This window comes from Ambystoma mexicanum, chromosome 2p (assembly GCF_040938575.1).
Source record: "Ambystoma mexicanum isolate Mex_15411 chromosome 2p, UKY_AmexF1_1, whole genome shotgun sequence".
Taxonomy (NCBI): Eukaryota; Metazoa; Chordata; class Amphibia; order Caudata; family Ambystomatidae; genus Ambystoma; species Ambystoma mexicanum.
The window spans coordinates 67,505,919-67,578,007 of record NC_090923.1 but is presented as its reverse complement, the minus strand read 5'-3'; the positions used below and the strand labels follow the sequence as shown (position 1 = coordinate 67,578,007).

Here is a 72,089-nt window from a genome sequence, read left to right as displayed (position 1 = left end):
ACTGGGGAAAGAAACTGCAATCTGTGCATTGGGAGTAATTTCCCTCTGCTCAGTGGCAGAGACACGGTTACTGGGGAAAGAATCTGCAATCTGTGCATTGGGAGTAATTTCCCTCTGCTCAGTGGCAGAGACACGGTTACTGGGGAAAGAAACTGCAATCTGTGCATTGGGAGTAATTTCCCTCTGCTCAGTGGCAGAGACACGGTTACTGGGGAAAGAATCTGCAATCTGTGCATTAGGAGTAATTTCCCTCTGCTCATTGGTGGAGACAAAGCTACTGGTGAAAGAAACTGCAATATGTCTGTCAGGAGTAATCTCCTTCTGCCCAGTGGCAGAGACAACACTAATTATGAAAGAAACTGTAATTGGCACATTGAAAATGATCTCCTTTGGCCCAGTGGTGGAGATAAAGCCACTGAGGGATGGTCTCCCTTGGCACAGTAGCAGTGAAGAAACTACTGAAGAAAAGAACTGTATAGTGTGGGTCAAAAGTAATCTCCCTCGTTCCAATCTCATCAAGACAGATACTGTTCAAAGTTGGGAATCATTGATAAATCATCAGAGAGCCAAAGAGAGGATCATTGGACCATAACGCAGGGTGCAATGGGGGAATGTGCAACACCCATTGGGGGAATTGCAGCAGGAGTTACAACGTCTGATAGAAAGTGTTTGTTGATCATACCAAGGAACTATTCATACCAGAAGAAGGGAGACATTCTCCTGCTTGGCAAATTGGACTCTAGAGTAATAGACAAACTAAAACCTTGGAAATCCTTGTGAACTGAGTCACGAGAAGGGAGCCATTCTCCTGGAGTCCTGATTTGAATTCAAAGTGTTTAGTGTTGGAAGGTTAAAGCCTTTTGTTAATCAGGAGGAGGGCGTCATCCGCCTGATTAGTATTTAGTGATTTTCTGTTAGTAGTGATAGGGGCAGATCAGGGGCAGATCAGGAATTTGGACGGAGGACAGATTTATTAGTTGAACGGACATTCTGGCTAAACTGACACGAGATTATTGTTTATTAGATAGGGGAATCCCCCTAGAGTTAGGGATAAATAAATCTCACTTTGAATCATGCCACCTCTGTGCCGACTCCTGCTTCTGATGCCTTGCCACAGTATCCTGTGCTAGTTAATCCCCATTGAGAGCGAGCTTAAGATCGGTTTACCGAATATTGTGTTATCATCTACCAGTAGGTTGCCAATAGCCAACTTTACCTTCAGGTATTGTTATTGGAGCTTGGCTACCACCTGGGAGCTGCCACTCTATTAGTGGTGCTTGGAAGGCTCCATATAAGAGAAAAAGCCTGCTTTTTGAGACTGGCAGGTCCATCGCATTAGGTTTGCCCTTTTTACTTGTGTTAGCACAGGAGAGGATTACCACCACAGTGGCTTCATGGACTTGTTCTGGGCACTTTATTTTGCATAGAAAACTATACATGTGGGTCCCTTGCTCATTCTCACCAAGGAACCATGACACTTCTGCATGCAGCTGCACTTTAAAAATATGTTTTGCCCTGCAGTGAATTGATTAGTTTGGAGAAGGTAAACTCAAACATGAACCTCATCTTGGTCTCCTTTCATTGGTTTCCTTTTGAAATAAGATACTTTTGGAACAGGACTTACTGGTTTGAAAAGCATTGGCTATACACGAACCTTCTACCTGTACTCTAAACGGATCTGGGTTGAAAGCCTCTGACAGAGAAAAGACCAAAGATTATTTTTATTGAAAAAACCTTTGGTCTTTTCTCCCCTGAACATTTCCGACTTGGCCCCCACCCTTGCCCACACCCCCATCACACCCCCACCACACGCACACCCCCACCACCCTACATACCTTGCTGCCGACTCGCTGTGATCCTGCGATGCCTGTTTCCTTTCACTTCCGTTATTGGGAACCGGCACTGCAGGGTCCTTTTCCTTTTTTATATTTTTTTACGGGACCAGCTGCGGGGACCACCCCGGCAACCCTCACTCACAATATAGTGAGCAAGGGTGCGGGTGACACCCCTTCAGCCCCCACCCCCGAATGGGGGATATGGCTGAACATTTCGTCCCTTCCTAATTTTCGAACGGCAGAAATTCACCCAAATCTCCCATTCAGGCTTTTGAACTTGGTCTTTTTCGCCGATTCCCTGTAAACTACAATATTTGAGTGATGTTTGTACTTCCTGTAGTCAAGACCAGATGGGGAGAGGGCCATGTCCAATGGAGTGAGCACAATGGATGGATTGGAGACACGTGTTGGCATGTTTGGAAGCCATGACTATCTAAATTGGCCACTGGACATTGCCATTTGTCACTCTAGGTGCCTCGGTTACCTTGGGGCTGCCAAGCATATGGCCAAAGTTCATGCTACAAGCAAAGTGGCACCTTTTGGTGACTTGGGTGTGTCAGGGGCATGGCCACCGAACATTGGCCAACGCTGCAGGCCAATGGTCATAGTGGGTGGTTTGGGGTGCTCAGAGCATGCCTCAGGCCATGGCTTCAGCAAAGTGTGCACTGGCTTCAGGTTATACAAAGTGGTCCTATCGAGTGGTGAGGCGGTACCCAGGGCATTGCTGAAGATCATGACCAAGACAAAACGGCCACTGGGTATGGCCACATACCATGCACTGTGGGAACAGTAGGTATATTGGCATATATCATTAAAATAGAATCATTCCGAAAACCTTGGGGAAAGGGACATCATGATTAGGTCTATCTAAAAAGCATTGGCATTCAGTGAAAACCCTTAGTTAAAGGGAATTCATGTTTTTTTAGCAGAAATAAAAAAACACTGCAGATTTGCTTAGTGGCTCCTAAAGCAACGGATATCCTAAAGAAACCATGGTTGGGCCAGGTCCATGCAGTACTCATTTCACGACAGAGGCTAACACAAACACACATGACACGCACATACCCCAGGTTTACAGTTTACAGGATATGAGGAATGAAACACGCTAGGGAAGAACAGGTGTAGTTAGGGTAATTTGTTATTTTATTTGAGGGACAACACAAAGATAAGCCCAAATGAACTGTAAAGATTAGTTGTGCCTCCGTGAGGGTTCGGGGGGTCAACGGGTGGTCCAACCATATCTTTTTTTGTTGTTGAAACGTTTGGACTAGATAAGTGGGATCCGGGGGATTAGGCCTCTTCCATATGAACCTCCCGGCCCATGATTTGCTTTGTTCCTCCCGATTTGCATTTGTTGTGTTATTGTATTTACTGTATGATCGTTTTCGTTAATAAAAAGATTTAAATAAAACAAAAAAAATCGGATTTTCCACCAAATAGACTGTGCATGTGAGGTAATGTTGGTTTGATGGGCACATTTGCAAAGGATTGGACAGTCAAATGTTAGGGAGCAACTCCACATTAAGTCTTCCTTAGTGTGTTACTGTTTTGCAAAACATTTTGGTAATTTTTCAATAAAGCACTTCTGTGTCTATAGAGAAAGCAATGTGTGTCTATAGAGAAAATGTACAAACTGTGGGATATGGTTCCGGTCTTTGGGGCTATACTAATATAACCCCATTGGGAGTATGTGAGAAAGCATTTTAAGAAAATAATTGGGAATACCACCACGGGTTCCGACATCTTCTGTTTGTTTGTAGTTGTGTACAATGTACCTCCCTGATTACCCGTGGCTAACGCCTCTTTTAAGGGTATTAGCATAAATGACCTAAAAACATTTGACCTAAAACATTTAATCGATGGTTTTTGAACTTTTTTTTGGTTAAATTTAATTAAATATATATATGGGGGTGAGTAAGGGTATAGATTAGGTTGAGGGGAAATGGGGTGGAGGTTGCGGGGTCTCGCCCCCATTTTAGACAAAATGAAAGGTCAAATAACTTTGATCAAATGTGATTAGGTCAAATGTTTTAGGTCAAATAGACCCAAACCCTTTTTTTTTAAACATGTTTATTTTAAACAGGCAGGTTATGACAATACAAAGCTTAATCACTTGCGACATGAAGCATAAAGCAATACCACTTGACGCTCTTCCCACCCCACCCTCAGGTCTTAAGTTCCATCTTCACGCCCCTGCTGGGGATCTCCATCTTGAACAGTTCTCCTGGCCTGTTGGGGCTTGAATGTCAGGGCCGGGAACCTTTGGTCAAAGTCCAAAACCGGACCCCAGATGTTGTGAAAGCGATGTAAAATGCCTGCCCCGGCAGCCGTCACCTTCTCAGCGATCAAGATGTCCCAGACTTTCATCCACAAGAAAGGCATGAGTGGGCCTTCCGTCGTTTTCCAGGTGCGGGCTATCACGTTCCTGCCTGCCAGTAAGCATTGGGATAATAGTTTGGCCTTAGGACCAGACCTTGGGTAAATCCCGGGGATCGGTGCTCCAAGGAGAATAGGTTCAGGGTCCAAGGGGCAGTCTCACCTGAGTAATGTCTGCTATCGTCGCTAAGCATTTTTTCCAAAAGGCTTGAGCCTTGGGGCAGGACCACCACATGTGGAAGAAGGAGCCTATTTGGCCGCATTGTCTCCAGCATTGTGGGTCGAGTGTGGCGTTCATGTGATGAAGTCTTAGGGGAGGCTAGTACCAACGGAGGAGGATCTTGTAGGCGCCTTCTCTGTTTGTGATGCAGGATGAGGAGGTGTGAGCCCGGGACCAGATGTCAACCCACTGTTGGTCTTTAATCGGATGGCCCAGGTCCGCCTCCCATAGGGCCATATACCGAGTCTTGGAGGTTAAGAAATCCGTTTGGAGGCGTTTATATAGAGTGGAGATTCTCCCTCGGGGTGGGAGCTCATTAAGGGTCAATTTGATGGCTGTGGGGGGTGAATAGCTGCCTGGCGTGTCTGTGGATGGGTGCACCAGTGGCGCAGCTGGGTATATGTGAATCTATCCTGTTCCTGGATCTTAAAGAGTTCTTTGCATCGCTCAAAGGTGCAGGGTTGGCCCCCTTCAAAAAGTTGTCCCAGGGTCTCCAGGCCTCCTGCAATCCAGGACTTAAAATTCCGGGCAGACAGACCAGGTGAAAAGGTCGGGTTCATAAACACCAGGGAGAGGGGGCTGAGCCCCGTCGGGATCCTCTTCTGTTTCAACGCCTTGTCCCATACCGAAATGGTGTGTTTGGTGGTCGCCAGAAGATTCCGCCACCGTCACCGTTCCGGAGGGGGGATATGTGGGAGAAAGCGCAGCGGGAGGGGTAGTTGCGCCTGTTCAAGGTCCACCCATCTAGGGCGGTTGGTAAGGATTTGCCACGATGGGATACAGGACAGCTGAGCCGTCATTTGGTATTTCTGTTGGTCTGGGACCCCGAGGCCACCGAGTTTCGCGCTGCCCAGCATCGTGGATTTAGGGATTCTGGGTTTTTCCCCCTCCACATAAACTGCAGCATTTTCTTCTGTAGGTGTTGAAGGGTTGGTTCAGCACTTTAAATCTGCCTCCAAGTTTGTGAATAGTGGGGGGAAATTAGCCCGATAGACCTCGCTTGGGTTGGCCGGGATCTGGACTACTAAGTAGCTGATTCCCTTGGTCATCCATTGTATTGGGCACAGAGGGATTAGGGCTTCTCGGTCTTCCCGGGTCAGACCTGCTCCCATGGCAGCTGATTTCCAGAAGTTGATGGCAAAGCCTGTGACCCTTCCATAGCTCACTATCTCAGCCATGGCTTGAGGGAGGGAGGAACGAGGCTTTGTGATAGTCAGGAAGACATCGTCTGCATAGAGGGCCAACTTGTGGTGTGCTGGGCCTGATTGAAAGCTTTCGATTGCAGGGTTCAACCTGATCCGTTGGGCAAATGGTTCCATGATTAGTGCGAAGAGGAGCGGTGACAGTGGGCATCCCTGTCTGGTTCCGCAAGTTAGGTTCATAGGGGAGGAAAGGGTGCCATTAACTCTTGTAGTTTGCCAGCGTCATAGTGCAGAATTCCGGGCCAAATCCAAAGGCCTCAAGGGTGAGCCTCATAAAAGTCTAATCCACTTTGTCGAACGCCTTTGTTGCGTCCAGGGCCAGAAGCACCAACTCCCGGTAGTCTCGGGAGGCAAGTTCCACCAGGTCTAAGGCCCTTCGAATGTTGTCGGCCGTGGAGCGGTGTCTGGGAAAGCCACTCTGATCCGCACTGATTATCTCCGGCAAGAACTGAGATAGTCGTGTTGCTAAGATTTTAGAGTATATATTAGCATCTATGTTGAGCAGGGGAATGGGTCTATATGACGCAGGGTTCTTTGGATCGCTTCCAGGTCTAGGTAGTAAGACTGTAATTGACTCCTGCATGGATGGGGTTATAGTGCCCGTGGTCCTGAACGAGTTAAAAAACTGTACCAGAGGCGCTAATAATTGGGGTTTGAAAATCTTGTAAAACCTGGTTGTATATCCATCAGGACCGGGGGCTCGGGATTTAAGGGCTTTTATTGCCTCATCCACTTCCTCGTCGGTAATCGGTGCCTCCAGAGAGTCATGGGCTGTTCTTTTTAGCCGGGGAAGCGCTGCACTCCGTAGGTATTCCCTCTGTTCCTTCATGTCCCTTACCGGAGCAGTCATCACCTGGGTCAGGTGGGCCGTTGCGAGCTGTAGTTTGTCCTGGTCAGCGTAATGGACCTTGCCTTGTTGGTCCCGCAGGCCCACAATCGTGTTGTTCCTCTTCGCCTTGGCAAGTTTGGCCACCAGTAACTTATTTGCTTTGTTGTTCTTAGCATAATAAAACTGTTTAGCTTTTGCCATTTGGTGGGCAGTGTGTTCGGCGTAGTGGGCCTTGATCTTTTTTTGCGCTATCCGGTTGGCCCGCTGAGTTTTAGGGGTCCAACCCTTCTCCTTATGGGTCCTTTCTGCTTTTTTAAGTTCTTCCTCAAGACCCTGGCGAGTGTGTTGTTTATGCCTGTGATAGGCTGCTCCTTGTGCAATCATTTCTCCCTGCACTACTGCCTTCATTTCATCCCAATTGTTGGCGGTGGAGGTGTCTTCGCTGGGGTTCGCCTTAAAAAAGTTGATGATCGTGGTTGTGATCGCGTCTCTGAGTTGCATCTCGTTAAGAATCGGATCATGTAGTGTCCATCTGCGCTGTTGGGGGTTAGACGGTTCCTGCACTCGGATTTCTAGGGTCACCGGGGCGTGACATTGTTGGTGAATGTGAAGATTTGCGGGGATACTAGGAGAAGATTTATCCTGGCGAAGGTTCTGTGGACATAAGAATAAAAGGAAAAATCTCTTTCGGATGGGTGGAGTACCCTCCATGAGTCCACCACCCCCAAAGTTCTGAATAGTTGCAGGAGAGCCAGGGCTATAGTGAGGTCTCCGGCACTGGGTGGGTGCGACTTGTCTTTCGTGGGGTCCGGGACCCCATTGAAGTCCCCAACAATCACTATCTGGCCCTCCAGAAAAGGAGAGAGAGTCATATTCAGGGACTCATGGAACAGCTCCTGGCCTGAGTTGGGTGCGTATACAGAGATTATAGAGTAGAGTTGTCCCAGCAGAAGGCATTTCACCACCATGTACCGCCCCTCTGGCCAGCTTATGGAGTCTAGAATCTGAGGGTTCAGTCCCCTCCCAAATAGGATAGCCGTGCCACCCCACTTGGAGTTCCCAGATGCGAAGAGTTGCTTCGGAAAGTTTCGGGAGCGTAGGCAGCTGTGGTCTGCCGGCAGCAGATGGGTTTCCTGTATCATAGCTACTGCTGCATCGTCATTCTGAAGCTTCTGTAGGATGGACTTGCGTTTGGCGGGTGAATTCAGTCCCTTGACATTCAGGGAGACGAACCTCAAAGTCTGATGTTCCGGGGCTAGTTCCGGGCCGCTGACAAGTCCTGGGGGAGAGGGGGAGACGTAGAGGGATCAGCCATCATGTCACGGAGTGTATGGCCATTCATTAACCTGGCTATGGGGTTTTTGCTCGGGCCGCCAATGGGAGGGCCGAGTTTTAACTGGGGGTGACAGACCTTTTGTAGGTCTAGAGCCTCCCCTGGCCAACGGGGCCACAGAACAGTATGTAGCCAACATGGCTAATCTTACAGGTAGTGTCAGTGGATCGTTCCAAGGACTCATAGGTGGACTGTGCCTTGGAACCGGGCATGGGCCGTGGAATAATGCCCGCTGCTTTGGGGATGGAGCTCATCTGTGTTCCTGTGGGTGCTGATAGGCTTCATGGTGCCGGACTGACGAGCCGGGACAGAAAGTGGCGGCTCCATCATGGGACCGCATCCGGCTACTTCCTCCTCCGGAATCTGGGAATCCTCGACCAGGAATTTTGTGTGGGGTTAGGGGAGGCCACAAGGTCTGAGTCAGCCGTTCCCTCGGAGGGCAGGGGAGGCGAAGGCCTGGAAGCATCTGGGCGCAGGATGTTTTCAGCATCTTCCAGGTGGCTAATTTTCCTTAGTGAGCCCTTATAGGAAAATTGCAAGGCTGTGGGAAAGAGCCATCTGTAGCGGATTTTTGGGCTTGAATAAGAGTGGTTAGTGGGCAGAGGGCTCACCTCTTTTGGAGAGTAAGAGGGGAAAGATCCTGAAAGATCTGGAGGGAGGTCCCTTGGAATGTAATTTCGTCTTTGGAGCGGCTTATCACCGAGTTGGCTTCCTTCGTGGTAAAGAAGTGCACCCTAGTGATGCCGTCAGGGTGGCCATCTGACTCCACTCCGTGACGGGGGTTCAGCCTGTGGGTGCGATCTAGGAGAAGCTGTGAATCTTCAAGATCATGGAGGAGAGACTGGAAGAAGAGGCCCACGTATTCAGCCAACCCCTTGTCTGGGATCGAAGTAGGAACCCCCCGAATACGGAGGTTGTTGCGCCGGGCCCTATTTTCCAGGTCTTTCTGCTTGTATTCTAGGATATCGTACTTGTCTTGCAGAAGTGTAATTGAGCGTAGGACCTCAGTTAGGGCGGTGGCGTGATCTTGGATATGGTCCTCAGCAACTCCCACTCTTTGTTCAACCTCCGAGACCCTTTTATCCGTACTTTCCAGCTTAGTAGTAAGTTCTGTCATACAAGAGCGGAATTCTGATTTGATATCCGCCATGAATTCACATATGTCTTCTTTGGTCGCAAGAGGTCCCTTGTTCTCTAGGGATTCCCGCGAAATAGAGGAGCAGGGGTCCTGTTTCTTAGCTTTGTCGGATGCGATCAGCAGTGTTGCTATGTCCGAGGACTTGGTGGTCTTTTGTTGCTTAGTCACTGCACTGGTTGTCGGCAGCGGGTCAGTGGCCGCTGGGAGCACTGTAGCGGTGAAGGAGAGTTGCAACGATAGCCACTCAGGGGCCCACAGAGCCCCGCGAGAGGCTAGGGAGCGCTACCCGTGCGGGTTATAGACCTTATCCGCAGGAAGCAGGGTTGTGGGCCGAGGCGCCCCAGGAAGGCTCAGGGAAAAGAGCATGCGGGCTAAGCCTACTTTTAATTCGGATTCGGGTCTCGCGCTGGTTGTAGACTCAGGGAGGCGGTGAGGTGCGATAGAGTGCTCTCAAGGGGCTCCTGCTGAAGGCTCCCGCTGCCAACCGTTGCATGGGGGGAGGGTCTCCTGTACCCGCTCCAAGGAATTGAGTCACTTTAAGGGCCGTTGCAAATGTCTATAGACCAGAAGGTAGGCCCCACCGGGCACTCAGAGGAGCCACCAATGCAGCCCACGTAGGTCTCCATCCGCCGGGCATGTAGCTGTAAAGCGGCGTGGGCCGGGGCGCCCCAGGAGGAAGAGGTAGGAGAGGGAGCACAAAACGGGGGCCAGGCAAGGAGATAACTCCGCAGTGGAATCCCCGCCAATCCTTGATGCATGCGGCGCTCCCCGTCGGTCCCAGGAGAGCCCAGGCAGCTCCCCGCAGGCAGACGGAAACAGTCCGTGCTTCTTGCCTGGATGTCTGGATGCTCGTCCGTCCCCTCCGGCCTGTGTGTTACGGGGAGGCTCGCCTCCAACTCCCAGCTGCGTATGCGTTCATACTTGCGCTCGCCATCTTGAATTCCTTGAGCGGCAGGGGGGTACCGGGATTCAGGCGGCGAGTACGGACACAGTGCTCTTTCTCCCGGCTTTCATCTTTGAGCTGCTAGTGCCCCATCGGTTCCGATCCACATAGCTGGCATCGGTGGATCGTGTAAGCCACAGGAACTGCACAAATTTAGCTATAGCAGCGGGCAGTCCACGGGCGGCTTTAGAGGAGCGACTGCATCGCGTCGGCTCCAAGCCACGCCCCCCCCAAATCCTTTTAATATGTGTTGCAATATGGACTAATCCCGCTGCAGGTCTTAACCAAACCTGTGAAATCATTTATCCAAAAGTGAGGTGGAAAACCAAATTCAATGGTTAAAATATGTTAAAGAGAATACAAGGCTGTTGGGCTCGCTGGTTTGGTATATAAATCCCCAATCGATGGATGTTTTTCTCCCATGGACAAACTTAACAGCCATTATTTTGCATGTTTTAAAAGACAAAGGGAAGATCAAGAATTGGTAAAGCCCAGGTAGCGGCAGCATTGCCTTCTGAAATTAACTTTCCATGTGAGCCATATTTAACAGGGGTGACACAAAGACATCAGTGCTCTCTGATAACCACATTTAGAACTCATCTTTTAGCCTTGAAGAGTTAAACACCCAAATGGACTAAAGAAGAGAGGAATATTTGTGGATGCAAATGTGTCCACAGAACTGTGCAAGATATGGCACGCGTGATCTTATTATGCCTGCTATACAATGGGCGCAGAATCATTATCGCGATTTTAAGGGAAATGAATTTTCGGAATTTATTGTCCAGCCTGGTTGTTTTAATGATTGTTACAATTAGTGGAACATTTAAAGATTTCAGGATTTATAATGAATATTTGACTTCTGATATAACAGATGATTTGACCAATGGCCTTGCAGATAACTTTACTGAACACATCACGTGACAACAAATTCAGAGGACTGTTTTTCCCGGGCACATATTGAGAACAAACTACATCATGGATCCAAAGGAAATGATACACGACAGAGAGACAAAATGATATGTGCCTTTACAATACAGAGTCCAGAAGTAGTAGAAAAAGCAACATTCATGTAACCGTACGTGAAGAGTATAATAACATCTATTCATTATAGTAAATGATCAACTGTGCAGCCAGGGGATATCTGCATGTGCATTATATGTGTCCCAAGGTGTGGAGATGTGAAGCAACATGTGTGCATGTAGACAGACGACCAATAGAGATTTAGGAAACAGTTAGTACAAAATCAAGGAGAATCAGGAATGTCATAGAACAATAGCAACAGAAATGAAAAAAAAGTGGGAATGGAATAAAGGTACATACAGGGTAATTCCTCCAGTAAAGAAAAGGAAGTCAAGTATAGGCCTTGCAAAGATGAAGCACAACAATACGAGAGAAATGGGTAACAGGTCAATAATGGCACTGAGATCTAATGCCCCCATGATCAAGAGAACGGATGCTTAATTCTTCACAGCAGCTTTCCACCTTTCCATTGAATTATGTCTAGCCCGTGGGTTCCCACAGTCTGATATTCCTTCTCCCCATCAATTAGCCCCCTTTCTTTGCTTAGAATTCTTGCATTCCGAATAAACATTGCCTAGCTGTGTTCCATTCCACTAGCTGTTTGTATTAAAAAGGGTGGCAACATCTCTCACTGTTTCAAGACTTGAATCAATTTAAATTTGAAAATGAAAAGAAAAGAACAGAAAAACCTCTATTCACTACGTGTCACAATACCCAACTTTATAATTTAATTTCTTTTAGCTGCATTCCACAAACAAATCTAGTATTCTACTTACTGTTTAATTAACATGATCTCATTTGCAACAAAACTTTACCTTTTTAAGCAACACTAAACAAAGAAATTTGTATATTAAAAAAAAAACGATAACACCATCTCTTTGTCACCAGAAGCCCACCTGCTAGGCGCTATAGGTTTTTCGTGCACAGATAGATATTTGTTATCTTGTGTGAAGATACACACACTTGTGTGTAGATTTAAAGGGTAAGCTGGATAACAGTGAAATAGAAAATCTGTCTCTTGTATGTAAAAACCATTGTCAGCACTCTTTATTTTGTGTATTGGTCTACTTGTCTGAATCTTTCTCGCTAAAAACAGATCACTTTTACAGGTCTTCCAAATGTTTTTTTTACTCAGCAGAATATATATCTACCTCAGTCCCTGTCGGTTCAGCATCGCCCTCCCCTCAGGCAAGCGCATCAGTTTTTCACAAGCTCTGGAAATTGGCAAGAAAAGTGGAAGAGAGGAAGATGAAAACAAGGAAAGTTGACAGAGTATGTGTGTCCACAAAGAATAACATCAGGTTGTAAATAGCTTACTTTGTAAAGAAGAAATAATCAGGTTAAATGCTCTTATTAAGACAGAAGATTATGTTTACACAGGTGTCTGTCTTTCCTGTCGATAGAGTGAAGGCAAAAATGTAGTTCTTCAAACTTCTACTTTAAGGTTACAGTGAAAAATTTCAAAAAATTGTTTCTCGTCACTCGGATATCAAAAGTTTGAAGAGGAAACAATACTTTCTGTGGAAAGAATTTCTTCAGTTTACAGTTTGTTTTCTGTACTCTAGAACAATGATTGCATGGCTTTACAAAGGATTGTTTTGTAGGTGGAGCCGGCACTATTTAAATTACAAAACAGATCCTCAAATACTTCACTCCACCCAGAAATGAAATTTGAAATGATTCATCCAGATCTCATATGTGAATTTGAAGGATTCCGCTAGTTCAGCCTTTTTGGCACTTGCATTGTGGCTAGGTAAATATGATGTATAAAGCAGAATTCAAGCTGGCAATCAACAGAACACGTGATCTACCATTCGACTTGGTCAAGTTACTTTCCAAGTCTTTCTTTCTTGGCTACTCTTTAAATTTGGATTCTTACTTGTCTGAGTCATGTAGTGACTGAAGATGTTTCAAGAACAAACATGTGATCATACTAGCCTGCTGTGCTCTACAGCCTGTTCCTGTTTACCACACATTAGCAAAGTACTCTACAGGCATAGAAGGACATGTAGGAATGTGACATGTCCCAGTAGTATATTCTCTCGCCTTTGCTAAGTCCCAATCTCTACTCTACTCTTTCTAGTTGTGACTTTTATCTCAACTCAACTAAGTGAAATTGTTTAGTGTTCTACCTGCGGTTAATTCCTCTGATTCACAGAGAGAATGAGGATGTTACATGTTACATCCCCTGAAACCTGCTGACTACTCCAATCCTGATTATATCAGCAAGATATTCTATAAACATTGAAGGACATATACGATATGTATTTGCATATATGTTTACCTTTATTGGAAACTGTAATGGTCCAGCTCAATCTTGCATTCACATCTTTCTGATCACCTAGCAATCAATTGCCCCTTTATGTAGCACTTTTCAGAAACCCATAACGTAAGTGGGTCCTGTTTGATTTAAGAGTTGAAGGAGGAAGGAGAGAAAGGAACCTTGGCATAATATAAATATGTGATGGGAAGCCATCCTAAATTGGATGTTTTTTTCCATATGGGGTTTATCAGTCTGATGTATGTGAACCCCCCTTTCTGGATCACGCCACTGATGGCCTTCCATCAACATGTCTATATAGATGTCAAAGTACAGTCAGAAATAAAGACAAATAGAATTACAAGGGAAATAGCTTTTTGGCTTCTATAATGTATGGATGTGTTGGCGGACATCGCAGTATGGCTTTGCAGAAAGCAGAGGCATCAAAGAGCAAGTTTCTCTGTGTACCTCTCATCCTCTGCCTTGAAGCTATAAAACAAGGTCTCCTTGTGGTAGAGCTGGAAAAGTGTCCCTGGGTCCGTCCTTCCTTCCCCCTTCTCAGATAAAACTATGAAGCCCAGCAGAGGCAAGCTCTCGAGGGCTACCTTATCCTACAAGCACAGGAAAGAAAACGAGTTTAGAGTGTGTACACATAGCAACGCTCAAATGATCAACTTTACGTTTAGAAAATAAAAGAAGACAAACCTAACTTTCACATTTCATACAGCATTCCGTCTCACCCTCGGAGCTCCAGATCTGGTACCTTAAGTGCCAAGGACGAGTATGCTTGTCCTTTTTGCATAGACTTGCATGATAGCCTGGCAGTTAAAGGGTCCCGGAATGGCTGATCTCAGCCTCACAGGTCCGCCATTGAGCCATACTCCTGAATTGATACAACGTTCGGCCATTATAAGCGTGGAGAATGATGTGGTGTCCTACTCAAAGGGCCAACAGTTCAGACATGCACATCTTGTGGAAGTCATTCTTCTTGATGGCTGTTGATAGCATGAGTTTGGAACTTGCTCTATTAACACCTGGATGTCTATGGAAACTAATCTTTGGGTTCTCACTACCATAACCGTTGTGGACAGCTTCTCTGTTGAACTTCCTCCCATACCAGAGACGGAAAAAATTGAGACAGTTCTGGTTCATAGGTAAATATATGTGAATGCTTTTCAGGTGACATTCCAGCTCATTAAGAAGTCAAAAGTTAGAATATGTACACCATGTAAATATGTCCACCTTATAGATTCTTCCTGAAGTAGCCCCTAGTAGCTGCGAGAGCTTGTGCTTCATCATTCAACCGCTCATCCAGTTTGCACAAATGAGTGACACTTCCTCAATGGCAAAGCCGAGTCTGTGGCAACTCTTTTGTTACTAGGCACCTCTACTTGGGATAGCAGTTCTTTCTAATGTGCACTCTTACCATCTGTTAGAACCACTGCCCGTGTCTGTGTTACCTGGGCTGATCTCTTATAATCCCTTCTAAACACTGGAAGCCGCCTTCTGTTCCTTGTTCTTCCAGTTGGGTAAGAGTTGGCTCTGTAGGATGCACTTCCTTCTCACCTAAAGGATAATTTACTTCAATGCCTGTTTGCCTGGCTAGTTGAGATCTAATCCACACAATTGTCCCCACTACTGATTATCAAGGACATTCTACCATTGTGCAACATAGACAACTGTTCTTGCATTTAAAACAGACCCTTCCTTAAAAGTAGGCTTTATTCCGCTGCCTTAAGCACGCTAGCCACCATGATTCAACATGTATGGGAACCAGAATAAGTGCACACATAGTTAATTGTACACCAACTTAAGTATTTGACGACCCAAGGTCTAGTTTTCATCACCTCTATGAGTTGTGACTGCAGTGTACATAGATGTTTGCATATCTTTCATTGATTTTTAAGTCCATATTTCCATAATTTCAATTTTTTTAAATATTGATATTTATCAAAAAAGCATATGAAAAAAGTAGATATACTTTTAAAATTTTAAGGTAAAAAACAGAAACACACGCTATTTTAAGGAGATTCGTCCATATCCAGTTGCCCTCACTGCAACCCTTCCTGGGTTTTGTAATAAATAAAGAACTATTGTTGATATCCCACAGCCGAATCAGGAATTACAGGATATGGAGTATTGGTAAAAGCCTTGCAGTAGAGGTTTTCCTCCACAAATGTTCTGGGATTTTAAGATGGTATGGGTAAAGAGTTGTCTACTGTTTTATTGCGTTGACTTGAAAACGGAAGATTCAGAATATGTTTCAATGGGTGAGTGGGGCCAACCGTGAGATGTTACAGGTCAACAGTACTTGAGGCTGAAGTAAAGGTATTGGCAGTGTGTACATCCGCCCACCTATATCATGTGATCCAAATCAATTCTTATTAGTAAAACTAAATCCGCTATGTCATCACCAGAAATGGGATAAGATGAAAGCGAAAAAGGCTGTTACAAAAGAGATAACAGATTGGTTGGAAGCGGCCATGCAAGTGGTGCCATTATTAATGGTATGATCTCGACTGCAATAAGGTCACAGTTGATCCATTTGCAGATATTTTTCAATCCCAGGACGGTCTATAAAGGGAGCAGGACAGCGCATGGAGAGCTTGGTGGATACACTTTAGACCAAAACCTTTTAACGATATATTTCTGTTGGGGTTGTTGAGGCTAGAGGGAATGGATTGTAGAACACCTTTGCAGGATTACTGTCAACCACATAGGTTGTACAACCACACGTATAGTTTGAAACAGTTTTTCTTGAGGCAGTTTAAACTATATTTAAACCAGAAATCCGACCCACCATCAAGAAATAGCAGAGGTATATTATAAATGTATATTTTCCTGTTTGTGCATTTACTAATATCTTGCCAGGTTATTATTTTTTTTAAATTTATTTGCATTTTTAAAGCGCTCACACAGCCCTCGGGCACCGAGGCGCTGTTAGAGGAATTGTTTAGTTTTTGGTTTTTTAAGCTGCGTAATTGTAATTTTTTTGTGTCTTAGTTGCGTATTTATAACGCGCTTAAATACACTGAGGTTTCTAATCGCGGAACTGGGGATCGAACTTGTGTTGCTTTGTGTCGTGTTGCTTCCAAGGCGAACATGTTGCTGCTGAGCTATCCTCCCTGGACATCCCCCATTTCGTTATGTGTAATGAAAAGTATTCCTTGACTTTTCATTATCAATATACTGTTTAGCCAAAAGGGCATGATAGCTCTTGTGCTGTTCTGCAATGTTTGATTTGATTTGATTGGTTATTTATAACGCGCTTAATACCCAGAGGTTTCTAAGCACGGACCCGGGATCGAACCTGTGTTGCTCCGTGTTGTCTTGCTTCCAAGGCGAGCACGTTGCCACTGAGCTATCCACCTGAGACATGAGGATACTAGGCATCTGGTCCTTGTGGGTTAATGTGCCTGCTGCAGACCATCAGGTTACTAATTTAAATCCTAGAGGGATGACCCTGCATGTAGTCATTTCAAGCCAGGTATGCTGGGTACCGCTGATTAGAGTAGTGGTATCAGATCTGTCAATATAGTGCTGAGAAAGATGATTTAGACTGTGCATGATCAACTACTTAAAAATAGGTATTATTAAAACAGGCATCAGAAATGAACTGTCCACAGGCTCACTGTGATGCAGAGCCGAGAGTGTGACACGCACCTCACTTGCCGTGTAGGTGTAGAGTACTTTGCCCTTGATAACGAACCAGAGTTTCTTCCAGTGCCTTTTTCCCCTCTTGCATCGGTGCAGGTAGCCGCAGATTGTAGAGTCCTCGCCTGAAGCTGGTGCCTGGAAGAAGACAAGACAGTCAATTACACCCAGCGCCCTTGTGCCTTCTGAAAACACCATCTATTTGAGATAAAATGTACCGCAAGCGGTATAGATGAAGATGCTAAACCTCACTACCAAACAATGTAGAAATCCTGCCACTCATGACCAGGGACTTTCATACAGAAATATATCCAGTTTTATTATAAAAAAAAATCCAACATTCACTGAAATCCCTTTTGTCAACTTTATTTCCTTTTGGAAATCAGGTAACATCAAAGAGAATTAAGGTGTTTGGCACCACATAGAGCTTTTTCAAGGTTCCTCCGAGCCCTTTTCATAGCGTCCATTTTCATTTATGGTTTACGTAGGTCTGTGTTTTGAATTGATGGTGGACACCTTGATCTAATATCAGAATGGTATATCTTAGATTTTGTAGACTAATATTTACAAAATATCAGTGATTCAATGGCTTTTTGGTTTCAAATGAGAATGAACAGAAAAGGGTTCCTCTTCTTTTGCATCGGAACAAGTAGTGTTCTGTGTTTCAGACTGCTTTCTTTACCAAACTTTATAACATTTTATATGAACTGCGAAACACCACCTGTCTTCCTGCATTGGTAGTCTCTTTCCTGAGACACCGGCCTACAGAGTTCTGAGGGTTATAGACCTGGTACCCATCTCTCTTTTTCTTGATTGATCCCTGTTGACCTCCATCTTTCTTAAAAGTGCATTTAACATTGAATTTCCTCAGGAATTTAAAGTTGTTAATCCATGTTGCCTATAGTTAAAGTATTTGGTGGTGGAAAATCCAACACCAATTCCAACAGTTCTTGTTCCCCTTTTGTAAAAATATTGTCATCCATTATTACATTTTTTATTCCTCTGGATTTCTTCAGGAATTCCTCTTTCTTACAGAACGTGTGGTTAATCCTGGGCTACTTTCAGTTCCTCATCGGATGGGTTTGCATTTCTTCCCCTTCTTTCTTTTAGTTGACCCTACATAACAAAGTGATTTTGTCTATACAATTGTTGTTTATCTTCCTATTTTGATTGGTGTCTTCTTCTGATGTTAATATTTGATGGATTCAAGTTAAAGTTGATGGATTCAAGTATATATATATTTTTGTTTTGACCTGTTTCATCAGTGATTGGTTCACACAATTTCTCTGAAAGTGGTAAAAGCATTAACCAAATGCATATATTCACCCGTTTAGTTAATTTTCCTTTTATTTCTTGGAGTTTCTTGCCTTCCTATATTTTATCTCATATATCTATTTTTTTGTTTCAATATTTTTATTTGGGGAGGTGCCACATTTCTACATGTCAGTTTAATTTTGATACATCTCCAGTTTCTTATGCATTTTAGCCTTTTTTGTATTCCTCTTGTTAATACTTAAATTACTCTATTCCTTGTCTTTCTTGGCACATTTCACCATCATCTTTCTACAACATTTGTCCATAATCTTTCTCTTCTCTGGATCTAGAACATCTTAGGAGGTGATGGTAAAATTGTTCAAACCTCTGCAATTGTATCCACTTTGAAACAATGTGCACATATCTAGTAGACATAAATTACCTTGCCTTATCCCCCATTGAGGTGATAATCCATAACGAATATAACTTTCAACTCTTAGCACATGGAGATCGTTATCGACACGAGTGTTGAGTAAGGTGACAAGGTCCAACGATCCATTCACAGAAAAACCCAAATGAACAGAGCGAATAGAACTTGCTGTATACACACTCTAAGGATTGTGATGGAAGGATACAAGACTCAACCTCCCTAAGGTGTTTCCATGGGAAAGGGCAAACGTTTAGCTATGTACATTCAATCTAGCTTAGCATAAGATGAAATAACATACCATAACATAACACAATATTACATCACATGAAGTATTTTAGTTCAAAGCTATTGGTTGTGATCAGTGCTGGAATGGGATTAGGAAAATGTTATACCTTCCATCGATTCACAGAAGCGGTGCTGCCTAGTCAATGGCAGCGCATGACTCCTTAATGATTGCAGCCTCACCACTAAGGCCAGATACTCTCTCAGAAACCCCCCACTCACTCACCAGCCTCTTTGCTCAAAAGGCCCAGAGATGTGCAAACTATGGGGGAAGGCTTTGATGGAGTAGACTGCTGTCTATTGGACGTCCAGAGACCACCAGGGTTTGCAACAACAGTCAGAGAGCAATAGACTTTGGCCCTTATTGAACTGGGGCTGAGTTTGAACTTGTAATTGGAAGCAGAACATATACTTTGACCTAAATACTCCGGAATGCCCCCTTGACCAGCAATCTGTTGCATAGCAGAGCCCACATCATTATTCATAAAGCAATGCCAGAGGTCAGCTGGAAATATGACATGCACTGATTTGCAGAAACTAAAGATCAGCCCCAATCCACATCAGTGTGAGTGGCAAAGGGTTGGTGCTGAGAGGCAGTCTAAGGGGAGACCGCTACATCTTTTCAGCAATGCACGAAAATCGACATCACCACTCTGTCCTGCACACAGTCTATTTTTTCTCTTCTGGTTGCCCAAAAGAGGCCATAGCACTTTCTCACCTATTGGGTTTAAGCACTATACAACCCCAAAACGACATGAGCCGCTTTACGAGTTGGCCGGTATTCCGGTTGTGAATGCGCCGGAATACGCCCAACAGAATTACTGTTACAGCCACTTAGCCCAGCGGAGTTACCGCCGGATTACAAGTGGTGGTGGCAGAGTAAATCCCCATTTTTACAGAGTCCGTGGGACTCTATGGGGCTTTTTCAGAAAAATTACTTATGGGGGAATTATTACCATGGTCGTTCCGCCAATTTTGCCAATTTTTCGGCCGTGGGAGGATTTACCTCTGTAGGCGCTAATTTGTTCCCACATTACCATACTTGTAATGAGCCCCATAGTTTAAACATGGTGTACAATGAAGCAGCACGTGAGGCCTCTTTCAGAGTTTGGAGGTATTTCCTTTGGAAATACTGTCAAACTCGATACCGCTACTGCATGTGGTAGGGTCTGCATATCCCATGCAGACCCTTTGGTTATTACCCATTTTTGAATTCCGTAGAACTCAATGGGGATGTTATAATTACTGTATTACAATATGTAGTAATTTTTTTGCCTAGAGGAAATATCCTCCATACAAAACAATGTGGAATTCAGGAATTGTAAATTTGGCTGTGCCGTGAACATGGCAGAAACAGGATTATTGAAGAAAAAGGACCTAGGCTGATTAGCCATCGGTGCGGGCCGCACACCTGTAATTACCACGAATAGTTAACAGGGTAATTCATAGAATTTCGCACAAAAGTGGCGCACACGGCTGGCGCACAGTGTGCGCGTGCGAATGTCTGCACCAGCCGCGTGCGCTAAAATCGATTTCCGCGCACAGTGTATTCATGGATTTTAGCCTCCAAAACCAGCCGTGGCGCAGAGTGGCGCAGCGACCCTGCAGCAGCGCCAGTTACGCCCCCAAGAACACCCTCACGCAAGGAAAAGCCATCAAGATTCCCAATTCAGCGCAAAGGGCTGCGCTAACCCTGGACCAGTTTACAGGGCTGCCAAACAGCAAACGCCAAGCGGGGAACGTGTATTACTGGGGTGCGTGTGAAGTTTCACACGCGAAAGGGCCTGTGCAAGTGGGGTACGTGTATTACTGGGGTTCGCGGGAAGTTTCACACGCGATTTCAGCAGGGTACATGTATTACGGGGTTCGTGGGAACTTTCACACGCGAAAGGGCCTGTGCGAGTGGGGAATGTGTATTATGGGGGTGCGCAGGAAGTTTCACACGTGATTGGGCTGGGTACGTATATCTCAGGGGTGCGCTGGAGGTTTCACACGCGAATGGCCTGGGTACGTGTATTTCAGGGGTCTGTGGGAAGTTTCACACGCGATTGGCCTGTGTACGTGTATTTCAGGGGTGCGTGGAAAGTTGCACACGCGATTGGGCCTGGGTATGTGTATTTCAGGGGTGCGCGGAAAGTTTCACATGCAACTGGCGTGGGTAGGTGTATTTCAGGGGTTCGCGGGAAGTTTCACACGCGATTGGAGTAGCGTACGTGTATTTCAGGGGTGCGCGGGAAGTATCACACGCGATTGGCCTGGGTACGTGTATTTCAGGGGTGCGCAGGAAGTTTCACATGCGATTGGAGTAGGGTACGTGTATTTCAGGGGTGCGCAGGAAGTTTCACATGCGATTGGCTTGGGTACGTGTATTTCAGGGGTGTGTGGGAATTTTCACACGCGATTGACCTGGGTACGTGTATTTCAGGGGTGCGCGGGAAGTTTCACACGAGATTGGCCTGGGTACGTGTATTTCAGGGGTGCGCGGGAAGTTTCCCACGCGATTGGAGTAGGGTACGTGTATTTCAGGGGTGCGCAGGAAGTTTCACATGCGATTGGCCTGGGTACGTGTATTTCAGGGGTGCGCGGGAAGTTTCACACGCGATTGGCCTGGGTACGTGTATTTCAGGGGTGCACGGGAAGTTTCACATGCGATTGGAGTAGGGTACATGTATTACCGGGCTGCGCATGAAGTTTCACACGTGATTTTGCTGTCAGATCGGGGAACACTTATTTCGGGGGGGCGCGGGGAGTCCTACACGTCAATTTGCAGTGTGGGTCCTCCCAGGTGTCCCCTCTACCCCCTCCACAGCCCCTGCAGGCAGCCCACACCACAGGGGACTACCCGCACCCCTGGTCATGTCCCGCAGGCAGCACATCCTCCATGGGCATGCACCCCAGCCAAGCTACATGTCACGTTGCAATATGATCACCAACTCAAGTTTCCCAGCACCCCCACCCCCCAGCAGTGCAGGGCACCTGCCAGCAGGCCCACACACATGTCCCACTCATGTCCCCTTGCACCCCCACCGCCCAACAGTGCAGGGCACCTACCAGCAGGCCCCCACTCATGTCCCACTCATGTCCCCCAGCACCCCCACCCCCCAGCAGTGCAGGGCACCTGCCAGCAGGCCCCCACACATGTCCCCCAGCACCCCCGCCCCCCAGCAGTGCAGGGCACCTGCCAGCAGGCCCCCACACATGTCCCACTCATGTCCCCTTGCACCCCCAGCCCCCAGCAGTGCAGGGCACCTGCCAGCAGGCCCCCACACATGTCCCCCAGCACCCCCACCCCCCAGCAGTGCAGGGCACCTGCCAGCAGGCCCCCACACATGTCCCACTCATGTCCCCTTGCACCCCCACCCCCCAGCAGTGCAGGGCACCTGCCAGCAGGCCCCCACTCATGTCCCACTCATGTCCCCTTGCACTCCCACCCACCAGCAGTGCAGGGCACCAGCCAGCAGGCCCCACTCATGTCCCACTCATGTCCCCTTGCACCCCCACCACCCAGCAGTGCAGGGCACCTGCCAGCAGGCCCTCACTCATGTCCCCTTGCACCCCCAGCAGTGCAGGGCACCTGCCAGCAGGCCCCCACTCATGTCCCACTAATGTCCCCTTGCACCCCCACCCCCAGCAGTGCAGGGCACCTGCCAGCAGGCTCCCACTCTTGTCCCCTTGCACCCCCACCCCCCAGCAGTGCAGGGCACCTGCCAGCAGGCCTCCACTCATGTCCCACTCATGTCCCCTAGCACCCCCAGCAGTGCAGGGCACCTGCCAGCAGGCCCCCACACATGTCCCCCAGCACCCCCACCCCCCAGCAGTGTAGGGCACCTGCCAGCAGGCCCCCACACATGTCCCCTTGCACCCCACCCCCCAGCAGTGCAGGGCACCTGCCAGCAGGCCCCCACTCATGTCCCACTCATGTCCCCTTGCACCCCCACCCCCCAGCAGTGCAGGGCACCTGCCAGCAGGCCCCCACTCATGTCCCCTTGCACCCCCAGCCCCCAGCAGTGCAGGGCACCTGCCAGCAGGCCCCCACTCATGTCCCCTTGCACCCCCACCCCCCAGCAGTGCAGGGCACCTACCAGCAGGCCCCCACTCATGTCCCCTTGCACCCCCACCACCCAGCAGTGCAGGGCACCTGCCAGCAGGCCCCCACTCATGTCCCCTTGCACCCCCAAACCCCAGTAGTGCAGGGCACCTGCCAACAGGCCCCCACTCATGTCCCACTCATGTCCCCTTGCACCCCCACCCCCAGCAGTGCAGGGCACCTGCAAGCAGGCCCCCACTCATGTCCCCTTGCACCCCCGCCCCCCAGCAGTGCAGGACACCTGCCAGCAGGCCCCCACTCATGTCCCCTTGCACCCCTACCCCCCAGCAGTGCAGGGCACCTGCCAGCAGGCCCCCACTCATGTCCCCCTGCCCCCAGGTCATGACGATCCTCAATCATGGCCCTTATGGCCAGCCTCCCCAGCCCAAAGACCCAACCAAGTATTGCATCCACCCACATAGAAAAGCATGATACAACCCCAATGGCAAGTATGTAAATGAACACATGTCCGTCACACACACACAATGGTTGCAAGTGAATGTGAAAACCCATATCATGACATGCATGAAACCAATGAGATAATACCACACATCGAAGTATGAAAAAAAAAATGTATTAAAAGCAACATGAATGGAATTTAAATCAAACAAACAACAATGGGAATAAAAAAAGAAAAGCTGCATGTCTGTAAAATAATGAAAAACAAGAAATCATAATCCAAAGGAAAGGTGTCCAAAGTCACAGTCCAACAAAGCAAATCCAAGGGAAAAACAAAAGTGAAAACCATTGCTCCATGAGGAAATCCAAAAAAAAGAGATGAATCCAATAGTGAACTATATACAGATGAACAATCCAGGGTCCATGATCCCAACTGAAGAAATGAAACCTATCAAAAATAATACCTAATGAAAAACTATATACAGAAACGTGGTGCATTGTCCAAGCGCAACCAAATAAAGAAAAAACCAAAGGAAACCTAACACTATCTAACTATTTACAAGGGCAGCGGGCTAGTCTGACAGCTCACTTTTGGAGGTCCCGGGCCAGGGCATCATCGAAATCCTGCTCAATGTCCCGGACCCGGTCCTCTTCCATGGGCCCGAGGGTTTGCAGGGACAATGACATGTTCTCCTCCAACTCCCTGCGAATTGCCTCGAGGCACTCGGCCCGCCTCAGGGCCCTCCCCATGGAGTTCTCCGCCCTGACCATCGTGAGCCGTGCCTCTTCTGCCCACTGCCGCTCCGCATCTATGGCATGGCCTAACCGCTGCCACACGGAAGACACTTCCCGTCCTGGGTCCTCCTGCCCTGTGGCCGATGCCTGCCCCTCTGATGACGAAGGCCCCGAGCCATCATGGCTCCCACCTTGTTGCTGCTGCTGCTGTGCCTCTGCCCGTGCCCTGGCTCTTGCTGCCTGCACATCCTCCTCCGGCTGGGGTGCAGTTGTTGAGGTGGACACCCCTGCAGGACGTCCGACTCCCGACTGTGGCAGGGATGTGTCCTCCACCAGCCTGGCCGCAGGGTCAGAGGCAGCTCCACAGGGCACCCAGGTGACACATGGGTGGGAAGATGGTATGGAGTACGACTGGCGCATAGGGGGTTCAGTTGAGGAGCGGGTCGGAACAAGGCCCAGCAAACGGAGGAATCCGGCCCTGGTGACCTGTCGCAGTAGGTCGACGTGGTCAACGAGCCATTCGAGACGACATGCAGTCTCCCCATGAAAAGACTGCATTTCGCCTCGCATGGCCTGTTGACGCAATGCCACACCACCCAGGAAAGGCTCAACCCGGTCCCGGATAGCCACGTCCGCAGGCAGAGGAAGGCCAGTTGTCGTAAGCTCATCCCCTGCCTGAAAACGGGTCTGGACGTAGGCATCCCTGCTGGTGCAAGATGATGCAGTCACAGGATCGGGGACAGGATTACACACAGGCACCTCCGTGGCAGCCTGTGCTGCCTCCTGTCCCTGCCCCTGCACTGCACCACTAGCACCAGTGGAATCCCCACCTCTAGAGTCCGTCTCTGTCCCTTGCACGGCCTCCTCCTCCACCAAACCCCCTACCAACCTGGATGACTCCATGCCATCTTCCTCCGTCGGGCCCTGTGGGGTCTCAGCTGCCCCTTCTGCTGCCGAGGAGTCCAACTCCGACCTCCGCCTCTTGGACCTCCCCTCGGCAGCTGCGACCTGGGACACGGCACCGGACTCCTCACTCCCCGACGAATTGACAACCTGGGAGGGGAGCCGGGCCTTGCGTCTCCGGCTGGCGGTGCGATCCCTGCCGCTGTGCTCCACAGCACGCTCTCCGCCCTCTTCATCAGTCGACGCTGCAGACAGGGAGAGATAGGACACAGGCATCAGGGCACTGTACAATGGACTCATACACACATGACAGTTGCACATGAGTGTCATTGTCAAACTTCAGGCATGGCATCACAATCCCCAACACACATGTCATTTCAAATCACACACATGAGCTATTCCACAGCCATATCGCAACAGCCAGCACCATCCATACACATACAACAGCATGAGCAGGCAAAGGTGAGCCAGACATCACATGAGACACAGGGAGTGCACTAGACATGCACACACGCCACCACACTTAATGCATGTGTACACCTCCACCAAGTGTCACAGTGATGAGATCGGCATCCATGTCACATCTGGCAATCAGTCTTCTACATATCAGTCTCACATGCACACTTGTCAGATACACATACATGCACATGTACACAGTGCAGATACATGCAGCTGGAACCAACATCCATGTGTGACACCACAACCTTGACAAATGACATACACAGTCATTCAAACATGTGTGCTCACACATCTGCATTTGGCCTGCATGCTTACCCACAAATACACCATCCATTTGTCTCACACATCAAAGGACTCGCATGGGTCAGCCTCACGGCCCTGTACATACACATCCATACATGGCCCTGCAAAACCACATGTGCAACCTGCACACTACTGGCACACCACCACATGCACAGCTTCCAATCAGTATGCATGTACACTTACTGCTCGACTCCAGACGGGTCTGCCTCTCAAGGACCTGGACGTGGAGCGTTTGGCATACGCGTACCAGGACACTCATTTGGTCTTCCGACAGGCGGCCCCGGCACCCCTTAGCATCCGCTGCCTTCAAGAGGCGCTGGGCCTTGTTGAGGGTCCTGGACCTGAAGTCGTCCCAGCGCTTCTTGACATGATGGAATTCGCGGACTGTCACCCCCTCTGCGTTGTTGGCAGTCACGATGTCTATCCAGATCCTGTTCCGTCTTTCCTTGTTGACGCGCGACCTTCCGAAGAGGGCATCATACTGCCCCAGGACTTGCTCCACCAGGACACCAACTTCGATGGCAGTGAAGCTGGTGGCCCTCTGCCTCTCTGGCTGGGGGTTGCCAGTGCCGCCAGATGGTGTAGTGCTGGACATGGCAACCCCAGAGGCAGGAGTGGGTGGGCAACTGGGTCCTGGGGCTGGGCTGTGGAGCGTTTGAATCCCAGTCGGGAGTCTTCGGTTCCAGCAGGGGTGGTCACAGCAACAGCACCCCTCGCTGACGTGCAGGCAGCAAATGGCAGGGCACGTGGGCAGCAGGCAATCAGGCAGCAGCAGATGGCATGTGGGAGTGTGCTCGGGGCTCTGGGGGCAGTAATTTGGCCTTCTGGGCAGGAGCGTGGTCTTCCGTGTGTGAACGCGTGCCCAGCTTGATATGAAGTGATTTGGCATGTGAAAATCTTGCACGTCAGCGTGTAATTCGAGGAAAGGCCCTTAGCGCGTAAGCATGTCAGCGCACGTACGCGATTTCATTGGACCAAAGGCCCTTAGCGTGTAAGCGCATCTGTGATGTGATGCGCGCGGGTGTTTCCCTCATAGCACGTGATGACAGAGCACATGTGGAAAAGCTGCACGTCCGAGTTTCAGCGCGTGTAATTTGAGGAAAGGGCGCATACACCCGTAAGTGACGTGTACGTGTGGGCCGGTTTAAAAGGTACGTGTAGGATGCCATTTCCTTATACATGCTTTTTGGGGGGAGTGAGTGGGTGGATTCTGTACTTCTTGTCGGTTCACACGCGATTACTTCACAGCGTTTCAAGTTTGTACTTCCTGTTACCTCTGACAGCTTTCATTTTTCTACTTTTTTTGGGCCTGTTTCCTCAAACAGTGTTCACTTCTCCTTTTGTCCTGTCTCCTCAGACAGCGTACAATTCTTCTTTTGGGGGGGTGTTTCCAACGTGCACACGCGCATATTTTGAACGTTCTTTTTCCAGGCAGACAGTGAGTTCCGCACATAATTTAGCAACTGTGCTTGCCCCGTGTGTCGCGTACCCCTTCAGAGGTCATTGTAGGCTGCGTGTATTACGCGTATGCTTATTTTTGTGTTTCTGGGTGCCACAGCGTAGTGCGGGTTCATTTTTCCACGCACGTGGTCTACGAGGGGTTGCGTGCACGTTTATTTTTGTTTTTGGGCTGCCTGTGCATTGCGTGACCCATCATCTTCCCCCAGGGGTCACAGACAGCCTTGTTAGAGCACTAGGGTACGAATTCCATCTAGTACCCTACCCCTTTGACCCCCAATTGCCCAGGACAATAGTTTACTGCTCCTCCCATATGCACAACAACATCAGTGCCATGGTTGGGAGGCGACCAAGCGGTAAGGGAGGCAAAGGTGGCTGACCTTCAAAAGGTGGACGTGGTGGGCGCGGTAGGGGACGTGGCCAGGATTTGCAGGGTGCCCCTATACCCCCATGTGTGGAGGTCCAATCAGGGACACCCATGCCCCTCCCTACCATGGTTGAGGGAAACATGGCTGAGACCATCCCAGCCCAGCCCCTGTTGGACCAGCCCATTGGGGCACCTGACCTGGCACAGGATGACTCCCTGGCTGACTTCCAGGTCAGCAAGTCTAGGCCACGTGTGGCGGTGCAAGTTGTCACCAAGGCACGTGGATCTGAGGCAGCTATGTCATCTGCTGCCCCAAGTATGCAGGGTGGTGAGGCTGCAGGGACAGCTACAGCTCCATCCGCCCCAGCTCTGACTCTCCCAGCCAGGACAGTGTTGGTCCTGGTCCATCATACTGATGTTCCCCCTGCCAACATCACACTTCAGACAATGCCTGCACCAATTCCTATGGTCAGTGTGCATTTGCACACTCGTACTACCCATTCCACCGGTGATTCTGCCCCTACTGACCAGAGCGACGTTAGCCACTCTGGCTCCACTCCACCTTCTAAAAAGAGGAAGAAGGGTGCTCTGGCACGACAGGCTGAGACCCCAGGCACGGCTACACACTCCGATACCTCAAGGAAGCCTTGCTTCAATGATTCAGAACTTAATGCACTTGTGAGCTATGTGTTGCAACATAGCCACGAAATGGTGGTGACTGCAGGGTCCAAGACCACACCTGGTCAACGTAAGGCACACTGGCAGACCATCGCCAACCACATAAGTGCCCTTGGATTTGTGAGGCGCTCAGCTGATGATTGCTACAAGCGGTGGAACGACCTGAAACGCAGAGCAAAGGACAAGCTGGCCTCAAGTCATGCCGCTACTCTGGTGACTGGCGGTGGGTCTCCACAAGAGGACAACAAACTCACTGAACATGTGTCTGCTGCTGGGACCTTCGTCACAGAGGAACAGATTCGAGGTGTGGGAGAACTACCCGATTATGACACATTGTCCGGTGAGTGCCCATGCGTGTGTGTGTAATGCATGTGTATGTTGTTTGGGTGATGGGTTCTGATTGAGTGCCAGGTGAGGGTGTGTGTGACTGAGTAGTATGGGTCACCAATGTGCTTCATCCAAAACATTCTGCGGCCCTGAATTTGGGTGTGACACTATCCCTTCTGGCCACAGTAGTAATTTAGCGCAACATTACGGCAGTTGCCCTTGAGGTGGCATCATGCAACAACATTGTTTGTATTTTTCATTATTCTTTCAAGCTGATTGTTTCAATTCTCCCACTTTTGCAACACATTTCTCAGCCCTATTGTGACATATGTGACATGCTTCAGTCATTGAAGAATCCCACATTGGCCCAAATGTGTCACCTTGGTAGTTGAATGATGTGACCATTCAGGCTGAATGAGTATTGTCCTGATCACATGATGTTTTTGGGCCTGTTTGAATGTGGAACATGCTAGTTGTTTCCTGTCATGTCATGTTGAAGTGCACAACCATTGATGTGTACATGGCCCTGCAATCACTGTATTTTTGTACACTGGATGTGTTGCAGTGTGTGGCACATGGCGTATTTTTTCACACTATGTGGCATTTTTCATCTCTTCATGTCCATCTCACATGGATGGGTGACAGTACTCATTCACTGGCATATGGATGTACTTGTGGAATGTACCATGGCTATGGTACATGCCATCTGTGTGATGGTATGAGTCATTTATGTGTATAGGACATGCCACTCACAGGCCAATGTGTGATGGCATTGCTACGCAGCATGCAGCAAATGTGTTGCTCTTCCATCTTGGTGTCATCAGTGTCAGACTTTTGCCTCCCCTTACAACTCTGTGACAGTGCATGCATGGGAGGGTTATAGTCATGTGGGACATGTGTAAATCATGTACTGGTTCTGTAGCTTGTCAGGCCTATTTGTGTGCTATGGTGCTAATGCCTGTTTCCATTTTTTGTCTTTCATGTTTTTGCAGGGGATGACGCCCTTGTTGCTGGTGAGGTTGAGGAGATGGTGCAGACCCAGGAGGAACCCGAGGCACAACCAGCCACCAGTGGGGGACGTGGTGTGGTGGTGGGTGAGAACCCACTCTTGCTGCAGACGATTCTGTCAAGGGGTGTCTCTGGGTGCACCTCCCCAGACCTCTATTCAGGTGTTGATTTGGATGATGAGACCTATGTGGCGTCGCAGGTAAGTGTTTCTGGAAGGGGTTCTGTTCTGTCCAACCCACCTGCACCAGGGGTAGAACCCTCTATGGGGATTTCAGTGTTGGTTAGTCAGCCTTTGGCGGTTATGGCTGCAGGGTCACACTCCACAACATCTGATCCTGTTCATGGGCCAGCAGATCAGAGGGGGAATGCAGTCCTGCAGCCTCATGCAGTGCCGGCACAGCAAGGCGCAGATCGCCTTGCCCCAAACAGGTGTGGTGCCGCCGACGCGGTGGCCGTACGCCACCAGGCAATACCGCATGGGAACAATCCATTTACGGTATGGCAACCCAACAGGCAGCATCAGTTGAGATGATGGCTCAAGCAATTGACAGGACGGCCACTTCCATTGTCCCCCCTGAAAGGCAGATGGAGCTACTACAGCAGGCAACAGACTCCATTTGCCAATCACACAGGGAGGATATGTTGGCGTCCAACAGGGACAGACGGGCGGCACTGGAGACTCTACGCCAATCAATATCAATAGAGTCCCAGGGCCACAGGGAAGCCCTGAGGGTAGAGCTCCATCACCTCAGGGAGACTCTTGTTGACCTTGAGACTTCCACTAACTTGAGGACAGAACAGCAGCTGGAGCGGCTCACATGTTCGCTCTCAGCTGAGATGCAGGCAACTCGGGAGGAGATCCGGGCATCACGTCAGGTGCTGCATGGGGATCTCCGCACTATAATCCTCCAGAACGAGACCTTCCACACCTGCATGCTTGCTGCCATGGAGGACCATACCAGGGCTTTGCATGGGCTGCCTCCCATAGCACCACCACCTCATGTGGCAGCAGCAGAGGGTAATGAGAGCGACAGCAGCAGTTCTCCCTCATTGGCATAGCCGTGCAGGCCATGAGCCCATGGAGGTGTTTTTTTTCCCGACATCCACACAGGAGGCTGTTGGTGCACACCCTGTCCTCTGACCTCCTGGGTGGCCTCCCCCCCTGCCCTGCCCCCACATGGCCATTTTTGATTTTTGATTTTTGCTTTTTTGATTTTTGATTATTTTTTAACAGTGTGTTGCCTTATGTGGGTCCCGTGAGCATCCACTGTATTCCAGCTGGGCACATGCAGGCTTATCCTGAGTTTGGGTTCGATGTTTGGGTTCGTGAGACACACACCCCTCCTGCTTCCCGTTTCCATGGGCTTGCAAAGGGTGTGACCAAGATGTACACAGTGATGTTGGACTCCCATGAGCTGTGTGGGCAGTCTGTAGTCAATACTGTGTAGACATTCCTTGTGTATATTGTTGTTGTAATGTACACTGCATGTTGGAATTATGTATGCTTCTGCTTCCATGTCTCCCTCTGAATTTGCAGGTTCATTCCTCATGTCTTCACAAGGCCGTCTACTTTGGAGATGGAGTTCATGTTGTATGCAGTACTTTTTGAAGCCTGCAAGACTACAGTTGGAAGTGTGCGATGTGGTGCAATATTCAGGTCATAAGACTACGACTACTTTAACTTAGTACTGTCATGTTTTAGTTATGTTTGAGCTTGTGTAGCTGCATTGTATTGTTGGTAAGTATTTGGTCATGTGTGTTGTTAGTTCAACATTACTGGGAGCATAATGTGTGTGGCCAGTTTCCATTAGGGACACTGTACTTTGTGACACTTGTGTCAGGTTTTCGGGATTGCTTTGTTTGCTCTCACATAGCATGACATGCCATGGTGTGTTGGGTGGTGGTGCTGGGAGGGTTGGGTGACATGGCACGTTTCTCATGTTGTATTTTGCAAGGGAGTAATGCATTTAGCAGCATATGTGTCTTTTGATGACACACCATTGGTGGTGTTTCTGTAGGTAGGGATGCACACATTGTGACACTTCCAGGTGACCAATCTCAGGCTGGTAGGGTTGTGACAATTCACTGTCCCTTGTGTCATCATCAATTGTCAGCTGGTATGTGGCAGGGCTGTGTGCTCTCCACAGGGGTGTGATTCTAAGTGAAGTAATTAGCCACCAGCTGCATTCGGGCTGCCTCACCCCGTGCCCTTTCCCCTCCCATGCGCAGCGGGCGTGCATGTGGGTGGGGATGTGGGGGCACCACAATGTCCACTGGCAGGCCCCGGCGTGTTGCAACGTTGTGCAGGACACACGCTGCCACTATGATCCTGCACACTACTGGGGAGCGTATAAAAGCTGCCCGCCAGAACGGTCAAGGGAGCGAAAGCGTGACTTGAGCACTCCGAATGTGCACTCCACTATGCCCCGGGTTGCAATATGGGCTGTGTTGTATCTTACCTCGGGTGGCGTGGTGGGGTTCCGAATTGGCGTCATCATGTGGGTGCTCAGAGGGTAGGCACTGTCCCCTGGGGAGGTGGTGATGGGTATCATTAGTAAGGTTGTGACATTACTCAGTATCTGGCATGCATGCATGTGCTGTGGCATTTATACTCACCGAGCAGCCATGTATCGCCATGCGGCCCAGCTTCTAGGTCCCGGTTTAGGGTTGACATTCTGTAAATGAAACTGTCGTGGGTGGACCCTGGATATTTGGCATATACTGAGGTGATGATTCCCTTGGCATCACATACTACCTGGACGTTGATGGATTGCCAGTGCTTGCGGTTTCTATAGATGTGCTCTGATGTCCTGGGGGGACGTAGAGCCACATGGGTGCAATCAATGGCACCTAGGACTTTGGGAATTGTGCCACCCCGTAGAAATCCTGGAAAACAGCTTGCCTTTCTGCAGGTGTTCTGGGCAGGTATATGTGCCTGCGGACTGATGGGCGTGCAGTCATGATGGCCAAGACCTGGTGTAGGCAGAGTGACTATGTGGCCTGTGACACCCCCCCACTATGGCACTTGTCCGCTTAAATGATCTGGTGGCCAAAAATGCAGTACATTGAGGACCTTCTGCAGGGGGCTGAGTGCTTGGGAGCAGAGGGTGGGTGATGTGAGGTCATCCTCCCACTCACTGACCAGGTCGAGTATTATGTGAGGTGGAAACCTGTACCTCTCATACACCTGGTCATCAGGCATGCCAAAAAGGCTGGTTCTGGGTGTGAAAATTCTGGGCCTGACTATCCTCCTCCTCCTGCGGTATCCCACGACCACTGCTGCTAGGAACGGTATGTTCATCCTAGCGTCTGAGCTTGCTTGTTGTTTGCGTGCACTCTTATGCTGCGCGGGTCCACGTACGCCTGCTTTCTGCTGGCGTACGTGTTTCTGATTTAGCGTGTCTTTTTTGGCGCGTGCGTGTGGGCGTTCCGTGCATTTGCCTCCTGTACTTCCCTGGCCACCCCAGTAATACAAGTACCCCGCTCGCCCAGGCCCAATTGCGTGTAAAACTTCCAGCGAGCCCCTGAAGTACACGTACCCCGCTCGCCCAGGCACAATCACGTGTAAAACTTCCTGCGAGCCCCTGAAGTACATGTACCCCGCTCGCTCAGGCACAATCGCGTGTGAAACTTCCCACGCACCTCCGAAATACACGCTATTTTTGTTAGCGCAGGGACGCTACCACCTGCCTTCGTGTGGCGGACATGTGTTGATGTACATAGTTGACTTTTGGTTTGTGTCATGAGATCTCCATTTCACTGCTCGGGGGTGGGGGTGCAAGGGGACATGAGTGGGACATGAGTGGGGGCCTGCTGGCAGGTGCCCCTCAGTGCTGGGGGGTGGGGGTGCAAGGGGACATGAGTGTGGGCCTGCTGGCAGGTGCCCTGCACTGCTGGGGGGTGGGGGTGCAAGTGGACTTGAGTGGGGGCCTGCTGGCAGGTGCCCCTCAGTGCTGAGGGTGGGTGTGCAAGGGGAGATGAGTGGGGGCCTGCTAGCAGGTGCCCCTCAGTGCTGGGGGGTGGGGATGCAAGGGGACATGAGTGGGGGCCTGCTGGCAGGTGCCCCTCAGTACTGGGGGGTGGGGGTGCAAGGGGGCATGAGTGGGACATGAGTGGGGGCCTACTGGCAGGTGCCCTGCACTGCTGGGGGCTGGAGGTGCAAGGGGACATGAGTGGGAGCCTGCTGGCAGTTGCTCCTAGGTGCTGGGGGGTGGGGGTACAAGGGGACATGAGTGGGACATGAGAGGGGGCCTGCTGGCAGGTGCCCTGCACTGCTGGGAGGTGGGGTGCAAGGGGACATGAGTGGGGGCCTGTTGGCAGGTACCCCTCAGTGCTGGGGGGGTACAAGGGGACATGAGTGGGGGCCTGTTGGCAGGTACCCCTCAGTGCTGAGGGGTGGGGGTGCAAGGGGACATGAGTGGGGACCTGCTGGCAGGTGCCCTGCACTGCTGGGGGGTGGGTGTGCAAGGGGACATGAGTGGGGGCCTGCAGGCAGGTGCCCTGCACTGCTGGGGGGTGGGGGTGCAAGGGGATATAAGTGGGACATGAGTGGGGGCCTTCTGGCAGGTGCCCCTCAGTGCTGGGGGGTGGGGGTGCAAGGGGACATGAGTGGGGGCCTTCTGGCAGGTGCTCCTCAGTGCTGGGGGTAGGGGTGCAGGGGGACATGAGTGGGACATGAGTGGGGGCCTGTTGGCAGGTGCCCTGCACTGCTGGGGGTGGGGGTGCAAGGGGACATGAGTGGGGGCCTGCTGGCAGGTGCCCCTCAGTGCTGGGAGGTGGGGGTGCAAGGGGACATGAGTGGGACATGATTGGCGGCCTACTGGCAGGTGCCCTGCACTGCTGGGGGCTAGGGGTGCAAGGGGACATGAGTGGGGGCCTGCTGGCAGGTGCTCCTAGGTGCTGTGGGGTGGGGGTGCAAGGGGACATGAGTGGGACATGAGTGGGGGCCTGCTGCCAGGTGCCCTGCACTGCTGGGGGGTGGGGTGCAAGGGGACATGAGTGGGGGCCTGTTGGCAGGTACCCCTCAGTGCTGGGGGGTGGGGTGCAAGGGGACATGAGTGGGGGCCTGTTGGCAGGTACCCCTCAGTGCTGGGGGGTGGGGGTCCAAGGGGACATGAGTGGGGGCCTGTTGGCAGGTGCCCTGCACTGCTGGGGGGTGGGTGTGCAAGGGGACATGAGTGGGGGCCTGCTGGCAGGTGCCCTGCACTGCTGGGGGCTGGGGGTGCAAGGGGACATGAGTGGGGCATGAGTGGGGGCCTGCTGGCAGGTGCCCTGCACTGCTGGGAGGTGGGGTGCAAGGGGACATGAGTGGGGGCCTGTTGGCAGGTACCCCTCAGTGCTGGGGGGTGGGGGTACAAGGGGACATGAGTGGGGGCCTGTTGGCAGGTACCCCTCAGTGCTGAGGGGTGGGGGTGCAAGGGGACATGAGTGGGGGCCTGCTGGCAGGTGCCCTGCACTGCTGGGGGGTGGGTGTGCAAGGGGACATGAGTGGGGGCCTGCTGGCAGGTGCCCTGCACTGCTGGGGGGTGGGGGTGCAAGGGGACATAAGTGGGACATGAGTGGGGGCCTTCTGGCAGGTGCCCCTCAGTGCTGGGGGGTGGGGGTGCAAGGGGACATGAGGGGGGGGGGCCTTCTGGCAGGTGCTCCTCAGTGCTGGGGGGTAGGGGTGCAGGGGGACATGAGTGGGACATGAGTGGGGGCCTGCTGGCAGGTGCCCTGCACTGCTGGGGGTGGGGGTGCAAGGGGACATGAGTGGGGGCCTGCTGGCAGGTGCCCCTCAGTGCTGGGAGGTGGGGGTGCAAGGAGACATGAGTGGGACATGAGTGGGGGCCTACTGGCAGGTGCCCTGCACTGCTGGGGGCTAGGGGTGCAAGGGGACATGAGTGGGGGCCTGCTGGCAGGTGCTCCTAGGTGCTGTGGGGTGGGGGTGCAAGGGGACATGAGTGGGACATGAGTGGGGGCCTGCTGCCAGGTGCCCTGCACTGCTGGGGGGTGGGGTGCAAGGGGACATGAGTGGGGGCCTGTTGGCAGGTACCCCTCAGTGCTGGGGGGTGGGGGTGCAAGGGGACATGAGTGGGGGCCTGTTGGCAGGTACCCCTCAGTGCTGAGGGGTGGGGGTGCAAGGGGACATGAGTGGGGGCCTGCTGGCAGGTGCTCCTCAGTGCTGGGGGTAGGGGTGCAGGGGGACATGAGTGGGACATGAGTGGGGGCCTGTTGGCAGGTGCCCTGCACTGCTGGGGGTGGGGGTGCAAGGGGACATGAGTGGGGGCCTGCTGGCAGGTGCCCCTCAGTGCTGGGAGGTGGGGGTGCAAGGGGACATGAGTGGGACATGATTGGCAGCCTACTGGCAGGTGCCCTGCACTGCTGGGGGCTAGGGGTGCAAGGGGACATGAGTGGGGGCCTGCTGGCAGGTGCTCCTAGGTGCTGTGGGGTGGGGGTGCAAGGGGACATGAGTGGGACATGAGTGGGGGCCTGCTGCCAGGTGCCCTGCACTGCTGGGGGGTGGGGTGCAAGGGGACATGAGTGGGGGCCTGTTGGCAGGTACCCCTCAGTGCTGGGGGGTGGGGGTCCAAGGGGACATGAGTGGGGGCCTGTTGGCAGGTACCCCTCAGTGCTGAGGGGTGGGGGTGCAAGGGGACATGAGTGGGGGCCTGCTGGCAGGTGCCCTGCACTGCTGGGGGGTGGGTGTGCAAGGGGACATGAGTGGGGGCCTGCTGGCAGGTGCCCTGCACTGCTGGGGGCTGGGGGTGCAAGGGGACATGAGTGGGACATGAGTGGGGGCCTGCTGGCAGGTGCCCTGCACTGCTGGGAGGTGGGGTGCAAGGGGACATGAGTGGGGGCCTGTTGGCAGGTACCCCTCAGTGCTGGGGGGTGGGGGTACAAGGGGACATGAGTGGGGGCCTGTTGGCAGGTACCCCTCAGTGCTGAGGGGTGGGGGTGCAAGGGGACATGAGTGGGGGCCTGCTGGCAGGTGCCCTGCACTGCTGGGGGGTGGGTGTGCAAGGGGACATGAGTGGGGGCCTGCTGGCAGGTGCCCTGCACTGCTGGGGGGTGGGGGTGCAAGGGGACATAAGTGGGACATGAGTGGGGGCCTTCTGGCAGGTGCCCCTCAGTGCTGGGGGGTGGGGGTGCAAGGGGACATGAGGGGGGGGGGCTTCTGGCAGGTGCTCCTCAGTGCTGGGGGGTAGGGGTGCAGGGGGACATGAGTGGGACATGAGTGGGGGCCTGCTGGCAGGTGCCCTGCACTGCTGGGGGTGGGGGTGCAAGGGGACATGAGTGGGGGCCTGCTGGCAGGTGCCCCTCAGTGCTGGGAGGTGGGGGTGCAAGGGGACATGAGTGGGACATGAGTGGGGGCCTACTGGCAGGTGCCCTGCACTGCTGGGGGCTAGGGGTGCAAGGGGACATGAGTGGGGGCCTGCTGGCAGGTGCTCCTAGGTGCTGTGGGGTGGGGGTGCAAGGGGACATGAGTGGGACATGAGTGGGGGCCTGCTGCCAGGTGCCCTGCACTGCTGGGGGGTGGGGTGCAAGGGGACATGAGTGGGGGCCTGTTGGCAGGTACCCCTCAGTGCTGGGGGGTGGGGGTGCAAGGGGACATGAGTGGGGGCCTGTTGGCAGGTACCCCTCAGTGCTGAGGGGTGGGGGTGCAAGGGGACATGAGTGGGGGCCTGCTGGCAGGTGCCCTGCACTGCTGGGGGGTGGGGGTGCAAGGGGACATGAGTGGGGGCCTGCTGGCAGGTGCCCTGCACTGCTGTGGGGTGGGGGTGCAAGGGGACATGAGTGGGACATGAGTGGGGGCCTGCTGGCAGGTGCCCTGCACTGCTGAGGGGTGGGGGTGCAAGGGGACACGAGTGGGACATGAGTGGGGGCCTGCTGGCAGGTGCCATGCACTGCTGGGGGATGGGGGCGCAAGGGGACATGAGTGGGGGCCTACTGGCAGGTGCCCCTCAGTGCTGGGGGGTTGGGGTGCAAGGGGACTTGAGTGGGGGCTTGCTGGCAGGAGCCCTGCACTGCTGGGGCGTGGGGGTGCAAGGGGACATGAGTGGGGGCCTGTTGGCAGGTGCCCCTCAGTGCTGGGGGTGGAGGTGCAAGGGGACATGAGTTGGGGCCTGTTGGCAGGTGCCCCTCAGTGCTGAGGGGTGGGGGTGCAAGGGGACATGAGTGGGGGCCTGCTGGCAGGTGCCCTGCACTGCTGGGGGGTGGGTGTGCAAGGGGACATGAGTGGGGGCCTGCTGGCCGGTGCCCTGCACTGCTGGGGGGTGGGGGTGCAAGGGGACATGAGTGGGACATGAGTGGGGGCCTGCTGGCAGGTGCCCTGCACTGCTGGGGGGTGGAGGTTCAAGGGGACATGAGTGGGGGCCTGCTGGCAGGTGCCCCTCAGTGCTGGGGAGTGGGGGTGCAAGGGGACATGGGTGGGGGCCTGCTGGCAGGTGCCCTGCACTGCTGGGGGTGGGTGTGCAAGGGGACATTAGTGGGGGCCTGCTGGCAGGTGCCCTGCACTGCTGGGGGTTGGGGTGCAATGGGACATGATTGGGGGCCTGCTGGCAGGTGCCCTGCACTGCTGGGGGGTGGATGTGCAAGGGGACATGAGTGGGGGCCTGTTGGCAGGTGCCTTCTACTGCTGGTGGGTGGGGGTGCAAGGGGACATGAGTGGGGGCCTGCTGGCAGGTGCCCCTCAGTGCTGGGGGGGTGGGGGTGCAAGGGGACATGAGTGGGGGCCTGCTGGCAGGTGCCCTGCACTGCTGGGGGGTGGGTGTGCAAGGGGACATGAGTGGGGGCCTGCTGGCAGGTGCCCTGCACTGCTGGGGGGTGGGGGTGCAAGGGGACATAAGTGGGACATGAGTGGGGGCCTTCTGGCAGGTGCCCCTCAGTGCTGGGGGGTGGGGGTGCAAGGGGACATGAGGGGGGGCCTTCTGGCAGGTGCTCCTCAGTGCTGGGGGGTAGGGGTGCAGGGGGACATGAGTGGGACATGAGTGGGGGCCTGCTGGCAGGTGCCCTGCACTGCTGGGGGTGGGGGTGCAAGGGGACATGAGTGGGGGCCTGCTGGCAGGTGCCCCTCAGTGCTGGGAGGTGGGGGTGCAAGGGGACATGAGTGGGACATGAGTGGGGGCCTACTGGCAGGTGCCCTGCACTGCTGGGGGCTAGGGGTGCAAGGGGACATGAGTGGGGGCCTGCTGGCAGGTGCTCCTAGGTGCTGTGGGGTGGGGGTGCAAGGGGACATGAGTGGGAGATGAGTGGGGGCCTGCTGCCAGGTGCCCTGCACTTCTGGGGGGTGGGGTGCAAGGGGACATGAGTGGGGGCCTGTTGGCAGGTACCCCTCAGTGCTGGGGGGTGGGGGTGCAAGGGGACATGAGTGGGGGCCTGTTGGCAGGTACCCCTCAGTGCTGAGGGGTGGGGGTGCAAGGGGACATGAGTGGGGGCCTGCTGGCAGGTGCCCTGCACTGCTGGGGGGTGGGGGTGCAAGGGGACATGAGTGGGGGCCTGCTGGCAGGTGCCCTGCACTGCTGTGGGGTGGGGGTGCAAGGGGACATGAGTGGGACATGAGTGGGGGCCTGCTGGCAGGTGCCCTGCACTGCTGAGGGGTGGGGGTGCAAGGGGACACGAGTGGGACATGAGTGGGGGCCTGCTGGCAGGTGCCCTGCACTGCTGGGGGATGGGGGCGCAAGGGGACATGAGTGGGGGCCTGCTGGCAGGTGCCCCTCAGTGCTGGGGGGTTGGGGTGCAAGGGGACTTGAGTGGGGGCTTGCTGGCAGGTGCCCTGCACTGCTGGGGCGTGGGGGTGCAAGGGGACATGAGTGGTGGCCTGTTGGCAGGTGCCCCTCAGTGCTGGGGGTGGAGGTGCAAGGGGACATGAGTTGGGGCCTGTTGGCAGGTGCCCCTCAGTGCTGGGGGGTGGGGGTGCAAGGGGACATGAGTGGGGGCCTGCTGGCAGGTGCCCTGCACTGCTGGGGGGTGGGTGTGCAAGGGGACATGAGTGGGGGCCTGCTGGCCGGTGCCCTGCACTGCTGGGGGGTGGGGGTGCAAGGGGACATGAGTGGGACATGAGTGGGGGCCTGCTGGCAGGTGCCCTGCACTGCTGGGGGGTGGAGGTTCAAGGGGACATGAGTGGGGGCCTGCTGGCAGGTGCCCCTCAGTGGTGGGGAGTGGGGGTGCAAGGGGACATGGGTGGGGGCCTGCTGGCAAGTGCCCTGCACTGCTGGGGGTGGGTGTGCAAGGGGACATTAGTGGGGGCCTGCTGGCAGGTGCCCTGCACTGCTGGGGGTTGGGGTGCAAGGGGACATGATTGGGGGCCTGCTGGCAGGTGCCCTGCACTGCTGGGGGGTGGATGTGCAAGGGGACATGAGTGGGGGCCTGCTGGCAGGTGCCTTCTACTGCTGGTGGGTGGGGGTGCAAGGGGACATGAGTGGGGGCCTGCTGGCAGGTGCCCCTCAGTGCTGGGGGGGTGGGGGTGCAAGGGGACATCAGTGTGGGCCTGTTGGAAGGTGCCCCTCAGTGCTGGGGGGTGGGGGTGCAAGGGGACATGATTGGGGGCCTGCTGGCAGGTGCCCTGCACTGCTGGGGGGTGGGTGTGCAAGGGGACATGAGTGGGGGCCTGTTGGCAGGTGCCTTCCACTGCTGGTGGGTGGGGGTGCAAGGGGACATGAGTGGGGCCTGTTGGCAGGTGCCCCTCAGTGCTGGGGGGTGGGGGTCCAAGGGGACATGAGTGGGGGCCTGCTGGCAGATGCCCTGCACTGCTGGGGGGTGGGTGTGCAGGGGGACATGAGTGGGGGCCTTCTGGCAGGTGCCTTCCACTGCTGGGGGGTGGGGGTGCAAGGGACCATGAGTGGGGGCCTGCTGGCAGGTGCCCTGCACTGCTGGGGGGTGGGAGTGCAAGGGGACATGAGTGGGGGCCTGATAGCAGGTGCCCTGCACTGCTGAGGGGTGGGTGTGCAAGGGGACATGAGTGGGGGCCTGTTGGCAGGTGCCCCTCAGTACTGAGGGGTGGGTTTGCAAGGGGACATGAGTGGGGGCCTGCTGGCAGGTGCCCTGCACTGCTGGGGGGTGGGTGTGCAAGGGGACATGAGTGGGGGCCTGCTGGCAGGTACCCCTCAGTGCTGGGGGGCGGGGGTGCAAGGGGACATGAGTGGGGGCATTTTCATGCGTTGTTCCCCATTCCGCATGTCACGCTCGTGTTACGCCTACTTTTGTTATGTGCGCTGCGCTATGTGCGCTTTCGCTGTGGCCGGAGCGCACGCCCTTAGATGAACTGTGCGCCGGCGTGCGCCATGCAGATTTTCAGCGCACATCCCAGATTTTACTCGCGCACGGACTTCCATGAATCGATGCGCGCGGGTTTTGCTGCGATTTTCGCACTTCCACTGCGATTCGCACAGTTTCGCACGCTTGCGCGGGAATTTTCAGCGCACATTAATTCCATGAATCGGCCTGTAATTATACTTTGTCAAAAAATATCTAATGAAGAGTCGAACACAGTTGAAAATTATTTTGAAATTATTTTCTTTAATCCACTGCTATGTGAATTAATAAAAGCTTGTCATTGGTTAAGAAACACCAATTTGTAATTTGCTGTTTTGTAGGCAAACGATAACCCTGTGGCTAATGCATTTCGGAAAACCTAGTTTCCTTCTTCAGAGCCGAGTAAATCTATTCAGGATTACTTAAATTGTTCTACCATCATCAAAAGAATCAAAAATTACACATTCATATTCCAATAGACGCATTGCAAGAACATTGAAAAATACAGGGGACAAAAACGATTGACAAACAACACGTAAAGAGAAAGAGAAAACAACATATGCCGCTGTTAGTGACTTGTGTAAAAATACCTGTAAATTTATGCAAGATCCATATTTAACTTATTCCTTGCGCACTCATAATTTAATGATGAAACTTGATAATGATGAAACTTGTTCCACGTGTTATTACAGCATAGAGAACCATCTACCCAATCTTCTCTGTAATCTTAAGGATCATTATACATTTTGTCTAGTCAATCTGTCTTTATTCACGCTGGTAGTTAAACTAAACATTGTCGGCTCTCACCAAATGTTATGTATATCTATTCTTCCTTATGTCGTATGCGAGCACTAACCTGCCAGTGCTTCTGTATCCCAGGCGCGATTAGCGGCGCTGGTCAGCGTTGTCGGATGCGTTTGTCTAACGCTTAAAAAAGGTTAAATAGTATGAGTCAAACGTGTGCTTAAACGTGTTCGTTCTGATAAGGAGCACTGCTGCTCTTGGTTCTTGTTATGTCATAGTGCTTACCTAAAGAGCTTTGTTATTGTTAAAGCAATCCTTACGTGCCTTTCCTTCCGAGCTGCTACCAGTCCCGGGTGTCACAGAAAAGTAAAGCGTTGTCTAGGCAACGTGTATATCTAAAATGGCCGCTCGCTGTCGAGCCCGACGGCCATATTGTTGTGGGCATGTCTCTGGTGCTTAATGCAAATTGCTGTGCTCTGTCTCTGTAATCTGTTAATCAACTAGATGGTGGGTGTCAGGTACCTAAAGACTAATTATAGTTGTAATTTGTATATGTGCAAAATATGCTACAATTACTATCAATAAATGAGTGACGAGGTACGTGTATGATGCGTGAATGCTACGGAGTGTGTAATAAAGTTATGGTGTTGCATGGTATGCTAGTCAGTGCCTGTGTGAGTGAGAAATGCTCGTAGGTAATGATATGTTCAAAGACAGGAGATACTTGAAAAAAATTAAGTATCTGAACCGTCCAATCTCTGTCACTCATGCAAAATGTAAGTGTGTAAAATATTGAGTTTCTTCAGTACATCAACAGTATAGACCATCGAATACAATTCACCTTCGAGATAGGGAATCCTGGAATTCATTACCTGGACATTCACATCAATGTACACAATCAACAGATTAAAACATCATTATTCACCAAACCAACAGATAGAAACAATTTACTACATCGGATGAGCTTTCATCCACAAAACACACTACGGAATTTGCCCTATGGTCAGATGTTGGGTCTCAAAAGGATAATCAGTGATCAAAGTGAGTTTGAACAAGAGTTAATTAGATTGAGCAAGAAGCTTGAAGATCGGGGATACCATGAAGATGATATACTAACAGCAACAGAGAAGGTAGCGACAAAAACAAGAGCCAGCATCCTTATGCCAAAAAGCAAACCAACATCACCATCATTGGTATACGTATCAAGATTTTCTACTCAGAGTACACAAATTAAGAGATGCATAAATAAACATTGGCAAATACTGACTAAAGATGAAAGCCCGTCCCACCTAGACCCACATTAACCTCAGCCCATCCCACCTAGACCCACATGAACCGTAGCCCGTCCCACCTAGACCCACATGAACCGTAGCCCATCCCACCTAGACCCACATGAACCTCAACCCATCCCACCTAGACCCACATGAACCGTAGCCCGTCCCACCTAGACCCACATTAACCTCAGCCCATCCCACCTAGACCCACATGAACCGTAGCCCATCCCACCTAGACACACATGAACCGTAGCCCGTCCCACCTAGACCCACATTAACCTCAGCCCATCCCACCTAGACCCACATGAACCGTAGCCCATTCCACCTAGACCCACATGAACCGTAGCCCATCCCACCTAGACCCACATGAACCGTAGCCCGTCCCACCTAGACCCACATGAACCGTAGCCCATCCCACCTAGACACATATGAACCGTAGCCCATCCCACCTAGACCCACATTAACCTCAGCCCATCACATGAACCGTAGCCCATCCCACCTAGACCCACATGAACCGTAGCCCATCCCACCTAGACCCACATGAACCGTAGCCCGTCCCACCTAGACCCACATTAACCTCAGCCCATCCCACCTAGATCCACATGACCTGTCGCCCATCCCACCTAGACCCACATGAACCATGGCCCGTCCCACCTAGACCCACATGAACCTCAGACCGTTCCACTTAGACCCACATGAACCTCAGCCCGTCCCACCTAGACCCACATGAACCGTAGCTCGTCCCACCTAGACCGACATGACCTGTCGCCCATCCCACCTAGACCCACATGAACCATAGCCCGTCCCACCTAGACCCACATGAACCTCAGCCCGTCCCACCTAGACCCACATGAACTGTAGCCCGTCCCACCTAGACCCACATGTAACGTAGCCCATCCCACATACACCCACATGAACCGTAGCCCGTCCCACCTAGACCCACATGAACATAGCCCATCCCACCTAGACCCACACCACATGAACCAGGGCCGTCTCACCTAGACCCACATGAACCATAGCCCATCCCACCTAGACCCACATGAACCATAGCCCATCCCACCTAGACCGACACCACATGAACCATGGCCCGTCCCACCTAGACCCACATGAACCATAGCCCATCCCACCTAGACCCACATGAATCATGGCCCGTCCCACCTAGACCCACGTGAACTGTCGCCCATCCCACATAGACCCACATGAACCATGGCCCGTCCCACCTAGACCCACATGAACTGTAGCCTGTCCCACCTAGACCCACATGTAGCGTAGCCCGTCCCACCTAGACCCACATGAACCTTAGCCCGTCCCACATAGACCCACATGAACCATACCCCGTCCCACCTAGACCCACATGAACTGTAGCCCTTCCCACCTAGACCCACATGTAGAGTAGCCCGTCCCACATAAACCCACGTGAACCGTAGCCCATCCCACCTAGACCCACACCACATGAACCATGGCCCGTCCCACCTAGACACACATGAACTGTAGCCCATCCCACCTAGACCCACATAAATCATGGCCCATCCCACCTAGATCCACATGAACTGTAGCCCATCCCACCTAAACCCACATGAACCATGGCACGTCCCACCTAGACCCACATGAACCATAGCCCGTCTGCATAGACCCACATGAACCATGTCCTGTCCCACCTAGACCCACATGAACCGTAGCCCGTCCCACCCATGAACCATAGCCCATCCTACCTAGACCCACATGAACAATAGCCCATCCTACCTACACCCACATGAACCGCAGCCCGTCCCACCCATGAACCGTAGCCCGACCCACCTAGTCCTACATGAACCATAGCCCATCCAACCTAGACCCACATGAACCGTAGCCCATCCCGCCTAGACCCACATGAACCATGGCCCGTCCCACCTAGATCCACATGAACCATGGCCCATCCCACCTAGACCCACATGAACCATAGCCCGTCCCACCCGTGAACCGAAGCCCATCCCACCTAGACCCACATGAACCGTAGCCCATTCCACCTAGACCCACATGAACTGTAGCCCATCCCACCTAGACACATATGAACCGTAGCCCATCCCACCTAGACCCACATTAACCTCAGCCCATCCCACCTAGACCCACATGAACCGTAGCCCATCCCACCTAGACCCACATGAACCGTAGCCCATCCCACCTAGACCCACATGAACCGTAGCCCGTCCCACCTAGACCCACATTAACCTCAGCCCATCCCACCTAGACCCACATGACCTGTCGCCCATCCCACCTAGACCCACATGAACCATGGCCCGTCCCACCTAGACCCACATGAACCTCAGACCGTCCCACCTAGACCCACATGAACCGTAGCTCATCCCACCTAGACCCACATGAACCGTAGCTCATCCCACCTAGACCCACATGACCTGTCGCCCATCCCACCTAGACCCACATGAACCATAGCCCGTCCCACCTAGACGCACATGAACCTCCGCCCGTCCCACCTAGACCCACATGAACCTCAGCCCGTCCCACCTAGACCCACATGAACTGTAGCCCGTCCCACCTAGACCCACATGTAACGTAGCCCATCCCACATACACCCACATGAACCGTAGCCCATCCCACCTAGACCCACATGAACCATAGCCCATCCCACCTAGACCCACACCACATGAACCATGGGCCGTCTCACCTAGACCCACATGAACCATAGCCCATCCCACCTAGACCCACATGAACCATAGCCCATCCCAACTAGACCCACACCACATGAACCATGGCCCATCCCACCTAGGCCCACATGAACCATAGCCCATCCCACCTAGACCCACATGAATCATGGCCCTTCCCACCTATACCCACGTGAACTGTCACCCATCCCACCTAGACCCACATGAACCATGGCCCGTCCCACCTAGACCCACATGAACTGTCACCCATCCCACCTAGACCCACATGAACCATGGCCCGTCCCACCTAGACACACATGAACTGTAGCCCATCCCACCTAGACCCACATAAATCATGGCCCATCCCACCTAGATCCACATGAACTGTAGCCCATCCCACCTAGACCCACATGAACCTCAGACCGTCCCACCTAGACCCATATGAACCTCAGCCCGTCCCACCTAGACCCACATGAACCGTAGCTCATCCCACCTAGACCCACATGACCTGTCGCCCATCCCACCTAGACCCACATGAACCATAGCCCGTCCCACCTAGACGCACATGAACCTCAGCACGTCCCACCTAGACCCACATGAACCTCAGCCCGTCCCACCTAGACCCACATGAACTGTAGCCCGTCCCACCTAGACCCACATGTAACGTAGCCCATCCCACATACACCCACATGAACCGTAGCCCATCCCACCTAGACCCACATGAACCATAGCCCATCCCACCTAGACCCACACCACATGAACCATGGGCCATCTCACCTAGACCCACATGAACCATAGCCCATCCCACCTAGACCCACATGAACCATAGCCCATCCCACCTAGGCCCACACCACATGAACCATGGCCCATCCCACCTAGGCCCACATGAACCATAGCCCATCCCACCTAGACCCACATGAATCATGGCCCGTCCCACCTAGACCCACGTGAACTGTCACCCATCCCACCTAGACCCACATGAACCATGGCCCGTCCCACCTAGACCCACATGAACTGTAGCCTGTCCCACCTAGACCCACATGTAGCGTAGCCCGTCCCACCTAGACCCACATGAACCTTAGCCTGTCCCACATAGACCCACATGAACCATACCCCGTCCCACCTAGACCCACATGAACTGTAGCCCATCCCACCTAGACCCACATGTAGAGTAGCCCGTCCCACGTACACCCACGTGAACCGTAGCCCATCCCACCTAGACCCACACCACATGAACCATGGCCCGTCCCACCTAGACACACATGAACTGTAGCCCATCCCACCTAGACCCACATAAATCATGGCCTATCCCACCTAGATCCACATGAACTGTAGCCCATCCCACCTAGACCCACATGAACCATGGCACGTCCCACCTAGACCCACATGAACCATAGCCCGTCTGCATAGACCCACATGAACCATGTCCCGTCCCACCTAGACCCACATGAACCGTAGCCCGTCCCACCCATGAACCATAGCCCGTCCTACCTAGACCCACATGAACCATAGCCCATCCTACCTACACCCACATGAACCGCAGCCCGTCCCACCCATGAACCGTAGCCCGTACCACCTAGTCCTACATGAACCATAGCCCATCCAACCTAGACCCACATGAACCGTAGCCCATCCCGCCTAGACCAACATGAACTGTAGCCCATCCCACCTAGACCCACATGAACCATGGGCCGTCCCACCTAGACCCACATGAACCATAGCCCGTCCCACCCGTGAACCGAAGCCCATCCCACCTAGACCCGCATGAACCGTAGCCCATCCCACCTAGACCCACATGAACCATGGCCTGTCCCACCTAGACCCACATGAATCGTAGCCCATCCCACCCATGAACCGTAGCCCATCCCACCTAGATCCTCGACTTTACTATTACAAGTTAAATAATCACAGACTTCTTACATGACAAACACAAAAGCCTCCGAATAAGAATAGCTCAAATTGCCTTTCCTGGACTACATGGATCTCTGAGTAAGTGAGTCGGCATATTCATAATTCCACTCCCAGAGAATGTACTCTCTCTCGAGGCGATAATTTCCGGTGTATCACAGGGGTTCTATTTTATTAAACCAACAGTCTTTTTTTCCAAGGGTTTTTTCCTAAACTTTTTTTCAAAAAACAAATCGCAAATGTTTCTTTTTCATTTTGGGGGGTCTCGCCCCAACCCCCCATCCCTTATTAATTAAACATTATTCCCTAACTCCCAAGCCCTTACGTACCCTAACCCACTACCCCATATGTTTTTTGTTGAGTTTTTTTGGGAAAGAAAATGCCAGTAAAAACCCATCGAAAAAAGGAATGTCAATGCAACAACATTGTACCATCACAAGGGTTCCTTTCTTAGCCAAACGAGTTACAAATTCTGTCTAGATTCAATTCATGAACGTTGCGACCATGGTCGATGTACAGGGGCTGGAACCTTTGGCATGCCCTATGTTTTGGACTACAACTTCCATCATCCCTTTCCTGGAAGGTCAATGGTGGGGATCACGGTATTTATAGGCCAAAACATCTAGAGAGCCACAGGTTGCAGACCCCTAGAGAGAAAATGTTGCTGGGTTCCATTCTGCACATAGACTTCATGGACGACAGGGAACCCCACTTTCTGATCCATCATCGAAGAAGTGTTCCACAATTGTTCTTTTCTTTTCTGAGAAACAATTCACAACTCATCACAACCAACTGAGGATCCGAAGTTCACACTGTGTCACTGCCATTTAGCACCACAAAAGAGTCTAGTCTGCTACCAACAACCTCAGCGTCACAGCCCGTCATATCTAGGCACTGGTTACAGACAAGATACCTGCAATAGGTAGGTACAGTATTAGTTAAACAGGTATGGCTTGCGCTTTGTTCTGAACAGAGGATGGGAGGGTTCAGATCGAAGGGAGAGTGGTAGATTGTTCCGGAGGTTGGCTGCCACCACCAGGAATCTGGAACCACCTGCTCTTTTGCATCAGGGGATAACCCACAAATCTATATGGAAAAGAAAACAGAATGGACACCAGCTTACCTTTTCCTATAGGACACCCATAATTGTTTTGAATCCAACAATCCTTCATACTGGATTCCAAGCTAAAAGGATGCTGACACACAGGGCTGACCTTAGCCCCCTGCCACGCCAGCTCGGGGGAGTCTTTCAAGGGCTTCCCGAGCTGGTATAGTGGAAGAAGGCGCGGCAGGCGCCCTTTTGTTATTAAATGCAACCGTCAGCACCCTGTTCACATGATTACATCCTCGTTGCGACGCGGGAGTGAGGCGGTTTGCACGCATTAGCATGAGCGTCCTATTCCAGTGATTAATTACTTGCGCGGCGCCGGAGCAGGGAGGTAGAAAGAAATGTGGCGCATCCTGCCTCCCACCCCTCCCCCAGTAGACCAGGGGCGCACGGGGAGGGAGTGAGGGAAGCAATATGCCCAGGGCGCTGCGGCCGCTAAGGCCGGCCCTGGTGACACACTAAGAAAACTACAAAAGAAGTGGAGCACGAATTATACCTGCTGCAAAAGAAAAAAAAAAGAAGAATACATGCCCAGAGTTATCATTGAATACTAGTATTGCAAGAAATACAGGCTAGATTATGCAAAGCAATCCTACACTGTTATGGCACCCAATAGAAAGACTTGCGTCACGCCAAGCCATTCAACCGGGCACCCAATAGATATACATGTGTCACTGCAAGACATCCGACTGGGCACCCAATAGAAAGACTTGCGTCACGTCAAGCCATCCAACCGGGCACCCAATAGAAATACATGTGTCACTGCAAGACATCCGACTGGGCACCCAATAGAAAGACTTGCGTCACTTCAAGCCGTCCAACCGGCCACCCAATAGGAAGAAAACAAGGTTATTCCTCATTACCACTGGTCTTCATCTCTTAGCAGATCCTCCCCATTTAAACGGACTCCATCTTCCAAAACAGCCTGAAAACCTTTAAGAAAACATTTCTGAAGACACGCTGGGTTTCCTGACAACACATTAGGATGGCATTTTCAGCTTTGTAGAAAAGACATTCGGTGCCCAAACTGCCACAATTGAGAAAATACAAACCCTTCACTAATCCTTTTAGTTGCTATTTAGTGGCACTTTGCCCAAACTAGTGCATTTGAGTACAACGAGGGCGAGATGGGATGTGAGGTGGGATACATAGCTGTGGGTGATGCCATTTGACTCACCAATTCGCTGCCAATGTCCATGCCAATCACTTTACGCATTTTCGTACCCTACCACGCCGAAAAAAACCTTCTCTGATCTATTTCAGCTATCTCTATCAGGTAGTAATATCAAATGTGGTGTTGCATAGGGTCTGCCATCGTTATTTCTAAGCAGTCTTCCAAGAGTTAATGGCTTAGTGTCAGCTGTTAATTAGTTCCTGATGTGATAACAATGATGTACCATAGTGCATAGTGTACCTTTAGCCATTGATGCATAAGCAATATGTGTGTCCTTCTATCTGTTCCTCGGAGTGAATACATGTTAAAATAATCATTAGCAAAGCCAACAGTGCTTGCCTATGTATAGGCATTTGCTAGACAAGAGACTGACATCAAATGCTGAGGTATTCACAGCTTTGTCTAGCTGTTCCCATCTTACTGGCAATGGCAGGTCCTAGAAAATGTCTATTCTGTGCTTAGAAATCCTGCCAATTCCTGTTTGGATATATTCCCAGATTCTGGAATGCACAGATTACTTCTGACAAGGTGCATATTTAAAAAAATGTATTTTATTTCATTGTTTAAAGCGCGGACCTAGCTCGTGAGCAGCAGAGTGCTGTACAGAGTGCAGGTAGCTGGCATTTGGGCTGGTGTCTTTTAACAGTAGCGCAGTACTGTGAGGTCTGTGCGTCGGTATGTGCGTCCATTGGAATTAGTCCTTGGTCAGGTGTTGTTCAAAGAGCCAAAGAATGGCTCAAAATGGGTTCTGATGGAATATCCCATGTATTAATAATGACCAGCTGTAGGCATGTCTGAGAATGATGCACTAACATGACTCATTGTGCGCAATGCGCACCAGCACTCCCAGATTAATGGTCTGCTTCATGTATCGGAATATATGTGCTTTACTAAAGTCCTTGGACCTACCAAACACACGTGTCCACATGCAACCATGCTTGACTCATAGATGGAACACGAATGTGAAATAATGATGTAGGGTATGTTTCCTATCCTTCGACCTGCCAAACAGATCAGCATTAATGTATGGTTTAGGTGTCGGCCTTTTAAGAGATGTGGCCGCATTGCTGTTACTTATTTAAGAACTCTGACGCAGTATTCATCTTCTTCAGAGGTTGAGGTTTCCATAATACAAAAATACCTAATGGCTTGTTGTCATAGTAAAGTAGATCCTACAAATCATTTAAACAGAGTGAATTATATAAGGTTAAAATGAATAATAACATTAGGGACTTCAAATCCCATAATTCTCCTACTACTAAGACAAGGAAGACGAGCCCAGTGTTGCAGAACTGTAGTGTGCAGTCTAGGGGTTATAAAGACCCACACCTGAGTGGGACTTTAACATATTTGAAGCCCCTTCAGGTACAGGCTATTAGAAAGAAGCAGTGGGCGCAGCAGAAGCAGAAGGAAGAAGATGCTGTTGAATTGTTGAGCTGTATCTTCAGTGGGACGTGGTGCAGGGAAAGTCGCAGAATTTTGGAATCCTGAATGCAGGGAACGCGCAGCGGGAAGTGGTGCTGAGACTAGCTGTCCTGTAGGAGAGAGAAGCTCTCCTGCTGAAGCATTCTACTCCGGTGGGTGGCGTTCACTGGAGTATGCAAGGAGCAAAGAGGGCTCCCTTCCCAGAAGGCGTGAGCAACGGGAGTGTTACCAGAGCTGTCAGATGCTCAAACAGTCCCGACAGAAGAACAAGTTAAAGCGGCAGCAGGTCCAACGGAAGCGCAAAGAAAGACTGGTGAGTTTGCAACCCTTTTGAATACTGAACTGTTGAGCTAAAGACATTTTGGCATAACTCTTATGTTGAGAGAGACAGATTGGAAAAATATTCTAACCACCATTATTAAAGTAAGGAGGGGACAATATTCGAACAAAATGAATATTAAGGGAGATTACCTGAAAACGAAGATAATAACCAGCCTTGCCCAAGCTAAAAAAAGGCAATTATAAATGAAAAGGGTTTACAGCTTTCCCAATGAGGGATACCTGATAAATAAACATTACCAGCAGCTAATTGGTGGTGTAAAAGGAACCTAAAGAAGCCCTCCTTGTAGAAATCTTCAAGGGGGAGAGGAATATAACCTGCATTGTATGTGGCAAACAAATCTGTGGGAAAAAATAATGTCAATGTGCATTGTACTATAGTGGAAGAAGTTGTGTCCCCATTTTGGTTGTTGAAATTCAAAGGCTTTTCCAAGAAGCAGTTTTTTTAATTACATTTCCACATTGAGGATCTAGGTGTGGAGAGTTTGAAGCAAGCCTCACGACAGAGTACTTGTAGCAGTGGTAGGAGTATTATCCTTGCAGGCGAGCATAGCAGGAAAGGGAATATTAGTGGTTAGTGGACCAGGAAGAAGACAATTAAAAAGAAGTTTGTGCTGGAAAGAAAGTGGCAAGTCCACTGATGTGTTATGATGAACTGTGGTAAAACCATCCTGACAAAACATTATTGTTTATGAAGAAGAAATTTGAAAGTGGTTGTTCTTCAAAGAAGTGGAATTATTGAATACTGACTGGAAGTGTGAAGACAAAGGGCCTCATTACAAGTCCGACGGTAAACCTGCCGGTGCTACTGGCGCGTTGCCGCCGGATTTGTAAGATTTACCAGCACCTGGCTTGACGGTAACACTGGGGGATTACAACCCTGATGTTCTGGACAGTCAGGCACCGGTAAATTGTAATTCCCCATTCCCATTGAGTCCAATCGGACTCAATGAGAATGGGGAACACGGAAGCACCGGCACCGTTAATAACGTGGCTGGTGCTTCCTTTATGGCTTGTTTACCATGGCCGCTGTGTCTGGCAGGGTCTGCCTTGTTGGGCACAGCGGCTCCATGAGGCAAACCCATTCTGCGCCGGTCTTGAAACAATGGTGCTGGTAGGCTTACCGGCACTGTTGTTTCCGGACCGGCACAGTTGTAATGAGGCCCAAAGTCTTTTTTGGTTTATCAAGCAAGAGCTTGTGGAAACGTTGACAATCATCTTGAAGAGTGATACAACCTGGTTAGCAATCAAACACTCCAAGTGCCAAGTGAAATACTTATGGAATGAAAAGAACGTTGTGTTGTATTTGGAGTGGACCTTGGCTATTGAAAAATACATTTCTTGATTTGAACTTTATTTCCTGAATGAAACCTGGGGAAATGGATCTGACCTTGGTTAAAAGGACACATGTTTACTAAGTTTATGTTTTAATATAATTGTTAATTTGAGTTTAAACGACCATATGATACCTGTATGATTTTGTTGTATGTATAAGTGCAAGGGACAGATACCTTTTGATGTTAGAGTGCTTTCCTTTAGTCTTAGTTTGACAAATAGGGAAATTCGTGTTAGGTTAGGGAAAGCAAGGCATTTATCTAACCTGTAATATTTAATGAAATGGCTACTTGTCAGGAAGCTCTATCTACTTTATTGCCTCGTATTTCTGTCCCCTCACAGTACCCAAAAGCTACATGAGGTAGGCCGGTGTCACCATATGTTCATGCCTAGCACCAGGCAGCCAGAGTCATACCTCCATGAGAGCTGAAGGGATCTTCTTCTGCCTCTACAAGGATGAGGGGTGGATGCTGAGGAGCACGGAGGAGAAGGCGTTGGCTGTAAACCTGGAGGGCGGTGGCTGAGGCAAACTCACAACCATCATGGGCAACTCTACAAAACAAGAGTGAAATGGGGAAAGAAAAGAGAAAATGTAGAATTTGTACAAAACCTCACCACATATAACAAAGGCGATGTCTAAAACTACATGATCTATAATGGTCTTCACAATATAAATGTCTTTTTCTCCCCATTTGCATGTAATTGACAAGAGTGTGGAGTGCCTAGAAAATGTCTCTGTTAATAACGCTTAACAGGAATACACCCGCAGTGTTACCGGGCAGATTTACAGGCCGATTCATGGAATTAATGTGCGCCGGAAAAACGGCGCAGGCGTGCGAAAACGTGCGATTCGCAGTGAAATAGCGAAAATCGCAGTGCAAGTGCGATTATCGCACAGAAAACATCGCACATCAATTCATGGAAGTCCGTGCACGCGCAAAATGTGGGATGTGCGCTGAAAAAGTGTGCGGCGCACGCTGGCGCACGCTGGCGCACAGGTCATCGAACGCTGTGCGATAAGGCCACAGCGAATTCGCACATAGCGCGGCGCACATAACAAAAGTAGGCGTAACACGGGGCATCACACGCAGAATGGGGAACAACTCGTGAAAATGTGGGCGTCACGGGGGAAGTACAGGAGGCAAATGCGCAGAACGCCCACACGCTCGCCTACAACACGTATTCATGGAATCGAATAGGGAAAAACAGCGCACGGCCAAAGATGCGCACAGCGCCATACATGTCCGCCACACGAAAGCAGGCGGTAGCATCCCTGCCCAGGAAAAAAAATGTGCGCCAAAGTCCTACACGCGCGAGAAGGCCCACACGCGATCGGGCCTGGGGGAGCCTGTGCGTGTATTTCAGAGGTGCGCGAGAAGTTTCACACGCGATTGGCCTGGGCGCGTGTATTTCAGAAGTGCGCAAGAAGTTTCACATGCGATTGGCCTGGGCGCGTGTATTTCAGAGGTGCGCGAGAAGTTCCACACGCGATCGGGCCTGGGGGAGCGTGTGCGTGTATTTCAGAGGTGCGTGAGAAGTTTCACAGGCGATTGGCCTGGGCGCGTGTATTTCAGGGGTGCGCGAGAAGTTCCACACGCGATTGGCCTGGGCGCGTGTATTTCAGAGGTGCGTGAGAAGTTCCACATGCGATCGGGCCTGGGGGATTGTGTGCGTGTATTTCAGAGGTGCGCGAGAAGTTCCACACGCGATTGGCCTGGGCATGTGTATTTCAGAGGTGCGCGAGAAGTTCCACACGCGATTGGCCTGGGCACGTGTATTTCAGGGGTGCGCGAGAAGTTCCACACGCGATTGGCCTGGGCGCGTGTATTTCAGAGGTGCATGAGAAGTTCCACACGCGATCGGGCCTGGGGGAGCGTGTGCGTGTATTTCAGAGGTGCGCGAGAAGTCTCACAAGCGATTGGGCTGGGCGCGTGTATTACAGAGGTGCGCAAGAAGTTCCACACGCGATTTGCCTGAGCGCGTGTATTTCAGGGGTGCGCGAGAAGTTCCACACCCGATTGGCCTGGGCGCGTGTATTTCAGAGGTGCGCGAGAAGTTCCACACGCGATTGGCCTGGGCGCGTGTATTTCAGAGGTGCGCGAGAAGTTCCACACGCGATCGGGCCTGGGGGAGCGTGTGCGTGTATTTCAGAGGTGTGCGAGAAGTTTCACACGCGATTGACCTGGGTGCGTGTATTTCAGAGGTGCGCGAGAAGTACCACACGCGATTGGCCTGGGCTCGTGTATTTCAGGGGTGCGCGAGAAGTTCCACACGCGATTGGCCTGGGCGCGTGTATTTCAGAGGTGTGCGAGAAGTTCCACACGCGATTGGCCTGGGCGCGTGTATTTCAGAGGTGCGCGAGAAGTTCCACACGCGATCGGGCCTGGGGGAGCGTGTGCGTGTATTTCAGAGGTGTGCGAGAAGTTTCACACGCGATTGACCTGGGTGCGTGTATTTCAGAGGTGCGCGAGAAGTACCACACGCGATTGGCCTGGGCTCGTGTATTTCAGGGGTGCGCGAGAAGTTCCACACGCGATTGGCCTGGGCGCGTGTATTTCAGAGGTGTGCGAGAAGTTCCACACGCGATTGGCCTGGGCGCGTGTATTTCAGAGGTGCGCAAGAAGTTCCACACACGATCGGGCCTGGGGGAGCTTGTGCATGTATTTCAGAGGTGCGCGAGAAGTTCCACACGCGATTGGCCTGTGTACGCGATTCCATTGGACCAAAGGCCCTGACAGCGCAGGCGCGTCTGTGATGTGACACGCGCGGGCGTGTCCCTGTACCCGGGGGAATGTTACAAAGCCAAAAACTGCACGTCCGAGTGTCAGCCCGCGTTTTTGGAGGATAGTGCCTCAGTGCGTATACGCGGAAGTGACGTTGGACGTGTGGTGCGGTTTAAAAGGTGCGTGTAGTACGTCATTTCCTTGTACGTGCTTCCCGTGGAGAGCGAGTGGGTGAAATCTGTACTTCTTGTCGGTTCACACGCGATTTACTTCACAGCGTTTCTAGTTCGTACTCCCTGTTACCTCGGTCAGTATTTTTCTGATTTTCTCTTCGACCTGTTTCCTCAAACAGCGTTGACTTCTCCTTTTGTCCTGTCTCCTCAGACAGTGTACAATTCTTCTTTTGGCGGGGGTGTTGCCAACGCACACACGCGTGTATTTTTCACGCTCTTTTCCCAGGCAGACGGTGAGTCGCGCACATATTTACCAACTGTGCTAGCCCCGTGTGTAGCGTACCCCTTCAGAGGTCATTGTAGGCTGCGTGTGACACGCATACGTTCATTTTTGTGTTTCTGGGTGCCACAGCGTAGTGCAGGTTCCTTTTCCCATGCACGTGGTCTACGAGGGGTCGCGTGCACGTCATTTTCTGTTTTGGGGTACCTGTGCGTTGCGTGACCCGTCATCTTTCCCCAGGGGTTCCATACAGCCTTGCTAGAGCACTTGGGTACGATTCCATCTAGTACTCTACCCCTTTGACCCCCAATTGCCCAGGACAATTGTCCACTGCAACTCCCATATGCACAACTCCATCAGTGCCATGGCTGGGAGGCGAGCAAGTGGTAAGGGTGGCAAAGGTGGCCGAGCCTCAAGAGGTGGGCGTGGTGGGCGCGGTAGGGGACGTGGCCAGGATTTGCAGACTCCCCCTAGCCCCCCACATGTGGAGGACCAGTCAGGGACACACACACCCCCCCCCATGGTTGAGGGAAACGTGGCTGACACCATCCCTGCTCAGCCCTTGTTGGACCGGCCCGTTGTGGCACCTGACCTAGCACAGGGTGACTCCCAGGCTGACTTCCAGGTCGCCAAGTCTAGGCCACGGGTGGCGGCGCAAGCCAGTGTCACCATGCCACGTGATACAGGGGCAGCCATGTCATCTGCTGCCCCTAGTAGGCGGGGTGGGGAGGCTGCAGGGGCAGCTGCAGCTCCGTCCACCCCAGCTCTGATTCTCCCAGCAAGGACAGTGTTGGTCCCGGTACATCAGACTGAGGTTCCCTCTGCCATCATCACACTTCAGCTAATGCCTGCAGAAAGTGTGCCATCGCACACTACTACTACACAGTCCACCGGTGCTCCTGCCTCTAGTGTCCAGAGCGGCGTAGGGCACTCCGGATCCCCACCACCCACAAAAAGAAAGAGGAAGAGTGCTCGTCCAGTACAGGCTGATGACCCCGATACGGCTACACGGTCCGGCACGCCAAGGAAGCCTAGCTTCAATGATGCCGAACTGGATGCACTTGTGCAGTATGTGTCCGAACATGACGCCGAAATGTTGGTCACTTCAGGGTGTAGGATTACACCTGCTCGACGTCAGGCACACTGGCAGTCCATCGCGGACAGCATAAGTGCCCTTGGGTTTATGAGGCGCACAGCTGTTGAGTGCTACAAGCGCTGGAACGACCTTAAGCGTAGGGCAAAGAAAAAGCTGGCCTCAAGTCATGCCGCAACTCTGGTGACTGGAGGTGGGTCTCCACAAGAGGACATAGAACTCACTCTACATGAGCATGTTGCTGGGGCCTACGTCACAGAGGAGCAGATCCAAGGTGTGGGAGAACTGCCAGATTACGGGGCATTGTCCGGTGAGTGCACATGCATGTGTGTGTGATCCATGTGTATGTTGTTTGTGGGAGGGGTTCTGGTTGAGTGCCAGGTCAGGGTGTGTGTGCCTGAGTGTTTTGGGCCACCCATGTGCTTCATCCAATGCATTCGGCGCCCCGGGATTTGGGTATTACAGTATCCCTTCTGGCCACAGTAGGCGTTTTGCACTACATCGCGCCAGTTGCCCTTGAAGTGGCATCTTACTACAACATTGTTCCGTATTTAGCTGTGTTCATTCAGGCTGATTGTAGAAATTCACCTGGTTCTACTGCGCATCACTCTGCCCTATTGTCACATATATGACATGCCTATGGTACATGCCATCTGTGTGATGGCATGTGTCATGTATGTGTATTGGACATGCCACTCACAGGCCAATGTGTGATGGAACGGCTAGGCAGCATGCAGCTGATGTGTTGCTCTCCCATCTTGGTGTCATCAGTGTCTGACATTTTCCTCCCCTTCCAACTCATGGACAGTGCATGCATGGGAGGGTTATAGTCATGTGGGACATGTGTAAATCATGTACTGGTACTGTAGCTTGTCTGGCCTAATAGCGTGCCATGGTGCTAATGCCTGTTTCCATTTTTTGTCTTCCATGTTTTTGCAGAGGATGACGCACCTGATGCTGTTGAGGGAGAGGAGATGGTGCAGGCCCAGGAGGGATCTGAAGCACGACCAGGCACCAGTGGGGGACGTGGTTTGGTGGTGGGGGAGAACCCTCTCTTGCTGCAGGCCATACTGTCCAGGGGTGTCCCTGGCTGCACCTCCCCAGAACTCTTTTCAGGTGCTGATTCGGATGAGGCCTATGTGGATTCGCAGGTATGTGTTCATGGAAGGGATTGTAACGCTCACCTGATTCCCGCAGAGGCGCCGGTCTTGACTGGGTGAATGCCGTGTCTTCAAAGGTGATGTGTAACACACGGTTGGTTCCTCGGGCTGGACCTCTGTGCACTGTGTGTTTGACTCGGAGAGTAAGATGTCTGCAGATAGAAAATATGGGATTAATGAACTGGGGTTATTGGGTGCCTCTCTCCTCTTCCCTTTCTCTTCTCCTTTAGGACCCCAAAGGTTAACGATCTCACCTTAGGTAGGTGAACGCCGAGCTCTCCATCTGCCTCGGGGGCAGGGTGCCGTAACCAGTTTCTTCACTTGATATGGGTGCAGGCCTCTTGACCTCAGAGGACTGCTGTCCGTCATTTACTGCACGAACGGTAAGTTCTGGGCACTTCAAATGTCTTAAAAGTCTTTAAGTGCGTAAGGCGTGGCTGCTGTGGAGCGGTGCCGAGGAGCACGTGAGTATGGCTTTTGACTTATGTAAAGTTCTTTTGTAATGATACCTCTTGTTTTGCAGGGTTCCGGCGATGGCGGATGGCGGGCTGAAGAGAGTTGAGGATCGAACCCGCTTGAGGAATAGAAGCGCTTGGAAGCACGTAAGTGAGCGCTTGTTGCCTGCTTCACGATGCGCACTAACTGTCTCTTTTACCTTGTAGGTACAAGTTCGGAGCTTTAGAGAAGCTGAAGGGTGCTGGAATACCCGCTGATTTCGGCGTGGGAAGGAGTGATGGCACGTGAGTAGTAAAGTTGCCCAATGTCTCTAAATGCACCTTCTTTTGTCTTTCAGATGCGGGATGCAGCGTTGAAGGCCTCCGGAGCGTGCAAAGAGCCGGTAAGCTTTTGTTTTTCAGATGCCGGAATGCAGCGCGAAGACCTCCGGAGCGTGCAAAGAGTCAGTAAGCCTTTGTCTTTCAGATGCCGGAATGCAGCGCGAGGCGTTGGTGACAGCCGCTGGACCAGGTAAGAGATGCGCTGCCACTGAAGACCGTAGTGCTAACCTGTTCTTTCTTTGTCTTTATAGGTGCTGCTGAAGACTGGATTCCAGGATGGTAAGCCTTTGTTCCCTTAGGCACAGGATCAGAAGACACGGTGAGCGTTCTGCTGCAGAGAATGCAGAATAACGCAAAGCAAGATTCATCCATCGGGTGTGGTTTAAATAGCCTCCTGTAGTGCTTAGGTGTCTCCTTCCACGGCCTCGCCTAGGTAAGAAAAGAGTTCCTGCTTTCCAGAAGAGTTCCAGTGTTCTGAACCTAGGGAGTGGCTCCTGCCCCACCCAACAGGAAAAGTAGTCCCAAACAGAAGAGGATCAGGGGCTCAACTGGCAGGTAAGTAAGCAGCATGGTCTGCTGCAGGTAAGTCCACCCAAGCATTATGAGCCCGGCGCTTCCAGCGCTGGGACTGGGCATATTTATGAGCCTGGTGCCACTGGCGCCAGGACAGGGTCCAAAAGGTCCCAATTGGGACTGGCCGGCACCCGGAACCGGGGTTATGGGTCTGCTTCCAAGGGAGTTGGGTAAGTCCTGACCCTTTGGAAGCAGAGATCATGACAGCACCCCCCCTCAAGGCCCCTCCCAAACCGGGCTTCTCCGGGGGTTTGGGCTTGTTAGGAAATGTTCGATGAAATCTTTTGATTAGACGAGGCGCGTGGACATATTCTGCAGGTTCCCAGGACCTTTCTTGGGGGCCGTAACCTTTCCAGTCAATCAGGTAAAATAGTTTAGATTTGGAGATCTTAGAATCCAGGATACTTTTGACTTCAAACTCGAGTTCTCCATCAACTAGGATAGGTTTTGGAGATTTAGTTAGTCGGGTTTTAGGTTGCACTGGTTTTAGTAGAGAGACGTGGAAGACCGGGTGTATCTTCATGTGAGGGGGCAAGTCCAACGTGACCGCTACCGGATTTACTATGGTAGCGATTGAATAGGGACCAAGGTATCTTGGGTTGAATGTGCGTGGTCCTTTTAGAGGTAGATATTTGGTGGATAACCAGACTTGATCTCCTACTTGATATTGGGGGGCTTCCTTCCGATGTTGGTCTGCTCCTTTCTTGTATTGTTCTTTAGCCCTTTGAAGGTGAGAAGCGGCTTCCTTAAAGGCTTGGGTGATTGTAGAATGCAGGTGGTCTACTGCTGGTGTTCCAAGATCTTGGAGTGGATCCAAATCCGAGGTTCGAGGGTGACTACCGTATAAAAGAAAGAACGGGGTCTTCCCGGTTCCCGAGTGGACAGAGTTATTGTAGGCATATTCGGCTATCCAAAGGATATCTTTCCAAGTTTTTTCAGTTTGTTGCAGCATGCAGCGTAAATACTGTTCCAGAGTTTGATTGGTCCTCTCGGTTTGTCCGTCGGTTTGGGGGTGGTGGCTGGTCGAAAGTCTCACATCAATTTGAGCCGACCGACAGCACCTTCGCCAAAAATGAGAAATAAATTGACTTCCTCAATCCGAAATTAGAACCGAAGGAAAACCGTGCAGTCGGACGATGTTTTCGAGAAATTCTCGGGCCAGAGTTGCTGCTGATGGTAAGCCTTTGAGTGGAATGAAGTGCGCCATCTTGGAGAATAGGTCCACGATTACTAAGATCGTATTGTATCCGGAGCATGGAGGTAGATCGGTGATGAAGTCCATAGAAAGCGTATGCCAAGGGCGAGGTGGGATGTCAATAGGGCGTAAGAGGCCGGCTGGTTTTTCCTTTTGACTCTTGTTTTGGGCGCATACTCCACAGGACATTATAAAGTCTCTGATATCTTTTTTCCAAGACGGCCACCAGAAGTAGCGCTTGATCTTTTCCGAGGTTTTGGCCATACCGGGATGTCCTTCCATTAAAGAATCGTGATAACAGGAGATTACCTTTTTCTGTAAATCTGTGCTGGGCAGGTATAACCGTCCTTGGAAATACAATAGATTGTCCTTCACCGTAAAGTCCTTTCCCTGCAGATGCCAATTCTGTATGTCTGCTGGAGTTACCAGTTGCCTGGCTTTATCCTTAACTTCTTCAATGGATTGTGTGGCGATTACACCCAGAATTCTTTGTTCGGGAATGATAGGTACAGGTTTAGGATTGATCAAGTGTTCTTCCACTCCCATCCGAGAAAGGGCGTCAGCTTTACCATTTTTCTTACCAGGTCGGTAGGTAATTATGAAGTCAAACTCGGCAAAGAATAGTGCCCAACGGAGTTGCCTAGAGGATTGAGCTTTTGCAGTTTTCAAATATTGCAGGTTACGGTGATCTGTGATCACAGTAACGGTGTGTCGGGCCCCCAGAAGATAATGCCGCCAAGCCTTAAAGGCGGACTTGATAGCCAGAAGTTCCTTATCAGTAATAGTGTAATTGATTTCAGGAGGCGAGAATTTGCGGGACCAAAATGCCACGGGATGCAACTGATTGGTTACTGGGTCCTTTTGTGATAAAACTGCTCCCATGGCAAGACTCGAAGCATCAGTTTCAACAATGTAGGGGAGTTCTGGGCGAGGATGTTTTAAGATCGGTGCAGAGATAAATTTAGTCTTCAAATTCTGGAAAGCTTGTTCCGCCTCGGTAGACCATTCAAAACGTTTGTTTTTCTTTAACAGGGCGGTGATGGGCTGGACTACTCGAGAGAATTCGGGGATAAACCTGCGGTAAAAGTTAGCGAAGCCTAACATGCTTTGAACACCTTTTACGGAGGATGGCGAAGGCCACTTGAGAATTGCATCGACCTTCTTTGAATCCATACGCACTCCGCTAGGTGATAATATGAATCCCAAGAATTCAACTTCAGTCACGTTGAAAACACATTTTTCCAACTTAGCGAAAAGTTTGTGTTGACGCAACCTCTCGAGGACCATTTTCATGTGTTTCCGATGTTCAGTTTCCGATGAAGAATAAACGAGGATGTCGTCAATATAGACAACGACACACACATCTATGATCTCTCTGAGGACGTCGTTCATAAAATATTGAAAGGCGGCCGGGGCATTGCAAAGTCCGAAGGGCATGACCTGATATTCAAATAGCCCATACTTGGTGCGGAAGGCCGTTTTCCATTCATCGCCCTCTTTTACTCGTACCAAGTGGTAGGCTCCTCTAAGATCCAGCTTTGTATATATGCATGCTTTTCTGACTTGGTCCAGGAGTTCAGGGATCAAAGGTAACGGATATCTATTCTTAACGGTGATCTGGTTCAGGGCGCGATAATCTATACAAGTTCTAAGGTCCCCTTCTTTTTTTGGAACGAAGAACAAAGCTGAGGAAGCAGGGGACTTGGAAGGACGGATAAACCCATTCGCTAGGTATTGATCCAGGTATTGTCGGAGGTGAAGATTCTCAGGCTCGGTGAGGGCATAAATTCTACTACAAGGAGGGGTAGATCCAAGTATCAGGTCTATCTGACAGTCATAAGACCTATGAGGAGGTAGAGAGTTAGCTTGATCCTTCCGGAAGACATCTTGGAATTCTAGGTATTCGGGAAGTAACTGGGGAACCTCCGAAGAAATTGCTGCCAGTGCAACATCAGGTCGAGGGTAACAAATGGAGACACATTCTGGAAACTGAACCGTTCTTGCTCGCCAATCGATCTGAGGATTGTGCTTCTCTAACCAAGGAATTCCTAGAATAATCTGGAACTGAGGGGCCTTGATCACATCGAACACGATCTTCTCATAGTGTCCATCTTGACTTACTAACGTCACTTCTTGGGTGGTATGCGTTACTGGTCCGGAAGCTATCTCCGTACCATCCACCGTAGTAATGACGTCCTTTACAGCCTTTGGACAAAGAGTCAGATTCATCCTCAATACCATTTCATGATCCACATAATTGCCGATGGCACCGCTGTCGACGTAAGCTTCAATCGCATGTAATCGATCCGGACGTTCAGGGCTAATGAGGACCATAGGTATCACGAAATGCGAGGTCACGGAACTGGTTTTAACGCTCGGCAAGAGGACCTCTATTCTTGTCGGGCGAGGTCGTTTCCCTGCTCAGAGTTTGTGACCCTGGTAACTGCAGCTCCTACTGCCTTCTTGGCTGGTTTCACCGGACAGTCTCGAAGAAAGTGCCCCGAGTTTCCGCAATAGAGGCATAATTGCAGCTGTTTTCTCCTTTCCCGCTCCTTTTGGGTTAGTGGTCCTTTCAGGCCCCCTATTTGCATGGGTTCCCCGGAGTCTGCTCCTTTGGTAGGAGTTGGTGGTTTGGAAAACACTCGAGCATCAAACTTGGAACGATCGGCCTTCCTGTTCTGTAGTCTGTGGTCTATTTGAACGACTAAGTCAATATAGTCCGAGCAGTCTTGCGGGGGATTCACTACTTGGGCTAACACATCTTTGAGCTCTCCACGTAGACCTCTATAAAACAGCGTAATCCTTTTGTCCTCAGGCCATTGGGTTTCCACTATCAGTCTGTTGAAAGACGCAATATAAGCCAAAAGGTCTTGATTACCTTGTCGTAATGAAAGGATCTCATTGTCCAAGGCCTGCCCCAGTGAATGTCTTGCGAACAGTTTTTTCATGCTGAGCTGAAAAGCTTGAAAATCATGGAGAACCGGATCATCCTGATTAACTAGAGGGATCGACCAATCTGCCGCACTGCCACTGAGGTACGAAAGCACGAAAGCTACCTTAGCTTGATCTGTTGGGAAGGCTGCTGGCCGGCATAAGAAGTGCAAGCGGCACTGATTAATGAATACTGCAAACCTCTTTGGGTCACCAGAAAATCGTTCGGGCGGAGCCAGAGGCACATTCCCGGGTAGGTTGATCTGCACTGGGTTCGTAGAGGATGTTGAAGGATGATTTGTCCCTGATGCGGGCAACTGAGTTTGTCCGGCTTGTGACTGTAGCAATTGTCTAGCGAGATCATCTGTTCGCTCCTTGGAAATAATCAGTTCCCTTCTTAGAGCATTAGTTTCCTGGCAGGCTGCATGCACTTCTGCTCTTAGTTCCCCAAGTAACTGGGCTAGCTGGTCGGTATCCGAGGTTTCCATAGCGCCTGGGTGGGAGTTTTGCGGTGGGCTTTGCGTTCTGTAACGCTCACCTGATTCCCGCAGAGGCGCCGGTCTTGACTGGGTGAATGCCGTGTCTTCAAAGGTGATGTGTAACACATGGTTGGTTCCTCGGGCTGGACCTCTGTGCACTGTGTGTCTGACTCGGAGAGTAAGATGTCTGCAGATAGAAAATATGGGATTAATGAACTGGGGTTATTGGGTGCCTCTCTCCTCTTCCCTTTCTCTTCTCCTGTAGGACCCCAAAGGTTAACGATCTCACCTTAGGTAGGTGAACGCCGAGCTCTCCATCTGCCTCGGGGGCAGGGTGCCGTAACCAGTTTCTTCACTGGATAAGGGTGCAGGCCTCTTGACCTCAGAGGACTGCTGTCCGTCGTTTACTGCACGAACGGTAAGTTCTGGGCACTTCAAATGTCTTAAAAGTCTTTAAGTGCGTAAGGCGTGGCTGCTGTGGAGCGGTGCCGAGGAGCACGTGAGTATGGCTTTTGACTTATGTAAAGTTCTTTTGTAATGATACCTCTTGTTTTGCAGGGTTCCGGCGATGGCGGATGGCGGGCTGAAGAGAGTTGAGGATCGAACCCGCGTGAGGAATAGAAGCGCTTGGAAGCACGTAAGTGAGCGCTTGTTGCCTGCTTCACGATGCGCACTAACTGTCTCTTTTACCTTGTAGGTACAAGTTCGGAGCTTTAGAGAAGCTGAAGGGTGCTGGAATACCCGCTGATTTCGGCGTGGGAAGGAGTGATGGCACGTGAGTAGTAAAGTTGCCCAATGTCTCTAAACGCACCTTCTTTTGTCTTTCAGATGCGGGATGCAGCGTTGAAGGCCTCCGGAGCGTGCGAAGAGCCGGTAAGCTTTTGTCTTTCAGATGCCGGAATGCAGCGCGAAGACCTCCGGAGCGTGCGAAGAGTCAGTAAGCCTTTGTCTTTCAGATGCCGGAATGCAGCGCGAGGCGTTGGTGACAGCCGCTGGACCAGGTAAGAGATGCGCTGCCACTGAAGACCGTAGTGCTAACCTGTTCTTTCTTTGTCTTTATAGGTGCTGCTGAAGACTGGATTCCAGGATGGTAAGCCTTTGTTCCCTTAGGCACAGGATCAGAAGACACGGTGAGCGTTCTGCTGCAGAGAATGCAGAATAACGCAAAGCAAGATTCATCCATCGGGTGTGGTTTAAATAGCCTCCTGTAGTGCTTAGGTGTCTCCTTCCACGGCCTCGCCTAGGTAAGAAAAGAGTTCCTGCTTTCCAGAAGAGTTCCAGTGTTCTGAACCTAGGGAGTGGCTCCTGCCCCACCCAACAGGAAAAGTAGTCCCAAACAGAAGAGGATCAGGGGCTCAACTGGCAGGTAAGTAAGCAGCATGGTCTGCTGCAGGTAAGTCCACCCAAGCATTATGAGCCCGGCGCTTCCAGCGCTGGGACTGGGCATATTTATGAGCCTGGTGCCACTGGCGCCAGGACAGGGTCCAAAAGGTCCCAATTGGGACTGGCCGGCACCCGGAACCGGGGTTATGGGTCTGCTTCCAAGGGAGTTGGGTAAGTCCTGACCCTTTGGAAGCAGAGATCATGACAGGGATACTGTTCTGTCCGACTCACCTGCACCAGGGGTAGAGCCCACTATGGGGAAGTCAGTGTTGGTAGGTGCGCCTGTGGTGGTTACGGATACAGGGCCACACTCCGCAACATCTGATCCTGTTCCTGGGCCAGCAGTTCAGAGGGGAAATGCAGTCCTGCAGCCTCCGGCAGTGCCGACACAGCAAGGCGCAGTTCGCCTTGCCCCAGACAGGTGTGGTGCCCGCCAACGTGGTGGCCGTCCGCCACCGGGCAATACCGCATGGGAGCAATCCATTTACGGTATGGCCAACCAACAGGCAGCATCATCAGAAATGATTGCTCAAGCCATGGAGAGGGTGGCCACTTCCATTGTCCCCCCAGAAAGGGAGATGGAGCTACTACAGCAGGCAACAGACTCCATTTGCCAATCAGTCAGGGAGGACATGTTGGCGGCCAACAGGGACAGACAGGCGGCCCTGGACAATCTGAGGGAATCAATTTCTATAGATGCCCAGGGACAGAGGGAAGCCCTGAGGGGAGAGGTCCGGCACCTCAGGCAGACTCTTGTGGACCTTGAGGCTTCCACTGTCACCAGGACCGAACAGCTGCTGGAGCGCGTCACCCGTACGCTCTCAGCAGAGATGCAGGCAACTCGGGCGGAGGTCCGGGCAACACGTCGGGTGTTGAATGGGGATCTCCGCACCATGTCCCTCCAGAACGAGGCCTTCCACACCCGCATGCTTGCTGCCATCGAGGACCAAACTAGGGCTTTGCGTGGGCTGCCTCCCATAGCACCACCACCTCCTGTGGCAGCAGTAGCAAAGGTTGAGGAGAGCGAATCCAGCAGTGAATCTCCCACAATTTAGTAGCCGTGCAGGCCATGAGCCCATGGAGGTGTTTTTATTTTTGCAACATTCACGCAGGTGGCTGTTGGTGGGCACCCTGTCCTCTGACTTCCTGGGTGGCCTCCCCCACACCCCTGGCCCACACATGGCCATTTTTGATTTTTGATTTTTGATTTTTTGTTGCAGTGTGTTGCCTTGTGTGGCTCCCGTGGGCATCCACTGTATTCCGGCTGCGCACATGCAGGCTTGTCCTGAGTTTGGGTTAGATGCTTGGGTTCGTAAGACACACACCCCTCCTGCTTCCCGTTTCCATGGGTTTGGAAAGGGTGTGCCCAAGTGACAGTGACTTACACAGTGACGTTGGACTCCCACGACATGTGTGGGCAGTCTGTAGTCAATGCTGTGTATACATTCCTAGTGCATATTGTTGTTGTATTGTGCACTGCATGGTGTATTGATGTGTGCTTGTGCATCCATATCTCCCTCCTAATTTGCAGGTTCATTCCTCATGTCTTCACAAGGCCGTCCACTTTGGAGATGGAGCTCCTGTTGTGAGCAGTGGACTTCCAGATGTGCGTGGCAACAACACTGTACAGTTGGAGGTGGTGGATGTGCTGGCATTCTCATGTTGTAAGACTATGTATCCTTTCCCTTAGTACTGTCATGTTTATGCTATGTCGATTGTATTGTGGTAAGTATTTGGTCATGTGTCTTGTTGTTTCTACATTTATGTGGGCATATTGTGTGTGGCCAGTTTCCATTAGGGACACTGTACTTTGTGACACGTGTCATGTTTGGAGGATGACTTTGTTTGCTCTCACATGGCATGTCATGCCATGGTGTGTTGGGTGGCGGTGCTGGGGAGGGGTTGGGTGACATGGCACTGTTGTCATGTTGTGTCTTGCAAAGGGGTAATGATTTTAGCAGCATAGAAGTGTGTCTTTTGAACACAGCATTGGTGGTGTTTGTGTAGGTAGGGAAGCACACAATGGAACACTTCCAGATGTACAATCTCAGGCTGGCATGGTTGTGACAGTTGACTGTCCATTGACACATCATAATTGTCAATTACAATCATCATTGATTGTCAGCTGGTATGTGCCAGGGCTGTGTGAACTCCACAGGGGTGTGATTTCATGTAAAGTAATTAGCCACGAGCTGCGTACGGGCTGCCTCACCCCGTGCCCTTTCCCCTCCCATGCGCAGTGGGCATACATGTGGTTGGGGATGTGGGGGCACCACCATGTCCACGGCCAGGCCCCGGCGTGTTGCAACGTTGTGCAGGACACATGCTGCCACTATGATCCTGCACACTACTGGGGGAGCGTATAACAGCTGCCCGCCAGAACAGTCAAGGGAGCGGAAGCGTGACTTGAGCACTCCGAATGTGCACTCCACGATTCCCCGGGTTGCAATGTGGGCTGTGTTATATCTTACCTGGGGTGGCGTGGTGGGGTTCCGAATTGGCGTCATCATGTGGGTGCTGAGAGGGTAGGCACTGTCCCCTGGGGAGGTGGTGATGGGTATCATTAGTGGGGTTGTGACATTACTCAGTATCTGACATGCATGCATGCGCAGTGGCATTTATACTCACTGAGCAGCCTTGTATCGCCATGCCGCCCAGCTTCTATGTCCCGGTTTAGGGTAGACATTCTGTAGATGAAACTGTCGTGGGTGGAGCCTGGATAGTTGGCGTATACTGAGGTGATGATTCCCTTGGCATCACATACTACCTGGGCGTTGATGGAATGCCAGTGCTTGCGGTGTCTATAGATGTGCTCAGTTGCCCTGGGGGGACGTAGAGCCACATGGGTGCAATCAATGGCACCTGGCACTTTGGGGAATTGTGCCACCCTGTAGAAATCCTGGGCAACAGCCTGCCTTTCTGCAGGTGTTCTGGGCAGGTATATGTGCCTGCGGACTGATGGGCGTGCAGTGATGATGGCCAAGACCTGGTGTAGGCAGCGTGACTGCGTGGCCTGTGACACCCCCCCCCCACTATGGCACTTGTCCGCTGAAATGATCCAGTGGCCAGGAAGTGCAGTACATTGAGGACCTTCTCCAGGGGGCTGAGTGCTTGGGAGCACAGGGTTGTTGATGTGAAGTCATCCTCCCACTTACTGACCAGGTCGAGTATTATGTGAGGTGGAAACCTGTACCTCCCATACACATGGTCATCAGACATCCCAAAAAGGCTGGTTCTGGGTGTAAAAATTCTGGCCCGGACTATCCTCCTCCTCCTGCGGTATCCCACGGCCACTGCTGCTAAGAACTGCTGCTAAGAGCATGTTTGTTGTTTGCGTGCACTTTTATGCTGTGCGGGTGGACGTACGCCTACTTCCTGCTGGCGTACCTGTTTCCGGATTAGCCACGTTCGATTCCATGAATACGTGTTGTAGGCGAGCGTGTAAAACTTCCCGCGCAGTCCTGGAATACCCGCACCCAGCCCAATCGCGTGTGGAACTTCTCACGCACCCCTGAAATACACGTACCCCGCTCCCGCAGGCCCGATCGCGTGTAAAACCACCCGCGAGCCCCTGAAATACACGTACCCGCTCCCCCAGGCCCGATCGCGTGTGGAACTTCTCGCGCACCTCTGAAATACACGCACACGCTCCCCCAGGCCCGATCGCGTGTGGAACTTCTCGCGCACCTCAGAATTACACGCGCCCAGGCCATTCGCGTGTGGATCTTCTCGCGCACCCCTGAAATACACGCGCACGCTCCCCCAGGCCCGATCCCGTGTGGAACTTCTTGTGCACCCCTGAAATACACGCACACGCTCCCCCAGGCCCGATCGCATGTGGAACTTCTCGCACACCTCTGGACTACACGCGCCCAGGCCAATCGCATGTGGAACTTCTTGCGCACCCCTGAAATACACGCACACGCTCCCCCAGGCCCGATCGCGTGTGGAACTTCTTGCGCACCTCTGAACTACACGCGCCCAGGCCAATCGCGTGTGGAACTTCTCGCACACGCGTGTTCCCGTAACCCGTAATACGCGTTCCCCGCTTTGCGTTTGCTGTTTGCCAGTCCAGTAAACTGGTACAGGGTTGGCACTGCCCTTTGCGATGGTTTTGCGATCTTGATGGCTTTTCCTTGCGCAAGGGCATTCTTGGGGGCGTAACTGGCGCTGCTGCAGGGTCGCTGCGCCACTCTGCGCCACATCTGCTTTTGGAGGCGAGAATCCATGAATACGCTGTGAGTGGAAATTGATTTTATCGCACGCGGCTGGCGCAGACATTCGCACGGGCACGCTGTGCGCCTGCCGCGTGCGACACTTTTGTGTGGAATTCCATGAATCGGCCTGTTAATGGTGCTTAAATAGTAGATCAGCAATAGCTGATCTTGAGCAGTTCATAGAAACAATGAAAACAGATGTTACTGTGGTGGATTGTGCACTGAAGGGCTACAGAGCAGTCACCTCGTTTCTTTAGCTCAGCATAGCAGGAATCGCAAACTTTAGCCGGGCGGTCTTTCAGGTACCGGAGCGGGTATTTCTTTTTTGAAAAATTCCGACATACAATCTGCAAGGAAACAGAACAATTTTAAGTTCAATCAAACCTCCCTTGATCCATCCCTCGTTCCAACTTTTTACCCAACTCTATTCTGCCGTTCCATTCTAAACTCCTAAGGCCTCTTACCGATCACCAGATTTAGTTATTTCTAGGCAGTGTCACTAACGTATTCACTTTCAGCTCACTGCTCTAAAATGACTCAACCACTTCAGTTAATACAGGTTTCTCACCTTAGCATCTATGGTACTGAAGGAGACAGAGGGGAGCTCTGGGGTGGAGCCTGGGAGTTAGTGGAGCTACCCCTTCCAGGCTTCTATGCCCAGATTTCTAAACCATACTGAAGTGCTATGGCACCTGCTCCATTTCCACCTCATGGGAAGATGGTCCAATCACAGAGCGGAAAACCTTGGGACATAATAATGCTTTCTGTCGCTCTCGTAATGTATACATATACTTTTCTGCCTACTCTTTTCAGCATACATTCTTCTTTTGGTGTCAGATATATTAGGAAATTCATATCAGAACAGTATACGAACAAGCTATGCAAATGCTGACTAACATAGGGTTGTTTGCAGAGACGCGCGTACAATATATTTACACAAGATGTCAGCTTTACGCGGTCTGGTCTACCTTGATCAATTGTTCAATGTGCAACATGGCATTCAAATCAAAGCATCCACGGTTGGTTTATTTAACACATGTTTCTCTGGTGCGTTAACAATGCTGTTACAAGTGCCAGTAAATCCGGTACTGGCACATTTACTGTACTGGCAAAACACAAGTTTGCCTGTGGGGGTTATTGATTTACCTGTCGCCAAGAACTCAGCGGGATACCAGCAAACCTTTAATGACCCCCTCTGACTGCTTATTTATTCCTCAATAGTATATATAGCAGAATGTATGTATGTGTGTATGTTTGTCTGGCTATACAAATCCACACCGTTGAACCCACGTCTACCAAATTTTGCATGGATTCCTCTTTTGTCTGGAGTAAGATTGTAGTCTATGTTTGGATGCAATAAATGCACTCCGTAGACACCCTCATTTACTGATGCTTACCCCGATTCACTACAGTAGGTACTAGAAGGAGGCAACATTTTGAAAAGTGTCTGAAGCAAAATGTTCGATGTGTTGGTTATTCCTTTGAAATGTATTAATACTGTATACATTTCAAAAATGTTTATGAAAGCATTTTTTGCAAATGTTTACAATAACCAGTGTGAAGATGAGACAGTTGGAATCAGCATAAGGCTTTGGTTGTTGGAAACATTTGAATGAATTTGCTTGACAAGATTGGAACACAACATTACGATCGACCTAGAATAAGAATAAATTTGGACAATATATGTATGCATTAGCTGTGAAGAAGCTCCTTAGCCTCTGTTGAAGTAGAATCAGGGGCTATACGAAACACGTGCCTAATATCTTTTGGATGAAACCCATGGACAAACATCAAATGCCTTTTCAATAAATTGTCTCATGATTTTGTAAAATACGTCTGTTTGACAATGAATCGTTGTTTGATTATCTAAAAAGAATTTGTAGGAGAGTTGTCAATGTTATGAGTATATTGGGCCTCATTACGACCCTGGCGGCCCCGGTATGAACGGTGCCGGTAAGGTACCGGCAACGTTCATACCAGGCCGCCACATTACGAGTTTGCTCGAGGGTGGTGGTATGCATGTCTGGTCTGGCCAGACGTGCTTACAGGCACCCGTGAGCAGACCAGGATGCTAACAACGGACCCATCATTAATGGGTCCGTTGTTAGCATCCTCCCCATTTCCATTGAACCCTATGGGGACTCAATTGGGAATGGGGACGTACCGGGTCTGGGTCCCAAAAATGGGAATTACCGGGCCCGCAAAAGTTGGAATGGCCCGGTAATTCCCTTTTTTCGGGACCCGGACAAGAGTTTGGAGGTAGCCATGCCGGTAATGACGGCATGGCTACTTCCAAACTCGTAATGAGGCCCATTGTCTTAATATCCTATTGACTCTAAAAGAATTGTGTAGAAAGAGGTTTCAGTGATTGTGAGATGTTTTGTGCATACTAGTAATCCTAACAGGTCAGGACTTGACTTCACCACTG

The 72,089-nt window shown here is 51.3% G+C and overlaps 1 long non-coding RNA gene across 1 annotated transcript; it reads right to left on the bottom strand.

Moving 5' to 3' along the window:
- Nucleotides 1-13,634: 13,634 nt before the first annotated feature.
- LOC138565829 (uncharacterized) lies at nt 13,635-48,926 on the bottom strand. Its single transcript, XR_011301639.1, has 3 exons — nt 48,421-48,926; nt 16,820-16,948; nt 13,635-13,767 (listed from the first exon to the last, which is right to left on the bottom strand). It is a non-coding gene; the product is annotated as an uncharacterized lncRNA (long non-coding RNA).
- Nucleotides 48,927-72,089: the final 23,163 nt, after the last annotated feature.